The sequence below is a fragment of the Oncorhynchus mykiss genome, chromosome 4 (assembly GCF_057628025.1).
Source record: "Oncorhynchus mykiss isolate SJ-2025 chromosome 4, ASM5762802v1, whole genome shotgun sequence".
NCBI lineage: Eukaryota > Metazoa > Chordata > Actinopteri > Salmoniformes > Salmonidae > Oncorhynchus > Oncorhynchus mykiss.
In genome coordinates, this window is record NC_143025.1 from 92,669,973 (window position 1) to 92,742,061 (window position 72,089).

The 72,089-nt window shown below is 45.4% G+C and overlaps 1 long non-coding RNA gene across 1 annotated transcript; it reads right to left on the reverse strand.

The window, feature by feature from the left end:
• Window positions 1–23,263: 23,263 nt before the first annotated feature.
• On the reverse strand, window positions 23,264–24,305 carry LOC149984194 (uncharacterized). Its single transcript, XR_016495506.1, has 3 exons — window positions 24,237–24,305; window positions 23,992–24,068; window positions 23,264–23,623 (listed from the first exon to the last, which is right to left on the reverse strand). It is a non-coding gene; the product is annotated as an uncharacterized LOC149984194 (long non-coding RNA).
• Window positions 24,306–72,089: the final 47,784 nt, after the last annotated feature.

Here is a 72,089-nt window from a genome sequence, read left to right on the forward strand (position 1 = left end):
AGATTGACAATCAGTACTTAATGCTGACAGATTGACAATCAGTACATAATACTGACAGATTGACAATCAGTACATAATACTGACAGATTGATAAACAGTACAAAATACTGACAGATTGACAATCAGTACATAATACTTACGGATTGACAATCAGTACATAATACTGACAGATTGACAATCAGTACATAATACTGACAGATTGACAATCCGTACATAATACTGACAGATTGACAATCAGTACATAATACTGACAGATTGACAATCAGTACATAATACTGACAGATTGACAATCAGTACATAATACTGACGGATTGACAATCAGTACATAATACTGACAGATTGACAATCAGTACATAATACTGACGGATTGACAATCAGTACATAATACTGACAGATTGACAATCAGTACATAATACTGACAGATTGACAATCAGTACATAATACTGACGGATTGACAATGAGTACATAATACTGACAGATTGACAATCAGTACATAATACTGACGGATTGACAATCAGTACATAATACTGACAGATTGACAATCAGTACATAATACTGACAGATTGACAATCAGTACATAATACTGACAGATTGACAATCAGTACTTAATGCTGACAGATTGACAATCAGTACATAATACTGACGGATTGACAATCAGTACATAATACTGACAGATTGACAATCCGTACATAATACTGACAGATTGACAATCCGTACATAATACTGACAGATTGACAATCAGTACATAATACTGACAGATTGACAATCCGTACATAATACTGACAGATTGACAATCAGTACTTAATGCTGACAGATTGACAATCAGTACATAATACTGACGGATTGACAATCAGTACATAATACTGACAGATTGACAATCCGTACATAATACTGACAGATTGACAATCCGTACATAATACTGACAGATTGACAATCAGTACATAATACTGACAGATTGACAATCCGTACATAATACTGACAGATTGACAATCCGTACATAATACTGACAGATTGACAATCAGTACATAATTGTCATGTATTGTCATGTTGTGTCTTGTTTCTGTCCTTTCCCTTCACCCTGTCTCCCTCTGCTGGTCGTTATTAGGTTACCTTTTCTCCCCCTCTTTCCCCAGCTGTTCCTTGTCTCCTCCTAACTACCTCGTCACCCCTTTTCCCACCTGTTCCCTTTTTCCCCCTGATTAGTCCTCTATATCTCTCTCTGTTTTTGTTTCTGTCCTTGTCGGATTCTTGTTTGTGTTTTTCATGATGCTCTCTGCGCTTTTAACGGACCTCTGAGACTATCACAGTGCAGGTGCATTTATACGGAGACTTGATTACACACAGGTGGATTGTATTTATCATCATTAGTCATTTAGGTCAACATTGGATCATTCAGAGATCCTCACTGAACTTCTGGAGAGAGTTTGCTGCACTGAAAGTAAAGGGGCTGAATAATTTTGCACGCCCAATTTTTCAGTTTTTGATTTGTTAAAAAAGTTAATATCCAATAAATGTCGTTCCACTTCATGATTGTGTCCCACTTGTTGTTGATTCTTCACAAAAAAATACAGTTTTATATCTTTATGTTTGAAGCTTGAAATGTGGCAAAAGGTCGCAAAGTTCAAGGGGGCCGAATACTTTCGCAAGGCACTGTAGATGGATATATATACGGATATATAGAGATATAGACGGATATATAGATATATTGAGATATAGAGGGATATATAGAGATATAGACGGATACATAGATATATAGATATATAGACGGATATATAGAGATATAGACGGATATATGGATATATAGAGATATAGACGGATATATAGATGGATAGATAGATATTTAGACGGATATATAGACGGATACATAGACGGATATATAGAGATATAGACGGATATATGGATATATAGAGATATAGACGGATATATAGACGGATATATAGAGATATAGACAGATATATAGACTGATATATAGATGAATATATAGACGAAGATGGAAATATAGACGGATATACAGTGGGGAGAACAAGTATTTGATATACTGCCGATTTTCCTACTTAGCATGTCCTGAGGTCTGTAATTTTTTATCATAGGTACACTTCAACTGTGAGAGACGGAATCTAAAACAAAAATCCAGAAAATCACATTGTATGACTTTTAAGTAATTAATTTGCATTTTATTGCATGCAATAAGTATTTGATACATCAGAAAAGCAGAACTAAATATTTGGTACAGAAACCTTTGTTTGCAATTACAGAGATCATACGTTTCCTGTAGTTCTTGACCAGGTTTGCACACACTGCAGCAAGGATTTTGGCCCACTCCTCCATACAGACCTCCCCCAGATCCTTCAGGTTTCGGGGCTGTCCCTGGGCAATACCGACTTTCAGCTCCCTCCAAAGATTCTCTATTGGGTTCAGGTCTGGAGACTGGCTAGGCCTCTCCAGGACCTTGAGATGCTTCTTACGGAGCCACTCTTTAGTTGCCCTGGCTGTGTGTTTCGGGTCGTTGTCATGCTGGAAGACTCAGCCTCGACCCATCTTCAATGCTCTTACTGAGGGAAGGAGGTTGTTGGTCAAGATCTCGCGATACATGGCCCCATCCAGCCTCTCCTCAATACGGTGCAGTCGTCCTGTCCCCTTTGCAGAATAGCGTCCCCAAAGAATAATGTTTACACCTCCATGCTTCACGGTTGGGATGGTGTTCTTGGGGTTGTACTCATCCTTCTTCTTCCTCCAAACACGGCGAGTGGAGTTTAGGCCAAAAAGCTCTGTTTTTGTCTCATCAGACCACATGACCTTCTCCCATTCCTCCTCTGGATCATCCAGATGGTCATTGGCAAACTTCAGACGGGCCTGGACATGCGCTGGCTTGAGCAGGGGGACCTTGCGTGCGCTGCAGGATTTTAATCCATGACGACGTAGTGTGTTACTAATGGTTTTCTTTGAGACTGTGGTCCCAGCTCTCTTCGGGTCATTGACCAGGTCCTGCCGTGTAGTTCTGGGCTGATCCCTCACCTTCCCCTTGATCATTGATGCCCCACGAGGTGAGATCTTCCATGGAGCCCCAGACCGAGGGTGATTGACCGTCATCTTGAACTTCTTCCATTTTCTAACAATTGCGCCAACAGTTGTTGCCTTCTCACCAAGCTGCTTGCCTATTGTCCTGTAGCCCATCCCAGCCTTGTGCAGGTCTGTCATGTATTGTCATGTTGTGTCTCTGTCCTTTCCTTTCACCCTGTCTCCCTCTGCTGGTCGTTGTTAGGTTACCTTTTCTCCCCCGCTTTCCCCCAGCTGTTCCTTGTCTCCTCTAACTACCCATTCACCCCGTTTCCCACCTGTTCCCTTTTTCCCTCTGATTAGGTCCCTATATCTCTCTCTGTTTCTGTTCCTGTCCTTGTCGGATTCTTGTTTGTTGTGTTTCATGCCTGAGCCAGACTATCGTCATGTTTGCTGTAACCTTGTCCTGTCCTGTCGGAATCTGCCGGTCTATCTGAGCCTACCTATGTTTGGTTATTAAAGAAGCTCTGTTTAAGTTAGTTCGCTTTTGGGTCCTCATTCACTCACCATAACAGAAGAATCCGACCAAGAATGGACCCAGCGACTTCGGATCCTCTCCACTCAGCCGTCGGGATCCAGGGAGCGATGCTAGGCAGACACGAGCAGGAAGTGTCTGCTGCTCGACATGCCGTTGAGACCCTGGCCACCCAAGTCTCCAACCTCACAGAACAGGTTCACCATCTCCGCCTCGATCCACCGGCCACTTCCAGGGCTTTCGAATCTCCGGAGCCCAGAATCAATAACCCGCCGTGTTACTCTGGGGAGCCCACTGAATGCCGCTCGTTCCTCACCCAGTGTGATATTGTGTTTTCTCTCCAGCCCAACACTTACTCCAGGAGCACTGCTCGTGTCGCCTACGTCATATCTCTCCTTATTGGACGGGCTCGTGAGTGGGGCACGGCAATCTGGGAGGCAAGGGCTGAGTGTACTAACCAGTATCAAGACTTTAAGGAGGAGATGATACGGGTTTTTGATCGATCTGTTTTTGGGGAGGAGGCTTCCAGGGCCCTGTCTTCCCTATGTCAAGGCAATCGATCCATAACAGACTACTCTATTGAGTTTCGCACTCTTGCTGTCTCCAGTGGCTGGAACGAGCCGGCCTTGCTCGCTCGTCTTCTGGAGGGTTTCCGCGCAGAGGTAAAGGATGAGATTCTCTCCCGGGAGGTTCCTTCCAGCGTGGATTCCTTGATTGAACTCGCTATTCGCATTGAGCGACGGGTTGATCTTCGTCACCGAGCTCGTGGAAAGGAGCTCGCGCTCTCCGTCGCCTCCCTCTCCGCATCACTACCATCTTCCTCTGCCGGCTCGGGTGCTGAGCCCATGCAGCTGGGAGGTATCCGCATCTCGACTAAGGAGAGGGAACGGAGAATCACCAACCGCCTCTGTCTCTATTGCGGTTCCGCTGGTCATTTTGTCACTTCATGTCCAGTAAAAGGCCAGAGCTCGTCAGTAAGCGGAGGGCTACTGGTGAGCGCTACTACTCCTGTCTCTCCTTCAAGATCCTGCACTACCTTGTCGGTCCATCTACGCTGGACCGGTTCGTCAGCTTCCTGCAGTGCCTTAATAGACTCTGGGGCGGAGGGCTGTTTTATGGACGAGACCTGGGCTCGGGAACATGACATTCCTCTCAGACAGTTAAAGGAGCCCACGGCCTTGTTCGCCCTGGATGGTAGTCCTCTCCCCAGGATTCAGCGTGAGACGCTACCTTTAACCCTCACTGTTTCTGGTAATCATAGTGAAACCATTTCTTTTTTAATTTTTCGTTCACCTTTTACACCTGTTGTTTTGGGCCATCCCTGGCTAGTTTGTCATAATCCTTCCATTAATTGGTCTAGTAATTCTATCCTCTCCTGGAACGTCTCTTGTCATGTGAAATGTTTAATGTCTGCTATCCCTCCTGTTTCCTCTGTCTCTTCTTCACAGGAGGAGCCTGGTGATTTGACAGGGGTGCCGGAGGAATATCACGATCTGCGCACGGTGTTCAGTCGGTCCAGGGCCACCTCTCTTCCTCCACACCGGTCGTATGATTGTAGTATTGATCTCCTTCCGGGAACCACCCCCCCCCGGGGTAGACTATACTCTCTGTCGGCTCCCGAACGTAAGGCTCTCGAAGATTATTTGTCTGTAGCTCTTGACGCCGGTACCATAGTCCCCTCCTCCTCTCCCGCCGGAGCGGGGGTTTTTTTTGTCAAGAAGAAGGACGGGTCTCTGCGCCCCTGCATAGATTATCGAGGGCTGAATGACATAACAGTGAAGAATCGTTATCCGCTTCCTCTTATGTCTTCAGCCTTCGAGATCCTGCAGGGAGCCAGGTTTTTCACTAAGTTGGACCTTCGTAACGCTTACCATCTCGTGCGCATCAGGGAGGGGGACGAGTGGAAGACGGCGTTTAACACTCCGTTAGGGCACTTTGAATACCGGGTTCTTCCTTTCGGCCTCGCTAACGCTCCAGCTGTCTTTCAGGCATTAGTCAATGATGTCCTGAGAGACATGCTGAACATCTTTGTTTTCGTTTACCTTGACGATATCCTGATTTTTTCACCGTCACTCCAGATTCATGTTCAGCACGTTCGACGTGTCCTCCAGCGCCTTTTAGAGAATTGTCTTTTTGTGAAGGCTGAGAAGTGCACTTTTCATGCCTCCTCCGTCACATTTCTCGGTTCTGTTATTTCCGCTGAGGGCATTAAGATGGATCCCGCTAAGGTCCAGGCTGTCATTGATTGGCCCGTCCCTAAGTCACGCGTCGAGCTGCAGCGCTTTCTCGGCTTCGCAAACTTCTATCGTCGTTTCATCCGTAATTTCGGTCAGGTGGCAGCTCCTCTCACAGCCCTTACTTCTGTCAAGACGTGCTTTAAGTGGTCCGTTTCCGCCCAGGGAGCTTTTGATCTCCTCAAGAATCGTTTTACATCCGCTCCTATCCTTGTTACACCTGACGTCTCTAGACAGTTCGTGGTCGAGGTTGACGCGTCAGAGGTGGGCGTGGGAGCCATTCTTTCTCAACGCTCCCTCTCTGACGACAAGGTCCACCCTTGCGCGTATTTTTCTCATCGCCTGTCGCCGTCGGAACGTAACTATGATGTGGGAAACCGCGAACTGCTCGCCATCCGCTTAGCCCTAGGCGAATGGCGACAGTGGTTGGAGGGGGCGACCGTTCCTTTTGTCGTTTGGACTGACCATAGGAACCTTGAGTACATCCGTTCTGCCAAACGACTTAATGCGCGTCAGGCGCGCTGGGCGCTGTTTTTCGCTCGTTTCGAGTTCGTGATTTCTTATCGTCCGGGCTCTAAGAACACCAAGCCTGATGCTTTATCTCGTCTCTTCAGTTCTTCAGTAGCCTCCACTGACCCCGAGGGGATTCTCCCTGAGGGGCGTGTTGTCGGGTTGACTGTCTGGGGAATTGAGAGGCAGGTAAAGCAAGCACTCACTCAAACTCCGTCGCCGCGCGCTTGTCCCAGGAACCTTCTTTTCGTTCCCGTTCCTACTCGTCTGGCCGTTCTTCAGTGGGCTCACTCTGCCAAGTTAGCCGGCCACCCTGGCGTTCGGGGTACGCTTGCTTCCATTCGCCAGCGTTTTTGGTGGCCCACCCGGGAGCATGACACGCGTCGCTTCGTGGCTGCTTGTTCGGTCTGCGCGCAGACTAAGTCCGGTAACTCCCCTCCTGCCGGCCGTCTCAGGCCGCTTCCCATTCCCTCTCGACCGTGGTCTCACATCGCCTTAGATTTTGTCACCGGACTGCCTTCGTCAGCGGGGAAGACTGTTATTCTTACGGTTGTCGACAGGTTCTCTAAGGCGGCTCATTTTATTCCCCTTGCTAAGCTTCCTTCTGCTAAAGAGACGGCACAAATCATCATCGAGAATGTTTTCAGAATTCATGGCCTTCCGTCAGACGTCGTTTCGGACAGAGGTCCGCAATTCACGTCTCAATTTTGGAGGGAGTTTTGCCGTTTGATTGGGGCTTCCGTCAGTCTCTCTTCCGGCTTTCACCCCCAGTCTAACGGTCAAGCAGAACGGGCCAATCAGACTATTGGTCGCATCTTACGCAGTCTTTCTTTTCGCAACCCTGCGTCTTGGTCAGAACAGCTCCCCTGGGCAGAATACGCCCACAACTCGCTTCCTTCGTCTGCGACCGGGCTATCCCCTTTTCAGAGTAGCCTCGGGTACCAGCCTCCGCTGTTCTCATCTCAGTTCGCCGAGTCCAGCGTCCCCTCCGCTCAGGCTTTTGTCCAACGTTGCGAGCGCACCTGGAAGAGGGTCAGGTCTGCACTTTGCCGTTATAGGGCGCAGACTGTGAGGGCTGCTAATAAGCGTAGAACTAAGAGTCCTAGATATTGTCGCGGTCAGAGAGTTTGGCTCTCCACTCAGAACCTTCCCCTTAAGACCGCTTCTCGCAAGTTGACCCCGCGGTTCAATGGTCCGTTCCGTATTTCCCAGATCATTAACCCTGTCGCAGTTCGACTTCTTCTTCCGCGATATCTTCGTCGCGTCCACCCGGTCTTCCATGTCTCCTGTGTCAAGCCCGTTCTTCGCGCCCCCGCTCGTCTTCCCCCCCCCCCCCCCCATCCTTGTCGAGGGCGCACCCATCTACAGGGTCCGTAGGATTTTGGATATGCGTCCTCGGGGCCGTGGTCATCAGTACCTAGTAGATTGGGAGGGGTACGGTCCTGAGGAGAGGAGTTGGGTTCCCTCTCGGGACGTGCTGGACCGTGCGCTGATCGATGATTTCCTCCGTTGCCGCCAGGTTTCCTCCTCGAGTGCGCCAGGAGGCGCTCGGTGAGTGGGGGGGTACTGTCATGTATTGTCATGTTGTGTCTTGTTTCTGTCCTTTCCCTTCACCCTGTCTCCCTCTGCTGGTCGTTATTAGGTTACCTTTTCTCCCCCTCTTTCCCCAGCTGTTCCTTGTCTCCTCCTAACTACCTCGTCACCCCTTTTCCCACCTGTTCCCTTTTTCCCTCTGATTAGTCCTCTATATCTCTCTCTGTTTTTGTTTCTGTCCTTGTCGGATTCTTGTTTGTGTTGTTCATGCCTGAACCAGACTATCGTCATGTTTGCTGCAACCTTGTCCTGTCCTATCGGAATCTGCCGGTCCATCTGAGCCTACATTTGTTTTGTTATTAAAGAAGCTCTGTTTACGTTAATTCGCTTTTGGGTCCTCATTCACGCATCCTGACAATAATACTGACAGATTGACAATCCGTACATAATACTGACAGATTGACAATCAGTACTTAATGCTGACAGATTGACAATCAGTACATAATACTGACAGATTGACAATCAGTACATAATACTGACAGATTGACAATCCGTACATAATACTGACAGATTGACAATCAGTACTTAATGCTGACAGATTGACAATCAGTACATAATACTGACAGATTGACAATCAGTACATAATACTGACAGATTGATAAACAGTACAAAATACTGACAGATTGACAATCAGTACATAATACTGACGGATTGACAATCAGTACATAATACTGACAGATTGATAAACAGTACATAATACTGACAGATTGATAAACAGTACATAATACCGACAGATTGACAATCCGTACATAATACTGACAGATTGACAATCAGTACTTAATGCTGACAGATTGACAATCAGTACATAATACTGACGGATTGACAATCAGTACATAATACTGACAGATTGACAATCCGTACATAATACTGACAGATTGACAATCAGTACATAATACTGACAGATTGACAATCCGTACATAATACTGACAGATTGACAATCAGTACTTAATGCTGACAGATTGACAATCAGTACATAATACTGACAGATTGACAATCAGTACATAATACTGACAGATTGACAATCCGTACATAATACTGACAGATTGACAATCAGTACTTAATGCTGACAGATTGACAATCAGTACATAATACTGACAGATTGACAATCAGTACATAATACTGACAGATTGACAATCAGTACTTAATGCTGACAGATTGACAATCAGTACATAATACTGACAGATTGACAATCAGTACATAATACTGACAGATTGACAATCAGTACATAATACTGACAGATTGATAAACAGTACAAAATACTGACAGATTGACAATCAGTACATAATACTGACGGATTGACAATCAGTACATAATACTGACAGATTGATAAACAGTACATAATACTGACAGATTGATAAACAGTACATAATACTGACAGATTGATAAACAGTACATAATACTGACAGATTGATAAACAGTACATAATACTGACATATTGATAAACAGTACAAAATACTGACAGATTGACAATCAGTACATAATACTGACGGATTGACAATCAGTACATAATACTGACAGATTGATAAACAGTACATAATACTGACAGATTGATAAACAGTACATAATACTGACAGATTGATAAACAGTACATAATACTGACAGATTGATGAACAGTACATAATACTGACATATTGATAAACAGTACAAAATACTGACAGATTGATAAACAGTACATAATACTGACATATTGATAAACAGTACAAAATACTGACAGATTGATAAACAGTACATAATACTGACATATTGATAAACAGTACAAAATACTGACAGATTGACAATCAGTACTTAATGCTGACAGATTGACAATCAGTACATAATACTGACAGATTGACAATCAGTACATAATACTGACAGATTGATAAACAGTACAAAATACTGACAGATTGACAATCAGTACATAATACTGACGGATTGACAATCAGTACATAATACTGACAGATTGATAAACAGTACATAATACTGACAGATTGATAAACAGTACATAATACTGACAGATTGACAATCCGTACATAATACTGACAGATTGACAATCAGTACTTAATGCTGACAGATTGACAATCAGTACATAATACTGACGGATTGACAATCAGTACATAATACTGACAGATTGACAATCCGTACATAATACTGACAGATTGACAATCCGTACATAATACTGACAGATTGACAATCAGTACATAATACTGACAGATTGACAATCCGTACATAATACTGACAGATTGACAATCAGTACTTAATGCTGACAGATTGACAATCAGTACATAATACTGACAGATTGACAATCAGTACATAATACTGACAGATTGACAATCCGTACATAATACTGACAGATTGACAATCAGTACTTAATGCTGACAGATTGACAATCAGTACATAATACTGACAGATTGACAATCAGTACATAATACTGACAGATTGACAATCAGTACTTAATGCTGACAGATTGACAATCAGTACATAATACTGACAGATTGACAATCAGTACATAATACTGACAGATTGACAATCAGTACATAATACTGACAGATTGATAAACAGTACAAAATACTGACAGATTGACAATCAGTACATAATACTGACGGATTGACAATCAGTACATAATACTGACAGATTGATAAACAGTACATAATACTGACAGATTGATAAACAGTACATAATACTGACAGATTGATAAACAGTACATAATACTGACAGATTGATAAACAGTACATAATACTGACATATTGATAAACAGTACAAAATACTGACAGATTGACAATCAGTACATAATACTGACGGATTGACAATCAGTACATAATACTGACAGATTGATAAACAGTACATAATACTGACAGATTGATAAACAGTACATAATACTGACAGATTGATAAACAGTACATAATACTGACAGATTGATGAACAGTACATAATACTGACATATTGATAAACAGTACAAAATACTGACAGATTGATAAACAGTACATAATACTGACATATTGATAAACAGTACAAAATACTGACAGATTGGTAAACAGTACATAATACTGACAGATTGACAATCAGTACATAATACTGACAGATTGATAAACAGTACATAATACTGACATATTGATAAACAGTACAAAATACTGACAGATTGACAATCAGTACATAATACTGACGGATTGACAATCAGTACATAATACTGACAGATTGATAAACAGTACATAATACTGACAGATTGATAAACAGTACATAATACTGACAGATTGATAAACAGTACATAATACTGACAGATTGATAAACAGTACATAATACTGACATATTGATAAACAGTACAAAATACTGACAGATTGACAATCAGTACATAATACTGACGGATTGACAATCAGTACATAATACTGACAGATTGATAAACAGTACATAATACTGACAGATTGATAAACAGTACATAATACTGACAGATTGACAATCCGTACATAATACTGACAGATTGACAATCAGTACTTAATGCTGACAGATTGACAATCAGTACATAATACTGACGGATTGACAATCAGTACATAATACTGACAGATTGACAATCCGTACATAATACTGACAGATTGACAATCCGTACATAATACTGACAGATTGACAATCAGTACATAATACTGACAGATTGACAATCCGTACATAATACTGACAGATTGACAATCAGTACTTAATGCTGACAGATTGACAATCAGTACATAATACTGACAGATTGACAATCAGTACATAATACTGACAGATTGACAATCCGTACATAATACTGACAGATTGACAATCAGTACTTAATGCTGACAGATTGACAATCAGTACATAATACTGACAGATTGACAATCAGTACATAATACTGACAGATTGACAATCAGTACTTAATGCTGACAGATTGACAATCAGTACATAATACTGACAGATTGACAATCAGTACATAATACTGACAGATTGACAATCAGTACATAATACTGACAGATTGATAAACAGTACAAAATACTGACAGATTGACAATCAGTACATAATACTGACGGATTGACAATCAGTACATAATACTGACAGATTGATAAACAGTACATAATACTGACAGATTGATAAACAGTACATAATACTGACAGATTGATAAACAGTACATAATACTGACAGATTGATAAACAGTACATAATACTGACATATTGATAAACAGTACAAAATACTGACAGATTGACAATCAGTACATAATACTGACGGATTGACAATCAGTACATAATACTGACAGATTGATAAACAGTACATAATACTGACAGATTGATAAACAGTACATAATACTGACAGATTGATAAACAGTACATAATACTGACAGATTGATGAACAGTACATAATACTGACATATTGATAAACAGTACAAAATACTGACAGATTGATAAACAGTACATAATACTGACATATTGATAAACAGTACAAAATACTGACAGATTGGTAAACAGTACATAATACTGACAGATTGACAATCAGTACATAATACTGACAGATTGATAAACAGTACATAATACTGACATATTGATAAACAGTACAAAATACTGACAGATTGACAATCAGTACATAATACTGACGGATTGACAATCAGTACATAATACTGACAGATTGATAAACAGTACATAATACTGACAGATTGATAAACAGTACATAATACTGACAGATTGATAAACAGTACATAATACTGACAGATTGATAAACAGTACATAATACTGACATATTGATAAACAGTACAAAATACTGACAGATTGACAATCAGTACATAATACTGACGGATTGACAATCAGTACATAATACTGACAGATTGATAAACAGTACATAATACTGACAGATTGATAAACAGTACATAATACTGACAGATTGATAAACAGTACATAATACTGACAGATTGATAAACAGTACATAATACTGACATATTGATAAACAGTACAAAATACTGACAGATTGATAAACAGTACATAATACTGACATATTGATAAACAGTACAAAATACTGACAGATTGGTAAACAGTACATAATACTGACAGATTGACAATCAGTACATAATACTGACAGATTGATAAACAGTACATAATACTGACATATTGATAAACAGTACAAAATACTGACAGATTGACAATCAGTACATAATACTGACGGATTGACAATCAGTACATAATACTGACAGATTGATAAACAGTACATAATACTGACAGATTGATAAACAGTACATAATACTGACAGATTGATAAACAGTACATAATACTGACAGATTGATAAACAGTACATAATACTGACATATTGATAAACAGTACAAAATACTGACAGATTGACAATCAGTACATAATACTGACATATTGATAAACAGTACAAAATACTGACAGATTGACAATCAGTACATAATACTGACAGATTGACAATCAGTACATAATACTGACAGATTGACAATCAGTACATAATACCGACATATTGATAAACAGTACATAATACTGACAGATTGACAATCAGTATTAATAATGCTTGAACCTTCCAGAATGAAATTAAAGAGTAGCTTCTTCATCGATCCTAAAACACAAATTGCCTGTATTACAGTCTCATAACATTAATAATAATAATATATATATATACATATATAATAATATAATATAGTATATATAATTAATAATACATAATTTATATATATATATATATATGATTAATATATATGATATATAATATATATAGAAATATATATAATATAATATATAATTAATAATATATAATTAATATATATGATATATAATATATATAGAAATATATATAATATAATATATAATTAATAATATATAATTAATATATATGATATATAATATATATAGAAATATATATAATATAATATGTAATTAATAATATATAATTAATATATATGATATATAATATATATAGAAATATATATAATATAATATATATAATTAATAATATATAATTAATATATATGATATATAATATATATAGAAATATATATAATATAAATAATTAATAATATATAATTAATATATATAATATATATAGAAATATATATAATATAATATATATAATTAATAATATATAATTAATATATATAATATATATAGAAATATATATAATATAATATATATAATTAATAATATATAATTAATATATATAATATATATAGAAATATATATAATATAATATATATAATTAATAATATATAATTAATATATATGATATATATAGAAATATACATAATATATATAATATTTTAATTGAAAAGCAATCTCAAAGTGTTAAAGTTCACTGTCAAGAATAAGATAAGTTATTATATAATTGTGACAATATATTATTATATATATTTATATATTATTATATATTATAAGGTCAACACATTAGAGAAATAGAGTTGACTTATCTTACAGGCCTATAATGTAAAACAACTTTGATTATAAGAGGAAACTATAAATTCAAAACATTGTTTTATTAGACTATTAACTGTTAACTAATTAACTAATATACTGCCGATCTGTCTGACCATTCAAATAGTCCTGTTAGGTTATTTTAAGGCTTCTGTGAGAAAACACTGGTGTGTGCGGGTGGGAGAGAGGTAGAGAGACAAGAGAGCAGAACAGGGAGGTAGAGAGAGAGGTGGAGAGAGGTAGAGAGGTAGAGAGAGAGGTAGAGAGACTAGAGGTAGAGGGAGAGTAGAGAGGTAGAGAGAGAGGTAGAGGGAGAGTGAAAGAGAGGTAGAGAGAGAGGTAGAGGGAGAGTGAAAGAGCGGTAGAGAGAGGTAGATAGAGAGAGAGAATAAAGAGGTAGAGAGAGGTAGAGAGAGTATAGAGGTAGAGAGAGAGGTAGAGGGAGAGTGAAAGAGAGGTAGAGAGAGAGGTAGAGGGAGAGTGAAAGAGAGGTAGAGAGAGGTAGATAGAGAGAGAGAATAAAGAGGTAGAGAGAGGTAGAGAGAGTATAGAGGTAGAGAGAGAGGTAGAGAGACTAGAGGTAGAGGGAGAGTAGAGAGGTAGAGAGAGAGGGAGAGGGAGAGTGAAAGAGAGGTAGAGAGAGAGGTAGAGGGAGAGTGAAAGAGAGGTAGAGAGAGGTAGAGGTAGAGCGAGAGGTAGAGAGAGTAGAGGTGGAGGGAGAGTAGAGAGGTAGAGAGAGAGGTAGAGGGAGAGTGAAAGAGAGTTAGAGAGAGTATAGAGGTAGAGAGAGGTAGAGAGAGTATAGAGGTAGAGAGAGAGGTAGAGAGAGAGGTAGAGGGAGAGTGAAAGAGAGGTAGAGAGAGAGGTAGATAGAGAGAGAGAATAAAGAGGTAGAGAGAGAGGTAAAGAGAGTATAGAGGTAGAGAGAGAGGTGTAGAGAGAGTGTAGAACAACACCATCCTACCTGGAACCTGAAAACACCATCCTACCTGGGACCTGAAAACACCATCCTACCTGAACCCTGAAAACACCATCCTACCGGGAACCTGAAAACACCATCCTACATGGACCCTGAAAACACCATCCTACATGGAACTGAGTGAGTAATGATTAGTCTGAAGCTACTTCTGAAGCCAAGAAAAAATATATATTACAATGATATATATTACTTCATAAGGACTGAATGCTAACTTTACCATCCAAGATGGCGTAGCAGTAAGTCGTCCTGTCGCGTCGTGTCCCTTGTATATATCGTTTCTTTTTCGTTTTTTTTACATATTTTTCTAAGCATATCTCTTTAAAAACATTTTGCTAAACCTAAGCTTCCAATACTCTCCTGCAACCCGCCTCACCCAATGTAGCTATTTTTCCTAAAGTAGTTATATTTACTTCGGAACCGGAACCCCTCAACTGAAGCTAGCCAGCTAACCACCAGCTGTGCTAGCGGTCTTCAGCTAACCGGTGATCAGCTAACCTTTTAGCTCGGAAAGCTCTCGCCAGTTCGAACAAGCGACTCTAACCAGAGCATAACGGACCTATTTATTTTTCATCCCCGGATTCATCCCCGGATTCCCACCGCAAACGGAACATTTCTCAGCTGGATCTTCACAACTAGCTATCTAGCTAAACCGCAACCCCGGACGATTACTCCTGGCTAGCGTTTCCACCCACTTAGCTTGAAGCTAGCCCGGCCAGCGCACCTGTGCTACCACCGTAGCATACTCCTGGGCTACAATACCCGGGCCCACGACCGGTCTATCGATGTCACCGCATGAAGAGGAATAAACAGACTCACCCCATCGCGACGTAGCCCCAAAGGCTAACTCTCTAGCCCTCGCTATCTCCCTGCTTGCTAATTAGCCCTGCTAACTGCTAGCTTGTCCAGCTCCGGTCCGCTAACTGCTACCTTGTTTATCCCGGGCCTACAAACTGTTAGCTTGTTAGCACAGGCCTGCTAACCGTCTGAATCGCCGCGTCCCAAACACTCACTGGATCCATATTTACTTTCTATCTCTTTTTGATTTTTAACTTGTTTATACCTTCCGGAAACCTGCCTCACCCAATGTGATACGGAATCGCTATTATTTTAAATTTTTAGTACACACTCAAGAACCCCCAGAAGCTAACCAGCTAACTAGCTACAAGCTATTTAGTCGTTGTTAGTTTTTTTAACCTGGATAACACTCGCCAGTCCAGCTTCCCTGCCCCATCCACCGCTGCCCCCTGGACACTGATCTCTTGGCTACATAGCTGATGCACGCTGGACTGTCCATTAATCACGGTACTCCATTCTGCTTGTTTGTTTTGTCTGTTGGCCCCGTTGCCTAGTCAACGCCATTTTACCTGCTGTTGTTGTGCTAGCTGATTAGCTGTTGTCTCACCTACTGTTTTAGCTAGCTTTCCCAACTCAACACCTGTGATTACTGTATGCCTCGCTGTATGTCTCTCTCAAGTGTCAATATGCCTTGTATACTGTTGTTCAGGTTAGTTATCATTGTTTTAGTTCACAATGGAGCCCCTAGTTCCACTCTTCATACCCCTGATAACTCCTTTGTCCCACCTCCCACACATGCGGTGACCTCACCCATTACAACCAGCATGTCCAGAGATACAACCTCTCTCATCATCACCCAGTGCCTGGCTTACCTCCGCTGTACCCGCACCCCACCATACCCCTGTCTGCGCATTATGCCCTGAACATATTCTACCATGCCCAGAAACCTGCTCCTCTTATTCTCTGTCCCCAACGCTCTAGGCGACCAGTTTTGATAGCCTTTAGCCGCACTCTCATACTACTCCTTCTCTGTTCCGCGGGTGATGTGGAGGTAAACCCAGGCCCTGCATGTCCCCAGGCACCCTCATTTGTTGACTTCTGTGATCGAAAAAGCCTTGGTTTCATGCATGTCAACATCAGAAGCCTCCTCCCTAAGTTTGTTTTACTCACTGCTCTAGCACACTCTGCTAACCCCGATGTCCTTGCTGTGTCTGAATCCTGGCTCAGGAAGGCCACCAAAAATTCAGAGATTTCCATACCCAACTATAACATCTTCCGTCAAGATAGAACTGCCAAAGGGGGAGGAGTTGCAGTCTACTGCAGAGATAGCCTGCAAAGTAATGTCATACTTTCCAGGTCCATACCCAAACAGTTCGAACTACTAATTTTGAAAATTACTCTCTCCAGAAATAAGTCTCTCACTGTTGCCGCCTGCTACCGACCTCCCTCAGCTCCCAGCTGTGCCCTGGACACCATTTGTGAATTGATCGCCCCCCATCTAGCTTCAGAGTTTGTTCTGTTAGGTGACCTAAACTGGGATATGCTTAACACCCCGGCAGTCCTACAATCTAAGCTAGATGCCCTCAATCTCACACAAATCATCAAGGAACCCACCAGGTACAACCCTAACTCTGTAAACAAGGGCACCCTCATAGACGTCATCCTGACCAACTGGCCCTCCAAATACACCTCCGCTGTCTTCAACCAGGATCTCAGCGATCACTGCCTCATTGCCTGTATCCGCTACGGAGCCGCAGTCAAACGACCACCCCTCATCACTGTCAAACGCTCCCTAAAACACTTCTGTGAGCAGGCCTTTCTAATCGACCTGGCCCGGGTATCCTGGAAGGACATTGACCTCATCCCGTCAGTTGAGGATGCCTGGTCATTCTTTAACCTGTTAGATCTCTAGGGGCGCTATTTCATTTTTGGATAAAAAACGTTCCCGTTTTAAGCGCGATATTTTGTCACGAAAAGATGCTCGACTATGCATATTCTTGACAGTTTTGGAAAGAAAACACTCTGAAGTTTCAGAATCTGCAAAGATTTTGTCTGTAAGTGCCCCAGAACTCATTCTACAGGCGAAACCAAGATGATGCATCAACCAGGAATTAGCAGAATTTCTGAAGCTCTGTTTTCCATTGTCTCCTTATATGGCTGTGATTGCGCAAGGAATGAGCCTACACTTTCTGTCGTTCGCCCAAGGTCTTAGCAGCATTGTGACGTATTTGTAGGCATATCATTGGAAGATTGACCATAAGAGACTACATTTTCCAAGTGTCCGCCTGGTGTCCTGCGTGGAATTCGGTGCGCAATTGCCAGCTGCTCGTACTTTTCCATTTGATATAGGGGAGAAACCATGTGTCCAAGAACGATGTATCAATGAAGAGATATGTGAAAAACACCTTGATGATTGATTCTAAACAACGTTTGCCATGTTTTCAGTCGATATTATGGAGTTAATTTGGAAAAAAGTTCGCGTTTTGAGGACTGAATTTTCGGATTTTTTTTGGTAGCCAAATGTGATGTATAAAACGGAGCTATTTCTAATACACAAAGAATATTTTTGGAAACACTGAGCATCTGCTATCTAACTGAGAGTATCCTCATTGAAAACATCAGAAGTTCTTCAAAGGTAAATGATTTTATTTGAAGGCTTTTATGTTTTTGTTGAAATGTTGCGTGCTGGATGCTAACGCTAATGCTAACGCTAAATGCTAACGCTAAATGCTAACACTAGCTAGAAGCATATTTTGAAAATCTGAGATGACAGTGTTGTTTACAAAAGGCTAAGCTTGAGAGATGGCATATTTATTTAATTTCATTTGCGATTTTCATGAATAGTTAACGTTGTGTTATGCTAATGAGCTTGCTGATAGATTTACACAATCCTGGATACAGGGGTTTTTTCATAGCTAAACGTGACGCAGAAAACGGAGCGATTTGTCCTAAACAAATAATCTTTCAGGAAAAACTGAACATTTGCTATCTGAGAGTCTCCTCATTGAAAACATCTGAAGTTCTTCAAAGGTAAATGATTTTATTTGAATGCTTTTCTGTTTTTTTGTGTAAATGTTGCCAGCTGAATGCTAATGCTAAATGCTACGTTAGCCATCAATACTGTTACACAAATGCTTGTTTTGCAATGGTTGAGAAGCATATTTTGAAAATCTGAGATGACAGTGTTGTTAACAAAAGGCTAAGCTTGATAGCTAGCATATTTATTTCATTTCATTTGCGATTTTCATGAATAGTTAACGTTGCGTTATGGTAATGAGCTTGAGTCTGTATTCACGATCCCGGATCCGGGATGGGGAGATCAGAAAGGTTAAAAGTAACTTCCTCACCATTTTAGATAAGCATGCTCCGTTCAAAAAATGCAGAACTAAGAACAGATACAGCCCTTGGTTCACCCCAGACCTGACTGCCCTCGACCAGTACAAAAACATCCTGTGGCGGACTGCAATAGCATCGAATAGTCCCCGTGATATGCAACTGTTCAGGGAAGTCCGGAACCAATACACGCAGTTAGTCAGGAAAGCTAAGGCCAGCTTCTTCAGGCAGAAGTTTGCATCCTGTAGCTCCAACTCCAAAAAGTTCTGGGACACTGTGAAGTCAATGGAGAACAAGAGCACCTCCTCCCAGCTGCCCACTGCACTGAGGCTAGGTAACACGGTCACCACCGATAAATCCATGATTATCGAAAACTTCAATAAGCATTTCTCAACGGCTGGCCATGCCTTCCGCCTGGCTACTTCAACCTCGGCCAACAGCCCCGCCCCCCCCGCTGCTCCTCGCCCAAGCCTCTCCAGGTTCTCCTTTACCCAAATCCAGATAGCAGATGTTCTGAAAGAGCTGCAAAACCTGGACCCGTACAAATCAGCTGGGCTTGACAATCTGGACCCTCTATTTCTGAAACTATCCGCCACCATTGTCGCAACCCCTATTACCAGCCTGTTCAACCTCTCATATCGTCTGAGATCCCCAAGGATTGGAAAGCTGCCGCAGTCATCCCCCTCTTCAAAGGGGGAGACACCCTGGACCCAAACTGTTACAGACCTATATCCATCCTGCCCTGCCTATCTAAGGTCTTCGAAAGCCAAGTCAACAAACAGGTCACTGACCATCTCGAATCCCACTGTACCTTCACCGCTGTGCAATCTGGTTTCCGAGCCGGTCACGGGTGCACCTCAGCCACACTCAAGGTACTAAACGATATCATAACCGCCATCGATAAAAGACAGTACTGTGCAGCCGTCTTCATCGACCTTGCCAAGGCTTTCAACTCTGTCAATCACCATATTCTTATCGGCAGACTCAGTAGCCTCGGTTTTTCGGATGACTGCCTTGCCTGGTTCACCAATTACTTTGCAGACAGAGTTCAGTGTGTAAAATCGGAGGGCATGCTGTCCGGTCCTCTGGCAGTCTCTATGGGGGTGCCACAGGGTTCAATTCTCGGGCCGACTCTTTTCTCTGTATACATCAATGATGTTGCTCTTGCTGCGGGCGATTCCCTGATCCACCTCTACGCAGACGACACCATTCTATATACTTTCGGCCCGTCATTGGACACTGTGCTATCTAACCTCCAAACAAGCTTCAATGCCATACAACACTCCTTCCGTGGCCTCCGACTGCTCTTAAACGCTAGTAAAACCAAATGCATGCTTTTCAACCGATCGCTGCCTGCACCCGCATGCCCGCCCAGCATCACCACCCTGGATGGTTCCGACCTAGAATATGTGGACATCTATAAGTACCTAGGTGTCTGGCTAGACTGCAAACTCTCCTTCCAGACTCATATCAAACATCTCCAATCGAAAATCAAATCAAGAGTCGGCTTTCTATTCCGCAACAAAGCCTCCTTCACTCACGCCGCCAAGCTTACCCTAGTAAAACTGACTATCCTACCGATCCTCGACTTCGGCGATGTCATCTACAAAATGGCTTCCAACACTCTACTCAGCAAACTGGATGCAGTCTATCACAGTGCCATCCGTTTTGTCACTAAAGCACCTTATACCACCCACCACTGCGACTTGTATGCTCTAGTCGGCTGGCCCTCGCTACATATTCGTCGCCAGACCCACTGGCTCCAGGTCATCTACAAGTCCATGCTAGGTAAAGCTCCGCCTTATCTCAGCTCACTGGTCACGATGGCAACACCCATCCGTAGCACGCGCTCCAGCAGGTGTATCTCACTGATCATCCCTAAAGCCAACACCTCATTTGGCCGCCTTTCGTTCCAGTACTCTGCTGCCTGTGACTGGAACGAATTGCAAAAATCGCTGAAGTTGGAGACTTTTATCTCCCTCACCAACTTCAAACATCAGCTATCTGAGCAGCTAACCGATCGCTGCAGCTGTACATAGTCTATTGGTAAATAGCCCACCCATTTTCACCTACCTCATCCCCATACTGTTTTTATTTATTTATTTTTCTGCTATTTTGCACACCAATATCTCTACCTGTACATGACCATCTGATCATTTATCACTCCAGTGTTAATCTGCAAAATTGTAATTATTCGCCTACCTCATGCCTTTTGCACACATTGTATATAGACTCCCCCTTTGTTTTCTACTGTGTTATTGACTTGTTAATTGTTTACTCCATGTGTAACTCTGTGTTGTCTGCTCATACTGCCATGCTTTATCTTGGCCAGGTCGCAGTTGCAAATGAGAACTTGTTCTCAACTAGCCTACCTGGTTAAATAAAGGTGAAATAAATCAAATTTAAAATTTAAAAAAAAGTTAAGGCTACCAAGCTTGCAAGGGCAGAACAGACACAACTTCAATTAGCACTGAGGTGTGAAGTGAGAGGTGTCAAAGCCCTTGAGCCCAACAATGGCAGGAGAGTCTCAAAGTTGACCCAACCCAAAAGCAGAGGCCTTTCAATCCACCTCCTGCTGTTCAGAGGTAATTAATTGCGAAAACACTTGATGTAAAAAATGATAAGGCACGGAAAGAGTACAAAAAGAAGCTCTTCATGGAGAATCCAGAGACACTTTTTACTGACTATTATGAAAATGGGAACAAAATAAACCTAATCTTCCACACAGACATGGCACAGTGCTATATTAACTTATTTGGGATAGGGGGCAGCATTTTCACTTTTGGATGAATAGCGTGCCCAGAGTGAACTGTCTCCTACTCAGTCCCAGATGCAAATATATGCATATTATTATTAGTATTGGATAGAAAACACTCTGAAGTTTCTAAAACTGTTTGAAGGATGTCTGTGAGTATAACAGAACTCATATGGCAGGACAAAATCTGAGAAAAAATCCAAACAGGAAGTGGGAAATCTGAGGTTTGTAGTTTTTGAACTCAGCCCCTATCGAATACACAGTGGGATATAAGTTATGTTGCACTTCCTAAGGCTTCCACTAGTCAACCGTCTTTAGAACGTTGTTTCAGGCTTCTACTGTAAGGGGGGCCGAATGGGGGCTGTTTGACTAAGGGGTCTGCCTGCAGCCTCGTTCTCAGTCACGCAGTTTCACATGAGAGGTATCTCTCGTTCCATTGCTTTTCTACAGACAATGGAATTCTCAGGTTGGAACATTATTGAACATTTATGATAAAAACATCGTAAAGATTGATTCTATACTTACTTTGACAAGTTTCTTCGACCTGTAATATACATTTTTGAACTTTTCTTCCGACTGGACCAGAACACGCTTTTGTATTTGTTTACCAAACGCCCTAACAGAAGAAGCTGTTGGACATAAATGGACATAAATGATGGACATTATCGAACTAAACATACATTTATTGTGGAACTACGATTCCTGGGAGTGCATTCTGATGAAGATCATCAAAGGAAAGTGAATATTTATAATGCACTTTATGACTAATGTTGACTACCCAACATGGCGGATATTTCTCTGGCTGGTTTGGGCTCTGAGCTCTGTACTCAGATTATGCTTTTTCCGTAAAGTTTTTTTGAAATCTGTCACAGCGGTTGCATTAAGGAGAAGTGTATCTAAAGTTCCATGCATAACACTTGAATTTTCATCAACATTTATAATGAGTATTTCTGTGAATTGATGTGGCTCTCTGCAATATCACTGCATGTTTTGGAACTACTGAACGTAACGCACCAACGTAAAATACGATTTTTGGATATAAATATGAACTTTACCGAACAAAACATACATGTATTGTGTAACATAAAGTAATCTGCACCATTTTAAAGATACAATTCTCATTAATCCAGCCACAGTGTCTGATTTTTAACCTTTCTGATCTCCCCATCCCGGATCCGGGTTCGTGAATACAGACTCAAGCTCATTACCATAACGCAACGTTAACTATTCATGAAAATCGCAAATGAAATGAAATAAATATGCTAGCTCTCAAGCTTAGCCTTTTGTTAACAACACTGTCATCTCAGATTTTCAAAATATGCTTCTCAACCATTGCAAAACAAGCATTTGTGTAACAGTATTGATGGCTAACGTAGCATTTAGCATTAGCATTCAGCTGGCAACATTTACACAAAAAAACAGAAAAGCATTCAAAAAAATCATTTACCTTTGAAGAACTTCAGATGTTTTCAATGAGGAGACTCTCAGATAGCAAATGTTCAGTTTTTCCTGAAAGATTATTTGTTTAGGACAAATCGCTCCGTTTTCTGCGTCACGTTTAGCTATGAAAAAACCCCTGTATCCAGGATTGTGTAAATCTATCAGCAAGCTCATTAGCATAACACAACGTTAACTATTTATGAAAATCGCAAATGAAATGAAATAAATATGCCATCTCTCAAGCTTAGCCTTTTGTAAACAACACTGTCATCTCAGATTTTCAAAATATGCTTCTCAACCATAGGAAAACAATAATTTGTGTAAAAGTAGCTAGCTAGAGTTAGCATTTCGCGTTAGCATTTAGCGTTAGCATTAGCGTTAGCATCCAGCACGCAACATTAAAAAAAACATAAAAGCCTTCAAATAAAATCATTTACCTTTGAAGAACTTCTGATGTTTTCAATGAGGATACTCTCAGTTAGATAGCAGATGCTCAGTTTTTCCAAAAAGATTCCTTGTGTATTAGAAATAGCTCCGTTTTATACATCACATTTGGCTACCAAAAAAAATCCATAAATTCAGTCCTCAAAACGCAAACTTTTTTCCAAATTAACTCCATAATATCGACTGAAAACATGGCAAACGTTGTTTAGAATCAATCATCAAGGTGTTTTTCACATACCTCTTCATTGATACATCGTTCTTGGACACATGCTTTCTCCCCTGAATCAAATGGTAAAGTAGAAGCAGCTGGCAATTGCGCACCGAATTCGACGCAGGACACCAGGCGGACACTTGGAAAATGTAGTCTCTTATGGTCAATCTTCCAATGATATGCCTACAAATACGTCACAATGCTGCTAAGACCTTGGGCGAACGACAGAAAGTGTAGGCTCATTCGTTGCGCAATCACAGCCATATAAGGAGAGAATGGAAAACATAGCTTCAGAAATTCTGCTAGTTCCTGGGTGATGCATCATCTTGGTTTTGCCTGTAGAATGAGTTCTGGGGCACTTACAGACAAAATCTTTGCAGATTCTGAAACTTCAGAGTGTTTTCTTTCCAAAACTGTCAAGAATATGCATAGTCGAGCATCTTTTCGTGACAAAATATCGTGCTTAAAACGGGAACGTTTTTTATCCAAAAATGAAATAGCGCCCCTAGAGCTCTAACAGGTTAAAAGGCTTTCCAGCGAAAGCTCCACAAACGATTATGTTAGGTCACCACCAACTCACAGAAAAACACAGCCATTTTTCCAGCCCAAGTGTGGAGTCACAAAAAGCAGAAATATAGATCAAATTAATCAAAAACCTTTGATGATCTTCATCAGATGGCACTCATAGGACTTCATGTTACACAATACATGTATGTTTTGTTCGATAAAGTTCATATTTATATCCAAAAATCTAATTTTACATTGGCGTGTTATGTTCAGTAGTTCCAAAACATGCTGTGATTTTGCAGAGAGCCACATCAATTCACAGAAATACTCATAATAAACATTGCTAAAAGATACAGCTCTTATACATGGAACTTTAGATAAACTTCCTTAATGCAACTGCTGTACGGCACTCAGACACAAAACAGCCGAAGAGATATCCGCCATGTTGTGGAGTCAACATTAGTCAGAAATATCATTATATATATTCACTTACCTTTGATGATCTTCATCAGAATGCACTCCCAGGAATCCCAGTTCCACGCAAGATAACTCTCACTTGAACGCGCGTCACGAGCCCAAGGCACTCTGCCAGACACCTGGCTCAATTCCCTCTCATTCCCCCCTCCTTCACAGTAGAAGTCTCAAACAAGGTTCTAAAGACTGTTGGCATCTAGTGGAAGCCTTAGGAAGTGCAAAATGACCCTACAGACACTGTATATTGGATAGACAAAGAGTTGAAAAACTACAAACCTCAGATTTCCCACTTCCTGGTTGGATTGTCCTCAGGTTTTCGCCTGCCATATGAGTTATGTTGTACACACAGATATCATTCAAACAGTTTTGGAGACTTCAGAGTGTTTTCTATCTGATACTACTAATAATATGCATATATTAGCATCTGGGACTGAGTAGCAGGCAGTTTACTCTGAGCACGCTTTTCATCCAAAAGTGAAAATGCTGCCCACCAGCCCAAACAGGATAAACAAGGGGTACCCGGTAATAACTAGGCTTTATACAAGGGCTACCAGTACTGAATGAATGTGCAGGGGTACAAGGTAGTTGAGGTTGATATGTACATATAACTAGGAATAAAATGACACATAATAAACAGTAGCAGCAGCGTATGTGATGAGCCATAAAGGCTAGTTCAAAAGGGTCAATGCAGATAGTCTGGGTCGTTCAAAAGGGTCAATGCAGATAGTCTGGGTCGTTCAAAAGGGTCAATGCAGATAGTCTGGGTCGTTCAAAAGGGCCAATGCAGATAGTCTGGATAGTTCAATAGGGCCAATGCAGATAGTCTGGGTAGTTCAATAGGGCCAATGCAGATAGTCTGGGTAGTTCAATAGGGCCAATGCAGATAGTCTGGGTAGTTCAAAAGGGCCAATGCAGATAGTCTGGGTTGTTCAAAAGGGCCAATGCAGGTGGTCTGGGTCGTTCAAAAGGGTCACTGCAGATAGTCTGGGTAGTTCAAAAGGGCCAGTGCAGATAGTCTGGGCAGTTCAAAAGGGCCAATGTAGATAGCCCGTCCGTCATAGACAGATCTGGCAACCCATAGAGGACATGCTTACTCTTCCCTCAGAGACAGGTCCAGAAAGAGCTGCATTTCCTCCTACAGAACATTAACATTACTACCTGTAGAAAAAACAATCAGAACATTAACATTACTACCTGTAGAACAACCAATCAGAACATTAACATTACTACCTGTAGAACAACCAATCAGAACATTAACATTACTACCTGTAGAACAACCAATCAGAACATTACTACCTGTAGAACAACCAATCAGAACATTAACATTACTACTAGCGAATGTCCAAATGTCCAAATTGGGATCGCCGTTCCGGACCCGTCGTCTGGTCGTCCAGACTGGAAGATCTGGGCAGTAACTTAGGCAGATGTTAACAACGCACGCACACACACTCATGAAATATATCATTACATTTCCTCCCAAATGAGCTGCGTTGTGGCACTAACTGATGGTTGTATGGGGAAGTTGTTTATGGCTCTATCACTTTCTACTTGCCAAGAAAATGAAACAAAATGAATGAAAACATAAACAGCTGTCATAAACGTAGACTGTCATAAACCTACCCCAACGTCACGACACTGGAGAAAAACCGATCTGAACATTAACATTACTACCTGTAGAACAACCAATCAGAAGATTAACATTACTACCTGTAGAACAACCAATCAGATCATTAACATTACTGCCTGTAGAACAACCAATCAGAACATTAACATTACTACCTGTAGAACAACCAATCAGAACATTAACATTACTACCTGTAGAACAACCAATCAGAACATTAACATTACTACCTGTAGAACAACCAATCAGAACATTAACATTACTACCTGTAGAACAACCAATCAGATCATTAACATTACTACCTGTAGAACAACCAATCAGAACACTAACATTACTACCTCTAGAACAACCAATCAGAACATTACTACCTGTAGAACAACCAATCAGAACATTAACATTACTACCTGTAGAACAACCAATCAGAACATTAACATTACTACCTGTAGAACAACCAATCAGAACATTAACATTACTACCTGTAGAACAATCAATCAGAACATTAACATTACTACCTGTAGAACAACCAATCAGAACATTACTACATGTAGAACAACCAACCAACATTAATCAATTAATGAATAATTAAACAGAATTATTATTGTAAATTATTACTAATAATTATTACTAATTGTTAATTGTTACTATTTGTTAATTGTTACAAATGGTTAATTATTACTGTTAATCGTTACTAATTGTTAATTATTACTGTTAATTGTTACTAACTGTTAATTATTAATAATTGTTCATTGTTTCTAATTGTTCATTGTTACTAATTGTTAATTATTACTGTTAATGTTTTCTAATTGTTACTAATTGCCAATTGTTACTAATTGTTAATTGTTACTAATTGTTAATTGTACTACTCATTGACTAATATTTTTTGTCCCATTATTATAATTATTATCTGAGTCATCATTAATTTGATATGTGTCTATACGCCAAGAAAGGCTCTTGAAAGAGTGAGAAAGAGTGAGAGAGAGAGAGCGAGAGAGAGAGAAAGAGAGAGAGAGAGAGAGAGAGACAGAGAGACAGAGAGAGAGAGAGAGAGACAGAGACAGAGAGACAGAGGGAGACAGAGAGAGAGAGAGAGAGAGAGAGAGAGAGAGACAGAGAGAAAGAGAGACAGAGAGAGAGTGAGAGAGAGGAGAGAGAGAGAGTGGAGCAGAGCAGAGGTCAGGATCAGATGAGCTCCTGCATTTTTCAGCATTTTCTTTAAAAAAGATAGATTAGAAGTTAGATAAACTTGGATTTTTTGTCAGGAACACATACATACATCTACCCTCTACAACATAACCCCTACTTCAAATCAAAACTTAAAACCTACAACTTGATTTTGGACGGAATTACGGAATCACCTGGAAGGTTCAGAACTACCAAGGATTTATTACCCTATACAGCAAATTCTCTGGAAAACAACAGAAACCTGAAAACACCATCCAACCTGGAACTGACTTGATACAGCTTCAACTAGCACTGACGTGTCAAGTGAGAGGTGTCAAAGCCCATTAGCCCAACAATGGCAGGAGAGTCACACAGTCTACCCCAACCAAATGGAGAGGCCTTAGAAGCTCCCTCCCGCTGTTCAGAGGTAATTAAAATACAGTACCCTGTGCATGTATAGAATGATAAGGCAAGAAAAGATTACAAAATGAAGCTCCTTATGGAAAATCAAGAGACACTTTTTGCTGACTATTACAAAAATGGGAACATCAGCAACCTTATCTTCCACACAAACCATCCCCTGGCATGGCACAGTGCTATATTAGCACACTACCCCTTTGTTAAGAGAGGGGGGATTAACGAGGGGTGGAAACTCAGAATACTTGATAACGAGGACTCTGAGTCAGGTAATATAAATACCTATAAGTCCGGAACAGTAATGGTACAGGGTAACCACAAACAGTTTCAGCTGGACTTTCACCTATTCAAAGAATTAGCCCAGCAGGAGAAGCTCTCGCTTGATAAAGATACCCCCACACCAAGCGGGTCAGACCAGACCTCTTCATTATGTAACCCCACAGACGAGCAACCCCCAGCGGAGAGTCAACCTCCCAGCACAGATTACCACTCCCTCATTGAAATGAAGGACAAATTCACCCAGCTGGAGGTAAGACAGGTGGAGCTGGAAGAGCAGGTGATTACACTTCAGTCAGCACAGACCCAGACAACAGTCCAGCACAACAACACCCCCTTAACCAGACCCGGAGAGCTGGAGGTGGACAGAGACATATCTGCACTCTGGACTGTGGTGAGACAACTTCAACAGGAGAAAGAGCAGAATCAGGAGAAGAACAGAGCATTAGAGGAGAGGATCAGACTGCTGGTGGAGGAGAGGTTGAGGGGGATGGAGGAGAGGGTGAGGGGGACGGAGGAGAGGTTGAGGGGGACGGCGTGTGACAGAGAACAACCCACTAGAGAGGTGGCCACCCCCACAGAGAAGCCAGCAGAACAGCCCACCTCAGCACCTGACAAAAGTCTCGACACCACAGCAGAACAGTCCACACCAGACCCTGACCATAGAGTAGACATCACAGCAGAACAGACAAATGAAGAACCACAAGCCCAGCGGCTCTCACCCCCTCTGAGCACCCCCCCTGTCAGCCACCCTGATAGCCCTTCTGACAACCCCTCCACACCCACTAAGGACAAACACAATACACAGATTGTACTACTTATGGACTCAAATGGGAAATATATAGAAGAACAAAAAACTTTTTCCCAAACACAGTGTGTCTAAACTCTGGTGTCCAAACACCCAGCGCGCCCTCAACCTTCTGTCTGAGGACCAACTAGGTTCACCCAGCCACATAATAATACACACAGGCACAAACGACCTGAGAGCACAGCAGGAAAGGGTGGCCACAGCACTGAAGGGAGTGATTGAAAAGGCTTCTTCTACTTTCCCCAACGAACAAGTGGTTATCTCCACCCTGCTACCACGAAAAGACTTCCACCCTGCCACAATACAGCGGGTAAACGCAAGTATTTCCCATGACTGTGCCTCAAAACCAAATGTTTTCCTGGCCCACCACTCCACCCTGGACTTGAACAGCCTCTATGACCAGGTCCACCTCTACAAGGCAGCAGTGCCCACCTTTGCCCGGACTGTAAAGGACAACGCTCTTAGACGTATCCCCAACACTTCACACAGGAGCAACAGATCAATAGACACCCCACCCAGGCCAGCGAGACGCCCTCCCAGACCTGCAGGACCCCCCCCCCCTGGACCTACACATAGAGGACCCATGCCAAGAGGAATTACATCCAGACCACAGTACACCCAGACACATCCACACCCCCACCCCAACCAATCAACACCCCCCCACGTCAACCATGCCCACACCCCATTTAGGCCCCCTCAGATCAGACCTATGTCACTCCTGCCCACCCCATGCACCCCACCCCCGCAAAGAGGGCCTCAACATGGAAGCCACACATACGCCCAGGTAGTGAGCGGGCAAACAGTCCCAACCCCCACTCTCACACTCGCCCAAGCCAATGGCATGTACCAGATGCTCAGCAGGCTCTGCTCACACTTACTGGCCTGAGGCCAAACCACGACCAACAACATTGGACACTCTATGGAACAAAAAGCCTTCACTATATCATCCTGGAATATCCAAGGCCTGAGGTCATCTGCCTTTGGCCTAAAGAGCAGAAACCCGGACTTCACCAAAGAAATCGGTAATACAGACATTGTCATCCTGCAAGAAACCTGGTATAGAGGAGACTGGTTGCCCTCTAGGTTACAGAGAGCTGGTAGTCCCATCCACCAAACTACCAGGTGTGAAACAGGGAAGGGACTCAGGGGGTATGCTAATTTGGTATAGAGCAGACCTAACTCACTCCGTTAAATTAATCAAAACAGGAACATTCTACATTTGGCTAGAAATTCAAAAGGAAATTATCCTAACAGAGAAAAAATTCCTCCTGTGTGCTACCTATATCCCCCCACTAGAATCCCCATATTTTAATGAAGACAGCTTCTCCATCCTGGAGGTGGAAATCAATCATTTCCAAGCCCAGGGACATGTCCTAGTCTGTGGCGAACTAAATGCCAGAACCGGACAAGAACCTGACACCCTGAGCACACAGGGGGACAAACACCTGCCTGGAGGTGACAGCATTCCCTCCCACATATGCCCCCCTAGGCACAACTATGACAACATAACCAACAAAAACGGGTCACAACTCCTGCAGGTCTGTGGCACGCTGGGTATGTACATAGTCAACGGTAGGCTTCGAGGGGACTCCTATGGTAGGTACACCTATAGCTCATCTCTTGGCAGTAGTACTGTAGACTACTTTATCACTGACCTCAACCCAGAGTCTTTCAGAGCGTTCACAGTCAGCCCACTGACACCCCTATCAGACCACAGCAAAATCACAGTCTACTTAAACAGAGCAATACTCAACCATGAGGCATCAAAGCCAAAGGAACTGAGTAACATTAATTAAGAAATGCAATAGATGGAAGGAATGCAGTTTGGAAACCTACCAAAAAACAACAACAAATTCAATCCCTTTTAGACAATTTTCTGGGTAAAACGTTCCACTGTAATAGTGAAGGTGTAAACTTGGCAGTAGAAAATCTTAACAGTATATTTGACCTCTCAGCTTCCCTATCAAATCTAAAAATCTCAAATAGAAAACCGAAGAAAATTAACAATAATGACAAATGGTTTGATGAAGAATGAAAAAATCTAAGAAAAATTGAGAAACCTGTCCAACCAAAAACATAGAGACCCAGAAAACCTGAGTCTATTCCTTCACTATGGTGAATCACTAAAACAATACAGAAATACACTACGGAAAAAGAAGGAACAGCATGTCAGAAATCAGCTCAATGCAATTGAAGAATCCATAGACTCTAACCACTTCTGGCAAAATTGGAAAACACTAAACAAACAACAACACGAAGAATTATCTATCCAAAATGGAGATGCATGAGTAAACCACTTCTCCAATCTTTTTGGCTCTATATCAAAGAATAAAGAGCGAAAACATATACATGATCAAATACAGATCTTAGAATCAACTATTAAAGACTACCAGAACCCACTGGATTCTCCAATTACATTGAATGAGTTACAGGACAAAATAAAAACCCTCCAACCCAAAAAGGCCTGTGGTGTTGATGGTATCCTCAATGAAATGATCAAATATACAGACAACAAATTCCAATTGGCTATACTAAAACTCGTTAACATCATACTTAGCTCTGGCATCTTCCCCAATATTTGGAACCAAGGACTGATCACCCCAATCCACAAAAGTGGAGACAAATTTGACCCCCATAACTACCGTGGAATATGTGTCAACAGTAACCTTGGGAAAATCCTCTGCATTATCATTAACAACAGACTCGTACATTTCCTCAATGAAAACAATGTACTGTGCAAATGTCAAATTGGCTTTTTTACCTAATTACCGTACAACAGACCATTTATTCAACCTGCACACCCTCATTGACAACCAAACAAACCAAGACAAAGGCAAAGTCTTCTCATGCTTTGTTGATTTCAAAAAAGCCTTCGACTCAATTTGGCATGAGGGTCTGCTATACAAACTGATGGAAAGTGGTGTTGGGGGTAAAACATACAACATTATAAAATCCATGTACACAAACAACAAGTGTGCGGTTAAAATTGGCAAAAAACACTCACATTCTTCACACAGGGTCGTGGGGTTAGACAGGGATGCAGCTTAAGCCCCACCCTCTTCAACATATATATCAACGAATTGGCGCGAGCACTAGAAAAGTCTGCAGCACCCGGCCTCCCCCTGCTAGAATCCGAAGTCAAATGTCTGCCGTTTGCTGATGATCTGGTGCTTCTGTCACCAACCAAGGAGGGCCTACAGCAGCACCTAGATCTTATGCACAGATTCTGTCAGACCTGGGCCCTGACAGTAAATCACAGTAAGACCAAAATAATGGTGTTCCAAAAAAGGTCCAGTCACCAGGACCACAAATACAAATTCCATCTAGACACTGTTGCCCTAGAGCACACAAAAAACTATACATACCTCGGCCTAAACATCAGCGCCACAGGTAACTTCCACAAAGCTGTGAACGATCTGAGAGACAAGGCAAGAAGGGCATTCTATGCCATCAAAAGGAACATAAATTTCAACATACCAATTAGGATTTGGCTAAAAATACTTGAATCAGTCATAGAGCCCATTGCCCTTTATGGTTGTGAGGTCTGGGGTCCGCTCACCAACCAAGACTTCACAAAATGGGACAAGCACCAAATTGAGACTCTGCACGCAGAATTCTGCAAAAATATCCTCCGTGTACAACGTAGAACACCAAATAATGCATGCAGAGCAGAATTAGGCCGATACCCACTAATTATCAAAATCCAGAAAAGAGCCGTTAAATTCTATAACCACCTAAAAGGAAGCAATTCCCAAACCTTCCATAACAAAGCCATCACCTACAGAGAGATGAACCTGGAGAAGAGTCCCCTAAGCAAGCTGGTCCTGGGGCTCTGTTCACAAACACACCCTACAGAGCCCCAGGACAACAGCACAATTAGACCCAACCAAATCATGAGAAAACAAAAAGAAAATTACTTGACACATTGGAAAGAATTAACAAAAAAACAGAGCAAACTAGAATGCTATTTGGCCCTACACAGAGAGTACACAGCGGCGGAATACCTGACCACTGTGACTGACGCAAAATTAAGGAAAGCTTTGACTATGTACAGACTCAGTGAGCATAGCCTTGCTATTGAGAAAGGCCGCCGTAGGCAGACATGGCTCTCAAGAGAAGACAGGCTATGTGCCCACTGCACACAAAATGAGGTGGAAACTGAGCTGCACTTCCTAACCTCCTGCCCAATGTATGACCATATTAGAGAGACATATTTCCCTCAGATTACACAGATCCACAAAGAATTTGAAAACAAATCCAATTTTGAAAAACTCCTGGGTCTACTGGGTGAAATTCCACAGTGTGCCATCACAGCAGCAAGATTTGTGACCTGTTGCCACGAGAAAAGGGCAACCAGTGAAGAACAAACACCATTGTAAATACAACCCATATTTATGCTTATTTATTTTATCTTGTGTCCTTTAACCATTTGTACATTGTTAAAACACTGTGTACGTATATATAATATGACATTTGTAATGTCTTTATTGTTTTGAAACTTCTGTATTTATAATGTTTACTGTTAATTTGTATTGTTTTTCACTTTATATATTCACTTTATATATTATCTAGCTCACTTGCTTTGGCAGTGTCAACACATGTTTCCCATGCCAATAAAGCCCTTGAATTGAATTGAATTGAATTGAAATTGAGAGAAAGAGACAGAGAGACAGAGAGAGAGAGAGACAGAGAGAGATAGAGAGAGAGGGAGAGACAGAGAGAGAGAGAGAGAGAGAGAGAGAGAGACAGACAGACAGACAGACAGACAGACAGACAGAGAGAGAGAGACAGAGAGAGAGAGAGACAGAGAGAGGAGAGAGAGAGAGAGAGACAGAGAGACAGACAGACAGAGAGACAGAGCGAGAGAGAGACAGAGAGAGACAGAGAAAGAGAGAGAGACAGGGAGTCTGGACTGGGATGTGTATGACTTTACCAGACATGGAGAGAGAGAAGTGCTGCAGGGTCACAAAGAATGATTTCCCAACCTTTTGTCCTTTAAGTAGAATGATGGAGCATATGCCTCACTTGGTGAGATGGCCATTGGTGTGTGTGCATGTGTCAGAGAGAGAGAGAGAGAGAGAAAGAAAGAGATTGTGTATATGTGTGTGTGTGTGTGTGTGGGTGGACGGAGGTGGCTTTCTAGAGAGCCGGCCAACAAAATTTCTTTCTCTTGTCTCGCCTCTCACCTCCCTCTCTCTCCCCTCTCTCTCTCCCCCCCCTCTCTCTCTCTCTCTCTCTGGCTCTATTTCTTCCCCTCTCCCTTCTCTTTCTCTCTCTCTCTCTCCCTCTCTCTCTCTCTCTCTGGCTCTATTTCTTCCCCTCTCTCTCTCTCTCTCTGGCTCTATTTCTTCCCCTCTCTCTCCTCTCTCTCTTTCTCTCTCTCTCTGACTCTATTTCTTCCCCTCTCCCCCCCCCTCTCTCTCTCTCTCTCTCTGGCTCTATTTCTTCCCCTCTCTCCTCTCTCTCTCTTTCTCTCTCTCTCTGGCTCTATTTCTTCCCCTCTCCCCTCTCTTTCTCCCTCTCTCTCCCCCTCTCCCCTCTCAGTCTCCTTATTCTCCGCTTTCTCTCCTCACTCGCCCCTCTCTCCACATCTCTCCTCTCTCTCTCTCTGGCTCTATTTCTTCCCCTCTCCAAACTAATAGGATCTCAGGGCAGTTTTAAAGCGTGTCTCCAGAGAGACTACTGTAGCCAGATCCAAGTGTCTGGCCTTATGTAGATTGAATGTTTTATGGTTATGGACATACTAGTTTTAGTACTGGATCGGTCTCGGGAGGATCCCTCTGTCCGCCCCCGCGCCTGAATCACAGATTTAATTCTTTAAACAGATCTGAGAAGGTAAATAAAGACGGACAATATACCCAACCGTTCACATAATATATTTAATATACTGGGTTTATATTATATTCCCCTATTCTATGTGGGTTCAACAGGTGGGGAAATAAGGCAAGGTTTGAGGCTGATTCCAAATCCATCTCCAGGCGCCACTCCTATAGGCAGTGCACTTCAATCTGTAAAGCTTCTGAACTGGGCCATTGTTTAAGACTACCTTCTGAACTGGGCCAGTGTTTAAGACTACCTTCTGAACTGGGCCAGTGTTTAAGACTTCCTTCTGAATTGGGCCAGTGTTTAAGACTTCCTTCTGAACTGGGCCAGTGTTTAAGACTACCTTCAGAATTGGGCCAGTGTTTAAGACTACCTTCTGAATTGGGCCAGTGTTTAAGATTACCTTCTGAATTGGGCCAGTGTTTAAGATTACCTTCTGAATTGGGCCAGTGTTTAAGACTACCTTCTGAATTGGGCCAGTGTTTAAGACTACCTTCTGAATTGGGCCAGTGTTTAAGACTACCTTCTGAATTGGGCCAGTGTTTAAGACTACCTTCTGAACTGGGCCAGTATTTAAGACTACCTTTAGAATTGGGCCCAAACAACACGAAACAACCCCAAACTACCCACATCACTATCCCAAACTACCCGAAACAACCACAAACTACCCCAAACTACACAAAACTATCCCAAACTACCCCAAACTCCCCAAATCACTATCCCAAACTACCCGAAACAACCACAAACTATCCCAAACTACCCCAAACGACACAAAACTACCCCAAACTAACCGAAACTACCCAAATACTACCCCAAACTACACAAAACTACCCCAAACTAACCGAAACTAACCAAATACTACCCCAAACTACACAAAACTACCCGAAACTACACAAAACTACCCCAAACTACACAAAACTACCCCAAACTACACAAAACTACCCCAAACTAATCCAAACTACCCCAAACTAATCCAAACTACCCCAAACTAATCCAAACTACCCAAATCACTTCCCCAAACAACCCAACCCCCCCCCCCAAAAAAAACTATACCAAACTACCCAACGTGCTACCCCAAACTACGCCAAACAACCCCAAACCACCCCAAACATCCCCACACTACCCCAAACTACCCGAAACAACCATAAACTATCCCAAACTACCACAAACTACCCCAAACATCCCAAAACTACCCCAAACTACCCAAACTACCCCAAACTACCCAAATCACTACACCAAACTACCCCAAACTACCCAAATCGCTACCACAAAATATCCAAAACAACCTCAAACTGCTACCCAAAACAATCCCAAACTAGCCCAAACTATCCCAAATAACCGCAAACTACCAAAAACTGCTAACACGAAAACCCCTAAACTACCCAAGACAATGCCAAACTACCAAAACCCAAAACTCCCAACATTACAGTCAGAGGTGGTATCAGGTCTATCTGTTCCCCTGTTACAGACAGAGATGGTATCAGGTCTATCTGTTCCCCTGTTACAGACAGAGATGGTATCAGGTCTATCTGTTCCCCTGTTACAGACAGAGATGGTATCAGGTCTATCTGTTCCCCTGTTACAGACAGAGATGGTATCAGGTCTATCTGTTCCCCTGTTACAGACAGAGATGGTATCAGGTCTATCTGTTCCCCTGTTACAGACAGAGATGGTATCAGGTCTATCTGTTCCCCTGTTACAGACAGAGATGGTATCAGGTCTATCTGTTCCCCTGTTACAGACAGAGATGGTATCAGGTCTATCTGTTCCCCTGTTACAGACAGAGATGGTATCAGGTCTATCTGTTCCCCTGTTACAGACAGAGATGGTATCAGGTCTATCTGTTCCCCTGTTACAGACAGAGATGGTATCAGGTCTATCTGTTCCCCTGTTACAGACAGAGATGGTATCAGGTCTATCTGTTCCCCTGTTACAGACAGAGATGGTATCAGGTCTATCTGTTCCCCTGTTACAGACAGAGATGGTATCAGGTCTATCTGTTCCCCTGTTACAGACAGAGATGGTATCAGGTCTATCTGTTCCCCTGTTACAGACAGAGATGGTATCATCTCTAAGTGTGCTTTTACACTGTTATGAAGGCAAGTTCTTTGTTATGAAATATTGGAAAGACTCTCAGTGAAAGTAGTAAAGTTGTTAAAAGAGCTTTTTGTCAAGTGTTGCAGTAATGTCAGTCTCTGTAGTAGATGACGTGTAAAGTGTTAAGTCATCCGCATACATAGACACACTGGCTTCATGTCTTTAGTAAAGATTGAAGAAAGTAAGGGGCCTAAACAGCTGCCCTGGGGAATCTCTGATTCTACCAGGATTATGTTGGAGAGGCTTCCATTAAATAACACCCTCTGTGTTCTGTTAGACAGGTAACTCTTTATCCACAATGTAGCAGGTATTGTAAATCCATGACACATACGTTTTTCCAGCAACAGACTATGCTCGATAATGTCAAAAGTCGCACTGAAGTCCAACAAAACAGCCCCCATAAACTTTTTTTTTTACCAATTTCTCTCAGCCAATAAAACGCCATTTGAGTGCTCTGCTTGTTGAATGTCCTTTGTGCTGAAAGTCTGTTGTCAATTTGTCTACTGTAAAATAGCATTGTATCTGGTCAAACACAATTTTTTCCAAAAGTTTACTAAGGGTTGGTAACCAGGCTGATTGGTCGGCTATTTGAGCCAGTAAAGGGGGCTTTAATATTAAATTGAAGATATGGCAAATAGGAATGGCAATATCATCCACTATTGTCTTCAGTAATTTTTCAGACCCTGGTGGCTTGTTATTGTTGACAGACAACAATCATTTTTTCACCTCTTCCACATTCACTTTACGGTATTCAAAATTACAATGCTTGTCTTTAATAATTTGGTCAGATATACTTGGATGTGTAGTGTCAGAGCTTGTTGCTGGCATGTTATGCCTAAATTTGCTAATCTTGCCAATGAAAAAAATAATTAAAGTAGTTATCAAATCAAATCAAATCAAATGTACTTATATAGCCCTTCGTACATCAGCTGATATCTCAAAGTGCTGTACAGAAACCCAGCCTAAAACCCCAAACAGCAAGCAATGCAGGTGTAGAAGCACGGTGGCTAGGAAAAACTCCCTAGAAAGGCCAAAACTTAGGAAGAAACCTAGAGAAGAACCAGGCTATGTGGGGTGGCCAGTCCTCTTCTGGCTGTGCCGGGTGGAGATTATAACAGAACATGGCCAAGATGTTAAAATGTTCATAAATGACCAGCATGGTCCAATAATAATAAGGCAGAACAGTTGAAACTGGAGCAGCAGCATGGCCAGGTGGACTGGGGACAGCAAGGAGTCATCATGTCAGGTAGTCCTGAGGCATGGTCCCTGGGCTCAGGTCCTCCGAGAGAGAGAAAGAAAGAGAGAAAGAGAGAATTAGAGAGAGCACACTTAAATTCACACAGGACACCGAATAGGACAGGAGAAGTACTCCAGATATAACAAACTGACCCTAGCCCCCTGACACATAAACTACTGCAGCATAAATACTGGAGGCTGAGACAGGAGGGGTCAGGAGACACTGTGGCCCTGTCCAATGATACCCCCAGGCAGGGCCAAACAGGAAGGATATAACCACACCCACTTTGCCAAAGCACAGCCCCCACACCACTAGAGGGATGTCTTCAACCACCAACTTACCATCCTGAGACAAGGCCGAGTATAGCCCACAAAGATCTCCGCCACGGCACAACCCAAGGGGGGGGGGGGGGGGGGTGCCAACCCGGACAGGAAGGTCACATCAGTGACTCAACCCACTCAGGTGACGCACCCCTCCCAGGGACGGTATGAAAGAGTCAACCAACTCAGGTTATCAGTGGGTTTTGTGATGAATAAGACATCTGAGCTGAGTTCGCCTTTTTGCCCAAAATGTAATTTAAGGTGCTCCAAAGCTTTTTACTATCATTCCTTATGACATTTATTGTTGTTTCATCTTTGTTTCATGGAGTAGTTTCATCTTCTTTTTATTCAGTTCAACAAAGTAATGGAGTCCAGGTGAGTCCAATATTGCGCAGCTGTGCTTAATGATGGCGACAGGTGCGCATAATGATTGGCAGCGGAAGCAGGTGTGACACATGTACTTAGTTTTACCTGCATTCAATACTAATTTCAGGTCAGTAAAGTTTTTCTTTAATACAATGAAGGCAGACTGTTGTTCAGATAGAGCCTGGTCAACCGTGGGGGCAATAGTATCATCGGCATGCAAGTTTGAGTTTGAGTTTGAGTTTATTTTTACAGGGACAGTGCACATTAATCAACGTTTCAGTAAAAGTGCCGGTTTTAGCCAGCCGGCTAATTTTCAACCGCAGTCCCTGGGCAGGTTATTAAAAACAATTACAATATAGACAATAGCAGCATAGAACAAGCAAGACATAGCAACATAGGACAAGCAAGACATAGCATACAGACAGAGCAACATAGGACAAGCAAGACATAACATACAGACAGAGCAACATAGGACAAGCAAGACGTAGCATACAGACAGAGCAACATAGGACAAGCAAGACATAGCATACAGACAGAGCAACATAGGACAAGCAAGACGTAGCATACAGACAGAGCAACATAAAACAAAAAGCAGCAAGACAAAATTCATAAAAGCAACAAAGTGTTTCCACACCTCACAAGCTACAGACAACAGACAACATGGAAAGTGGCAACACACAGCTAGGGACCATGTTCACAAATCTGATTGACCTTTAGCCATGTCTTCATGCATTTTGTGAAAGTGTGATATGTGGTGCAGTTATGTGTGTCTGATGGCAGTGTATTCCAGACATGGGAAGCTCTCACAGAGAATGCAGATTTACTAAAGGTGCTTTTCCTTAGGGGAACTATACAGTCACCTCTCATGGCAGACCTTGTGGATCTGCTGCCATATGTCTGGGTTTTCTGTTTAACAAAAATATTGAGTGAAGGGGGAGCCAGGCCATTAAGGATCTTGAATACAAGACATGCGTCGGTGTATTGCACAAGATTTTCCCAACTCAAGAGCTCATGCTTTCTAAGGATGTGACAATGATGATGGCTATTGGGCTTCCTATCAAGCACTTTGAGAGCCTGTTTGTAGACAGACTGAATAGGTTTTAATGTTGTACAGCAAGCTTGGGCCCAACTAGTCAAGCAGTATGTCAAGTGCAGGTTACAATTTTCAATATTGTTAATGTAAACAGTAAAAAGTGCAGGACCCAGAATCGACCCTTGCGGGACACCTTTCTTGATATCCAGGAAACCTGATTTAAGACCATCAGTAGATTGAGCACATTGAGTTCTATCTGTCAAGTCATTTTGAAACCAGTTACATACAGCCTGATTTAGACCAATCGAGGAAAGCCTCTGAATTAGCCCTATTGAAAGCCTTTGACAGGTCAATGAAGAGGGCGGCACAATGTTGCCTTCAATCCATCCAGTTAACCACATCATTTATAACAAGGGATGCAGCAGAGATTAGTGCCCTGGTTTAAAACCTAACTGACATTTAGAATACATTTCAAAGATAAGAAATATCTTAGCTGAGAATAAATAAAGGATACTAATATGTTAGCTAGGCAAGAAAGTTTAGAAATTTGCTGATAGTTATTTACACTACCAGTCAAACGTTTTAGAACACCTACTCATTCAAATCAAATCAAATCAAAAAGGTTTTTTCTTTATTTTTACTATTTTGTACACTGTAGAATAATAGTGAAGACATTAAAACTATACAAAACTATACTTTTATTTATTATTTATTTATTTGTTATACTTTTTTATATTTCACCTGTTGTGTGCTTAGGGTTGTTGTCCTGTTGGAAGGTGAACCTTGGGCCCAGTCTGAGGTCCTGAGCGCTCTGGAGCAGATCAAGGATCTCTCTGTACTTTGCTGGAAACCCGTATTTCAATGTCAGTCAACTTATAGATGCTGTATTGTTACACCAGATAGGGGAAATGTGTTGTTTTACAGGGTCAGCAATAGCAGAAATTGGTAAAAAGTACCAAAAAGTAGACTTTCCTCCCAAAAAAAGAATATAGAACTGGCATATCTGACACCAAACGCCTTGTTGGGATACAACGTTATTCTTGTAAAAAAAAAGTATAATGTCTGCTAGCAATTAATATAAACGACACAATTTACATCCGCTAACATAGTGAATAGTGAGCAGAGTGCTAATAAAATGGCTTAAATCACGACAAACAAAACTCACCAAGTAAATTGTTCCCAACTGCACTGAACCAGTCCTGGTCAACATTAGTGCACTATACAGGACCCTGGTCAACAGCAGTGCACTGAACCAGTTCTGGTCAACAGTAGTGGACTATACAGGCCCCTGGACAACAGTAGTGGACTATACAGGCAACTGGTCAACAGTAATGCACTATACAGGCCCCTGGACAACAGTAGTGCACTATACAGGCCCCTGGACAACAGTAGTGGACTATACAGGCCCCTGGTCAACAGTAGTGGACTATACAGGCCCCTGGTCAACAGTAGTGGACTATACAGGCCCCTGGTCAACAGCAGTGCACTGAACCAGTTCTGGTCAACAGTAGTGGACTATACAGGACCCTGGTCAACAGTAGTGCACTATACAGGCCCCTGGACAACAGTAGTGGACTATACAGGGGATAGGCTGCCATTTGGGATGCAGTGACAGAAATAAAACAGTCAATGCTGATGCAACATCCTGACTGGCAGCCAATGAAATGCCACTATCAAATCATTAGCCAATCACCATCTCCCGCTGTTTTGTCTCTGTGTGATGCAGGTGAAGAGGAATGTTCAGCATCCCCACAGCGCTCCGGCGTAACCATCAAACAGTCTACCGGAGCCAACATTGTGGTTATGAGGCAATGCTCCTAGTATTGTGGCTAGTGACCTGGCAACTCTCTCTCTCTCTCTCTCTCTCTCTCTCTCTCTCTCTCTCTCTCTCTCTCTCTCTCTCTCTCTCTCTCTCTCTCTCTCTCTCTCTCTCTCTCTCTCTCTCCCTCTCTCTCTCTCTCTCTCTCTCTCTCTCTCTCTCTCCTCTCTCTCTCTCTCTCTCTGTATCTCTCTCTCTCTCTCTCTCTCTCTCTCTCTCTTTCACACACACAAACACACACACACACACTCCCGATTTAGTATCCCCACATTGACACTGGAGCGGCAGGAATTAGAACTGGAATGTCTGCTATGTTTTCACTACTAATGAAGGAAAAATAATAAACAGCAGGCCAAAATTAAAGTACAGAACAGAGAGAGAGAGAGAGAGAGAGAGAGAGGGAGATAGAGAGAGAGAGAGAGAGAGAGAGGGAGAGAGAGAGATACAGAGAGAGAGAGAGAGAGAGGGAGAGAGAGAGAGAGAGGGAGAGAGACAGAGAGACAGAGAGAGAGAGAGAGAGATACAGAGAGACAGAGAGAGAGAGAGAGACAGAGAGAGAGAGAGAGAGAGGGAGAGAGAGAGAGAGAGAGAGAGAGAGAGAGAGAGAGAGAGAGAGAGAGAGAGAGAGAGAGAGAGAGAGAGAGAGAGAGAGAGAGAGAGAGAGAGAGAGGCGGTGTCAGAGGAAGGCCTTAAAAACGGTCAAAGACCCCAGCCACCCAAGTCATAGACTGTTCTCTCTGCTACCACACAGCAAGAGGTACCAACCGAGTCTGGAACCAACAGGACCCTGAACATCTTCTACCACCAAGCCAATAGACTGATAAGTAGTTAGTCCGTGTAACTATCGGTTAACTATTTAACTATCTGACCCTTTATGCACTAATTCTGTTGACTCATCACATACAGTATCCTGTTGTCTAGTTACTTTATCCCTACCTATATGTATAGTGGTGTTACTGTCTATTATCAAAAAAATAAAAAATAAATTTGATTTGATTTGATTATTATGTATCCTGTTGTCTAGTTACTTTATCCCTACCTATATGTATAGTGCTGATACTGTCTATTATGTATCCTGTTGTCTAGTTACTTTATCTCTACCTATATGTATGGTGCTGATACTGTCTATTATCTATCCTGTTGTCTAGTTACTTTATCTCTACCTATATGTATAGTGCTGGTAGTCCCATCCACCACACTACCAGGTGGGTGGTATAAAGGAGACAGATCCACTGGTTGCCCTCTAGGTTACAGAGAGCTGGTAGTCCCATCCACCACACTACCAGGTGGGTGGTATAGAGGAGACGGACCCCCTGGTTACCCTCTAGGTTACAGAGAGCTGGTAGTCCCATCCACCACACTACCAGGTGAGTGGTATAGAGGAGATGGACCCACTGGTTGTCCTCTAGGTTACAGAGAGCTGGTAGTCCCATCCACCACACTACCAGGTGGGTGGTATAGAGGAGACAGACCCACTGGTTGACCTCTAGGTTAGTTTGGTAGTTTGGTGGATGGGACTACCAGCTCTCTGTAACCTAGAGGGCAACCAGAGGGTCCATCTCCTCTATACCACCCACCTGGTAGTGTGGTGGATGGGACTACCAGCTCTCTGTAACCTAGAGGACAACCAGTGGGTCCATCTCCTCTATACCACCCACCTGGTAGTGTGGTGGATGGTACTACCAGCTCTCTGTAACCTAGAGGACAACCAGTGGATCCATCTCCTCTATACCATGTTTCACACCTGGTAGTGTGGTGGATGGGACTACCAGCTCTCTGTAACCTAGAGGGCAACCAGTGGGTCCGTCTCCTCTATACCACCCACCTGGTAGTGTGGTGGATGTGACTACCAGCTCTCTGTAACCTAGAGGACAACCAGTGGGTCCATCTCCTCTATACCACACACCTGGTAGTTTGGTGGATGGGACTACCATCTCTCTGTAACCTAGAGGACAACCAGTGGGTCCATCTCCTCTATACCACCCACCTGGTAGTGTGGTGGATGGGACTACCAGCTCTCTGTAACCTAGAGGGCAACCAGTGGTTCCATCTCCTCTATACCACCCACCTGGTAGTGTGGTGGATGGGACTACCAGCTCTCTGTAACCTAGAGGACAACCAGTGGGTCCATCTCCTCTATACCACCCACCTGGTAGTGTGGTGGATGGGACTACCAGCTATCTGTAACCTAGAGGACAACCAGACTGAGTTGGACTATATAATGTGTGGTTAGGGTTTGTTTGGGGGGGATATTAGCTGGTTGGGGTGTGGCTGTGAAGCTGTGGTCTGGGTGTAGGTCCTCTTGGCGTGGGTTCTCTCGGTCCATCCCTCAGGAGGAGATGGTCTCTTTCCCCCTCACCCACCCTCTCCCTCCCTCCATCTGTCCCCACCATCTCTTTTTCCCACCCTCCATTTAACTCTCACTCCCTCTCTCTCCCTCTCTCTCCCATCCTCTCCATCTCTCTCCCATCCTCTCCCTCTCTCTCTCTCTCTCCCTCTCTCTCACCCTCTCCCTCTCTCTCCCATCCTCTCCCTTTCTCTCTCTCCCTCTCTCCCATCCTCTCCCTCTCTCCCATCCTCTCCCTCCCTCCCTCCCTCCATCTCTCTCTCTGGTTGTGTGTCTTGGCGGAATATAATCTCAGTTGTTTCCTATAATTTAGGATTCGGGGCTGAACATGTACCTAACAATCAGTACCCCAGAGCCCCATTACACACACACACACACACACACACACACACACACACACACACACACACACACACACACACACACACACACACACACACACACACACACACACACACACACACGCACACACGCACACACGCACGCACGCACTGAGTAGGGACTCAAATACTCTGATTGCTCAGTCTGGAGTGTGTAAAGACCTGAGAGGGGATTGAGTCTGTCAGGCAGACCTCACAGGAGGGGAGAGGAGAAAGAGAGGAAGGGGATGGTGGAAAGAGAGGAGGGTAGAAAGAGAGGAAGGAGATGGTGGAAAGAGAGGAGGATGGAAGGAGATGGTGGAAGAGAGGAGGGTAGAAAGAGAGGAAGGAGATGTTGGAAAGAGAGGAGGATAGAAAGAGAGGAGGATAGAAAGAGAGGAGGATGGAAGGAGATGGTGAAAGAGAGGAGGGTAGAAAGAGAGGAAGGAGATGGTGGAAAGAGAGGAGGCTAGAAAGAGAGGAGGATAGAAAGAGAGGAGTGTAGAAAGAGAGGAGGGTAGAAAGAGAGGAAGGAGATGGTGGAAAGAGAGGAGGATAGAAAGAGAGGAAGGGGATGGTGGAAAGAGAGGAGGATAGAAAGAGAAGAAGGAGATGGTGGAAAGAGAGGAGGATAGAAAGAGAGGAAGGAGATGGTGGAAAGAGAGGATAGAAAGAGAGGAGGATAGAAAGAGAGGAAGGAGATGGTGGAAAGAGAAGGAAGGAGATGGTGGAAAGAGAGGAGGATAGAAAGAGAGGAAGGAGATGGTGGAAAGAGAGGAGGGTAGAAAGAGAGGAAGGAGATGGTGGAAAGAGAGGAGGGTAGAAAGAGAGGAGGATAGAAAGAGAGGAAGGAGATGATGGAAAGAGAGGAGGGTAGAAAGAGAGGAGGGTAGTAGGGGGGTAGGTTGGGGGTGAGTAGGGGGTAGGTTGGGGGTGAGTAGGGGGGTAGGTTGGGGGTGAGTAGGGGGTAGGTTGGGGGTGAGTAGGGGGGTAGGTTGGGGGTGAGTAGGGGGGTAGGTTGGGGGTGAGTAGGGGGGTAGGTTGGGGTAGGTTTGGGTGAGTAGGGGGGTAGGTTGGGGAGTGAGTAGGGGGTAGGTTGGGGGTGATTAGGGGGGTAGGTTGGGATAGGTTTGGGTGAGTAGGGGGGTAGGTTGGGGAGTGAGTAGGGGGTAGGTTGGGGGTGATTAGGGGGGTAGGTTGGGATAGGTTTGGGTGAGTAGGGGGGTAGGTTGGGGAGTGAGTAGGGGGTAGATTGGGGGTGATTAGGGGGGTAGGTTGGGATAGGTTTGGGTGAGTAGGGGGTTAGGTTGGGGATTGAGTAGCGGGGTAGGTTCGGGGTAGGTTGGGGGTGGGTTGGGGTAGGTTTGGGTGAGTAGGGGGGTAGGTTGGAGGTAGGTTGAGTCGGAGGGGCAAACATACACACAGAACTCATATTCAAATACAATAAAAATGTTTTGGTCACATGCTCTGAATTCAACATGTGTAGACTACAGTGAAATACTTACTTTACAAGCCTGTTCCCAACAATGCAGAGTTACAAGGTAAGACAAATATTTTCTTAATTAAAAAGTAGAATCAAATCAAATCAATAACACGGTTATATACCAGGAGTACCAGTACCGAGTCAACAGAGTGCAGGCTACGTACCAGGAGTACCAGTACCGAGTCAACAGAGTGCAGGCTACGTACCAGGAGTACCAGTACCGAGTCAACAGAGTGCAGGCTACGTACCAGGAGTACCAGTACCGAGTCAACAGAGTGCAGGCTACGTACCAGGAGTACCAGTACCGAGTCAACAGAGTGCAGGCTACGTACCAGGAGTACCAGTACCGAGTCAACAGAGTGCAGGCTACGTACCAGGAGTACCAGTACCGAGTCAACAGAGTGCAGGCTACGTACCAGGAGTACCAGTACCGAGTCAACATAGTGCAGGCTACGTACCAGGAGTACCAGTACCGAGTCAACAGAGTGCAGGCTACGTACCAGGAGTACCAGTACCGAGTCAACAGAGTGCAGGCTACGTACCAGGAGTACCAGTACCGAGTCAACAGAGTGCAGGCTACGTACCAGGAGTACCAGTACCGAGTCAACAGAGTGCAGGCTACGTACCAGGAGTACCAGTACCGAGTCAACAGAGTGCAGGCTACGTACCAGGAGTACCAGTACCGAGTCAACAGAGTTCATGCTACGTACCAGGAGTACCAGTACCGAGTCAACAGAGTGCAGGCTACATACCAGGAGTACCAGTACCGAGTTAACAGAGTGCAGGCTACGTACCAGGAGTACCAGTACCGAGTCAACAGAGTGCAGGCTACGTACCAGGAGTACCAGTACCGAGTCAACAGAGTGCAGGCTACGTACCAGGAGTACCAGTACCGAGTCAACAGAGTGCAGGCTACGTACCAGGAGTACCAGTACCGAGTCAACAGAGTGCAGGCTACGTACCAGGAGTACCAGTACCGAGTCAACAGAGTGCAGGCTACGTACCAGGAGTACCAGTACCGAGTCAACAGAGTGCAGGCTACGTACCAGGAGTACCAGTACCGAGTCAACAGAGTGCAGGCTACGTACCAGGAGTACCAGTACCGAGTCAACAGAGTGCAGGCTACGTACCAGGAGTACCAGTACCGAGTCAACAGAGTGCAGGCTACGTACCAGGAGTACCAGTACCGAGTCAACAGAGTTCATGCTACATACCAGGAGTACCAGTACCGAGTCAACAGAGTGCAGGCTACGTACCAGGAGTACCAGTACCGAGTCAACAGAGTGCAGGCTACGTACCAGGAGTACCAGTACCGAGTCAACAGAGTTCATGCTACATACCAGGAGTACCAGTACCGAGTCAACAGAGTTCATGCTACATACCAGGAGTACCAGTACCGAGTCAACAGAGTTCATGCTACATACCAGGAGTACCAGTACCGAGTCAACAGAGTGCAGGCTACGTACCAGGAGTACCAGTACCGAGTCAACAGAGTTCATGCTACATACCAGGAGTACCAGTACCGAGTCAACAGAGTGCAGGCTACGTACCAGGAGTACCAGTACCGAGTCAACAGAGTTCATGCTACATACCAGGAGTACCAGTACCGAGTCAACAGAGTTCATGCTACATACCAGGAGTACCAGTACCGAGTCAACAGAGTGCAGGCTACGTACCAGGAGTACCAGTACCGAGTCAACAGAGTGCAGGCTACGTACCAGGAGTACCAGTACCGAGTCAACAGAGTTCATGCTACATACCAGGAGTACCCGTACCGAGTCAACTAAGAACAAATTCTTATTCACAATGACGGCCTACACCTGCTAAACCCGGACAACACTGGTTAAGATGAGGTCCTCCAGCAAATCAAAATCAAATCAAATTTATTTGTCACATACACATGGTTAGCAGATGTTAATGTGAGTGTAGCGAAATGCTTGTGCTTCTAGTTCCGACAATGCAGTAATAACAAGTAATCTAACTAACAATTCCAAAACTACTGTCTTATACACAGTGTAAGGGGATAAAGAATATGTACATAAGGATATATGAATGAGTGATGGTACAGAGCGGCATAGGCAAGATGCAGTAGATGGTATCGAGTGCAGTATATACATATGAGATGAGTATGTAAACAAAGTGGCATAGTTAAAGTGGCTAGTGATACATGTATTACATAAAGATGCAGTCGATGATATAGAGTACAGTATATACATATACATATGAGATGAATAATGTAGGGTATGTAAACATTATATTAAGTAGCATTGTTTAAAGTGGCTAGTGATATATTTTACATCAATTCCCATCAATTCCCATTATTAAAGTGGCTGGAGTTGAGTCAGTGTGTTGGCAGCAGCCACTCAATGTTAGTGGTGGCTGTTTAACAGTCTGATGGCCTTGAGATAGAAGCAGTTTTTCAGTCTCTCGGTCCCAGCTTTGATGCACCTGTACTGACCTCGCCTTCTGGATGATAGCGGGGTGAACAGGCAGTGGCTCGGGTGGTTGTTGTCCTTGATGATCTTTATGGCCTTCCTGAGACATCGGGTAGTGTAGGTGTCCTGGAGGGCAGGTAGTTTGCCCCCGGTGATGCGTTGTGCAGACCTCACGACCCTCTGCAGAGCCTTACGGTTGTGGGCGGAGCAGTTGCCGTACCAGGCGGTGATACAGCCCGACAGGATGCTCTCGATTGTGCATCTGTAGAAGTTATTTTGGTGACAAACCAAATTTCTTCAGCCTCCTGAGGTTGAAGAGGCGCTGCTGTGCCTTCTTCACGATGCTGTCTGTGTGGGTGGACCAATTCAGTTTGTCTGTGATGTGTACGCCGAGGAACTTAAAACTTACTACCCTCTCCACTACTGTCCCATCGATGTGGATAGGGGGGTGTTCCCTCTGCTGTTTCCTGAAGTCCAAAATCATCTCCTTAGTTTTGTTGACGTTGAGTGTGAGGTTATTTTCCTGACACCACACTCCAAGGGCCCTCACCTCCTCCCTGTAGGCCATCTCGTCGTTGTTGGTAATCAAGCCTACCACTGTTGTGTCGTCCGCAAACTTGATGATTAAGTTGGAGGCGTGCGTGGCCACGCAGTCGTGGGTGAACAGGGAGTACAGGAGAGGGCTCAGAACGCACCCTTGTGGGGCCCCAGTTTTGAGGATCAGCATGGTGGAGATGTTGTTACCTACCCTCACCACCTGGGGGCGGCCCGTCAGGATGTCCAGTACCCAGTTGCACAGGGCGGGGTCGAGACCCAGGGTCTCGATCTTGATGACTAGTTTGGAGGGTACTATGGTGTTAAATGCTGAGCCGTAGTCGATGAACAGCATTAGGTTGAGGTAGTGTTCGAGACCACCTAAAGCAAGACTCATTCAAGACCAAGACGAGAGCAAATGGAATCCGAGTCGAGACTAAGACCAGAGGGGAAGCGAGTCCAGAGGTGGAAAAAATACCCAATTGTCTTGAGTAAAAGTAATAATAGGAAATGACTCAAGTGAAAGTGAAAGTCACCCAGTAAAATACTACTTGAGTAAAAGTCGAAAAGTATTTGGTTTTAAATATATTTAACGATCAAAAGTAAAATTATAAATAATTTCAAATTCCTTACATTATGCACACCAGATGGAGCCATTTTCTTGCTTTTTGAATTTATGGACGACAGACATCATTTACAAACAAAGCATCACTGTTTAGGGAGTCCTCCAGATCAGAGGCAGTAGGGATGACCAGGGATGTTCTCTGTTTAGGGAGTCCTCCAGATCAGAGGCAGTAGGGATGACCAGGGATGTTCTCTGTTTAGTGAGTCCACCAGATCAGAGGCAGTAGGGATGACCAGGGATGTTCTCTGTTTAGTGAGTCCACCAGATCAGAGGCAGTAGGGAGGACCAGGGATTTCCTCTGTTTAGTGAGTCCTCCAGATCAGAGGCAGTAGGGATGACCAGGGATGTTCCCTGTTTAGTGAGTACTCCAGATCAGAGGCAGTAGGGAGGACCAGGGATGTCCTCTGTTTAGTGAGTCCACCAGATCAGAGGCAGTAGGGATGACCAGGGATGTTCTTTGTTTAGTGAGTCCTCCAGATCAGAGGCAGTAGGGATGACCAGGGATGTTCTCTGTTTAGTGAGTCCTCCAGATCAGAGGCAGTAGGGATGACCAGGGATGTTCTTTGTTTAGTGAGTCCTCCAGATCAGAGGCAGTAGGGATGACCAGGGATGTTCTCTGTTTAGTGAGTCCTCCAGATCAGAGGCAGTAGGGATGACCAGGGATGTTCCCTGTTTAGTGAGTCCTCCAGATCAGAGGCAGTAGGGAGGACCAGGGATGTCCTCTGTTTAGTGAGTCCACCAGATCAGAGGCAGTAGGGATGACCAGGGATGTTCTTTGTTTAGTGAGTCCTCCAGATCAGAGGCAGTAGGGATGACCAGGGATGTTCTCTGTTTAGTGAGTCCTCCAGATCAGAGGCAGTAGGGATGACCAGGGATGTTCTCTGTTTAGTGAGTCCTCCAGATCAGAGGCAGTAGGGATGTTCCCTGTTTAGTGAGTCCTCCAGATCAGAGGCAGTAGGGATGACCAGGGATGTTCTCTGTTTAGTGAGTCCACCAGATCAGAGGCAGTAGGGATGACCAGGGATGTTCTCTGTTTAGTGAGTCCACCAGATACGAGGCAGTAGGGATGACCAGGGATGTTCTCTGTTTAGTGAGTCCACCAGATCAGAGGCAGTAGGGATGACCAGGGATGTTCTCTGTTTAGTGAGTCCTCCAGATCAGAGACAGTAGGGAGGACCAGGGATGTTCTCTGTTTAGTGGGTCCACCAGATCAGAGGCAGTAGGGATGACCAGGGATGTCCTCTGTTTAGTGAGTCCTCCAGATCAGAGGCAGTAGGGATGACCAGGGATGTTCTCTGTTTAGTGAGTCCACCAGATCAGAGGCAGTAGGGATGACCAGGGATGTCCTCTGTTTAGTGAGTCCTCCAGATCAGAGGCAGTAGGGATGACCAGGGATGTTCCCTGTTTAGTGAGTCCTCCATATCAGAGGCAGTAGGGAGGACCAGGGATGTCCTCTGTTTAGTGAGTCCACCAGATCAGAGGCAGTAGGGATGACCAGGGATGTTCTTTGTTTAGTGAGTCCTCCAGATCAGAGGCAGTAGGGATGACCAGGGATGTTCTCTGTTTAGTGAGTCCTCCAGATCAGAGGCAGTAGGGATGACCAGGGATGTTCTCTGTTTAGTGAGTCCTCCAGATCAGAGGCAGTAGGGATGTTCCCTGTTTAGTGAGTCCTCCAGATCAGAGGCAGTAGGGATGACCAGGGATGTTCTCTGTTTAGTGAGTCCACCAGATCAGAGGCAGTAGGGATGACCAGGGATGTTTTCTGTTTAGTGAGTCCACCAGATCAGAGGCAGTAGGGATGACCAGGGATGTTCTCTGTTTAGTGAGTCCTCCAGATCAGAGGCAGTAGGGATGACCAGGGATGTTCTCTGTTTAGTGAGTCCACCAGATCAGAGGCAGTAGGGATGACCAGGGATGTTCTCTGTTTAGTGAGTCCACCAGATCAGAGGCAGTAGGGATGACCAGGGATGTTCTCTGTTTAGTGAGTCCACCAGATCAGAGGCAGTAGGGATGACCAGGGATGTTCTCTGTTTAGTGAGTCCTCCAGATCAGAGACAGTAGGGAGGACCAGGGATGTTCTCTGTTTAGTGGGTCCACCAGATCAGAGGCAGTAGGGATGACCAGGGATGTTCTTTGTTTAGTGAGTCCTCCAGATCAGAAGCAGTAGGGATGACCAGGGATGGTCTCTGTTTAGTGAGTCCTCCAGATCAGAGGCAGTAGGGATGACCAGGGATGTTCTCTGTTTAGTGAGTCCACCAGATCAGAGGCAGTAGGGATGACCAGGGATGTCCTCTGTTTAGTGAGTCCTCCAGATCAGAGGCAGTAGGGATGACCAGGGATGTTCTCTGTTTAGTGAGTCCACCAGATCAGAGGCAGTAGGGATGACCAGGGATGTTCTCTGTTTAGTGAGTCCACCAGATCAGAGGCAGTAGGGATGACCAGGGATGTCCTCTGTTTAGTGAGTCCTCCAGATCAGAGGCAGTAGGGATGACCAGGGATGTTCCCTGTTTAGTGAGTCCTCCAGATCAGAGGCAGTAGGGAGGACCAGGGATGTCCTCTGTTTAGTGAGTCCACCAGATCAGAGGCAGTAGGGATGACCAGGGATGTTCTTTGTTTAGTGAGTCCTCCAGATCAGAGGCAGTAGGGATGACCAGGGATGTTCTCTGTTTAGTGAGTCCTCCAGATCAGAGGCAGTAGGGATGACCAGGGATGTTCTCTGTTTAGTGAGTCCTCCAGATCAGAGGCAGTAGGGATGTTCCCTGTTTAGTGAGTCCTCCAGATCAGAGGCAGTAGGGATGACCAGGGATGTTCTCTGTTTAGTGAGTCCACCAGATCAGAGGCAGTAGGGATGACCAGGGATGTTCTCTGTTTAGTGAGTCCACCACATAAGAGGCAGTAGGGATGACCAGGGATGTTCTCTGTTTAGTGAGTCCACCAGATCAGAGGCAGTAGGGATGACCAGGGATGTTCTCTGTTTAGTGAGTCCTCCAGATCAGAGACAGTAGGGAGGACCAGGGATGTTCTCTGTTTAGTGGGTCCACCAGATCAGAGGCAGTAGGGATGACCAGGGATGTTCTTTGTTTAGTGAGTCCACCAGATCAGAGGCAGTAGGGATGACCAGGGATGTTCTCTGTTTAGTGAGTCCTCCAGATCAGAGGCAGTAGGGATGACCAGGGATGTTCTCTGTTTAGTGAGTCCTCCAGATCAGAGGCAGTAGGGATGACCAGGGATGTTCTTTGTTTAGTGAGTCCTCCAGATCAGAGGCAGTAGGGATGACCAGGGATGTTCTCTGTTTAGTGAGTCCTCCAGATCAGAGGCAGTAGGGATGACCAGGGATGTTCTTTGTTTAGTGAGTCCTCCAGATCAGAGGCAGTAGGGATGACCAGGGATGTTCTCTGTTTAGTGAGTCCTCCAGATCAGAGGCAGTAGGGATGACCAGGGATGTTCTCTGTTTAGTGAGTCCTCCAGATCAGAGGCAGTAGGGATGACCAGGGATGTTCTCTGTTTAGTGAGTCCTCCTGATCAGAGGCAGTAGGGATGACCAGGGATGTCCTCTGTTTAGTGAGTCCTCCAGATCAGAGGCAGTAGGGATGACCAGGGATGTTCTCTGTTTAGTGAGTCCTCCAGATCAGAGGCAGTAGGGATGACCAGGGATGTTCTCTGTTTAGTGAGTCCTCCAGATCAGAGGCAGTAGGGATGACCAGGGATGTTCTCTGTTTAGTGAGTCCTCCAGATCAGAGGCAGTAGGGATGACCAGGGATGTTCTCTGTTTAGTGAGTCCTCCAGATCAGAGGCAGTAGGGATGACCAGGGATGTTCTCTGTTTAGTGAGTCCTCCAGATCAGAGGCAGTAGGGATGACCAGGGATGTTCTCTGTTTAGTGAGTCCTCCAGATCAGAGGCAGTAGGGATGACCAGGGATGTTCTCTGTTTAGTGAGTCCTCCAGATCAGAGGCAGTAGGGATGACCAGGGATGTTCTCTGTTTAGTGAGTCCTCCAGATCAGAGGCAGTAGGGATGACCAGGGATGTTCTCTGTTTAGTGAGTCCTCCAGATCAGAGGCAGTAGGGATGACCAGGGATGTTCTCTGTTTAGTGAGTCCTCCAGATCAGAGGCAGTAGGGATGACCAGGGATGTTCTCTGTTTAGTGAGTCCTCCAGATCAGAGGCAGTAGGGATGACCAGGGATGTTCTCTGTTTAGTGAGTCCTCCAGATCAGAGGCAGTAGGGATGACCAGGGATGTTCTCTGTTTAGTGAGTCCTCCAGATCAGAGGCAGTAGGGATGACCAGGGATGTTCTCTGTTTAGTGAGTCCTCCAGATCAGAGGCAGTAGGGAGGACCAGTGATGTTCTCTGTTTAGTGAGTCCACCAGATCAGAGGCAGTAGGGATGACCAGGGATGTTCTCTGTTTAGTGAGTCCTCCAGATCAGAGGCAGTAGGGATGACCAGGGATGTTCTCTGTTTAGTGAGTCCTCCAGATCAGAGGCAGTAGGGATGACCAGGGATGTTCTCTGTCTAGTGAGTCCACCAGATCAGAGACAGTAGGGATGACCAGGGATGTTCTCTGTTTAGTGAGTCCTCCAGATCAGAGGCAGTAGGGATGACCAGGGATGTTCTCTGTTTAGTGAGTCCTCCAGATCAGAGGCAGTAGGGATGACCAGGGATGTTCTCTGTTTAGTGAGTCCTCCAGATCAGAGGCAGTAGGGATGACCAGGGAGGTTCTCTGTTTAGTGAGTCCTCCAGATCAGAGGCAGTAGGGATGACCAGGGATGTTCTCTCTTTAGTGAGTCCTCCAGATCAGAGGCAGTAGGGATGACCAGGGATGTTCTCTGTTTAGTGAGTCCTCCAGATCAGAGGCAGTAGGGATGACCAGGGATGTTCTCTGTTTAGTGAGTCCTCCAGATCAGAGGCAGTAGGGATGACCAGGGATGTTCTCTGTTTAGTGAGTCCTCCAGATCAGAGGCAGTAGGGATGACCAGGGATGTCCTCTGTTTAGTGAGTCCTCCAGATCAGAGGCAGTAGGGATGACCAGGGATGTTCTCTGTTTAGTGAGTCCTCCAGATCAGAGGCAGTAGGGATGACCAGGGATGTTCTCTGTTTAGTGAGTCCTCCAGATCAGAGGCAGTAGGGATGACCAGGGATGTTCTCTGTTTAGTGAGTCCTCCAGATCAGAGGCAGTAGGGATGACCAGGGATGTTCTCTGTTTAGTGAGTCCTCCAGATCAGAGGCAGTAGGGATGACCAGGGATGTTCTCTGTTTAGTGAGTCCTCCAGATCAGAGGCAGTAGGGATGACTAGGGATGTTCTCTTTAGTGAGTTCTCCAGATCAGAGGCAGTAGGGACGACCAGGGATGTTCTCTGTTTAGTGAGTTCTCCAGATCAGAGGCAGTAGGGATGACCAGGGATGTTCTCTGTTTAGTGAGTCCTCCAGATCAGAGGCAGTAGGGATGACCAGGGATGTTCTCTGTTTAGTGAGTACTCCAGATCAGAGGCAGTAGGGATGACCAGGGATGTCCTCTGTTTAGTGAGTCCTCCAGATCAGAGGCAGTAGGGATGACCAGGGATGTTCTCTGTTTAGTGAGTCCTCCAGATCAGAGGCATTAGGGACGACCAGGGATGTTCTCTTTAGTGAGTCCTCCAGATCAGAGGCAGTAGGGATGACCAGGGATGTTCTCTGTTTAGTGAGTCCTCCAGATCAGAGGCAGTAGAGATGACCAGGGATGTTCTCTGTTTAGTGAGTCCTCCAGATCAGAGGCAGTAGGGATGACCAGGGATGTTCTCTGTTTAGTGAGTCCTCCAGATCAGAGGCAGTAGGGATGACCAGGGATGTTCTCTTTAGTGAGTCCTCCAGATCAGAGGCAGTAGGGATGACCAGGGATGTTCTCTGTTTAGTGAGTTCACCAGATCAGAGGCAGTAGGGATGACCAGGGATGTTCTCTGTTTAGTGAGTCCTCCAGATCAGAGGCAGTAGGGATGACCAGGGATGTTCTCTGTTTAGTGAGTCCTCCAGATCAGAGGCAGTAGGGATGACCAGGGATGTTCTCTGTTTAGTGAGTCCTCCAGATCAGAGGCAGTAGGGATGACCAGGGATGTTCTCTGTTTAGTGAGTCCTCCAGATCAGAGGCAGGGGATGACCAGGGATGTCCTCTGTTTAGTGAGTCCTCCAGATCAGAGACAGTAGGGATGACCAGGGATGTTCTCTGTTTAGTGAGTTCTCCAGATCAGAGGCAGTACGGATGACCAGGGATGTTCTCTGTTTAGTGAGTTCTCCAGATCAGAGGCAGTAGGGATGACCAGGGATGTTCTCTGTTTAGTGAGTTCTCCAGATCAGAAGCAGTAGGGACGACCAGGGATGTTCTCTGTTTAGTGAGTCCACCAGATCAGAGGCAGTAGGGATGACCAGGGATGTTCTCTGTTTAGTGAGTCCTCCAGATCAGAGGCAGTAGGGATGACCAGGGATGTTCTCTGTTTAGTGAGTCCTCCAGATCAGAGGCAGTAGGGATCACCAGGGATGTTCTCTGTTTAGTGAGTCCTCCAGATCAGAGGCAGTAGGGATGACCAGGGATGTTCTCTGTTTAGTGAGTTCACCAGATCAGAGGCAGTAGGAATGACCAGGGATGTTTTCTGTTTAGTGAGTCCTCCAGATCAGAGGCAGTAGGGATGACCAGGGATGTTCTCTGTTTAGTGAGTTCTCCAGATCAGAGGCAGTAGGGATGACCAGGGATGTTCTCTGTTTAGTGAGTTCTCCAGATCAGAGGCAGTAGGGATGACCAGGGATGTTCTCTGTTTAGTGAGTTCTCCAGATCAGAAGCAGTAGGGACGACCAGGGATGTTCTCTGTTTAGTGAGTCCACCAGATCAGAGGCAGTAGGGATGACCAGGCATGTTCTCTGTTTAGTGAGTCCTCCAGATCAGAGGCAGTAGGGATGACCAGGGATGTTCTCTGTTTAGTGAGTCCTCCAGATCAGAGGCAGAGGCAGTAGGGATGACCAGGGATGTTCTCTGTTTAGTGAGTCCTCCAGATCAGAGGCAGTAGGGATGACCAGAGATGTTCTCTGTTTAGTGAGTTCTCCAGATCAGAGGCAGTAGGGATGACCAGGGATGTTCTCTGTTTAGTGAGTTCTCCAGATCAGAGGCAGTAGGGATGACCAGGGATGTTCTCTGTTTAGTGAGTTCTCCAGATCAGAAGCAGTAGGGACGACCAGGGATGTTCTCTGTTTAGTGAGTCCACCAGATCAGAGGCAGTAGGGATGACCAGGGATGTTCTCTGTTTAGTGAGTCCTCCAGATCAGAGGCAGTAGGGATGACCAGGGATGTTCTCTGTTTAGTGAGTCCTCCAGATCAGAGGCAGATGCAGTAGGGATGACCAGGGATGTTCTCTGTTTAGTGAGTCCTCCAGATCAGAGGTAGTAGGGATGACCAGGGATGTTCTCTGTTTAGTGAGTTCACCAGATCAGAGGCAGTAGGGATGACCAGGGATGTTCTCTGTTTAGTGAGTCCTCCAGATCAGAGGCAGTAGGGATGACCAGGGATGTTCTCTGTTTAGTGAGTCCTCCAGATCAGAGGCAGTAGGGATGACCAGGGATGTTCTCTGTTTAGTGAGTTCACCAGATCAGAGGCAGTAGGGATGACCAGGGATGTTCTCTGTTTAGTGAGTCCTCCAGATCAGAGGCAGTAGGGATGACCAGGGATGTCCTCTGTTTAGTGAGTCCTCCAGATCAGAGGCAGTAGGGATGACCAGGGATGTTCTCTGTTTAGTGAGTCCTCCAGATCAGAGACTGTAGGGATGACCAGGGATGTTCTCTGTTTAGTGAGTCCACCAGATAAGAGGCAGTAGGGATGACCAGGGATGTTCTCTGTTTAGTGAGTCCTCCAGATCAGCGGCAGTAGGGATGACCAGGGATGTCCTCTGTTTAGTGAGTCCTCCAGATCAGAGGCAGTAGGGATGACCAGGGATGTTCTCTGTTTAGTGAGTTCACCAGATCAGAGGCAGTAGGGATGACCAGGGATGTTCTCTGTTTAGTGAGTCCTCCAGATCAGAGGCAGTAGGGATGACCAGGGATGTCCTCTGTTTAGTGAGTCCTCCAGATCAGAGGCAGTAGGGATGACCAGGGATGTTCTCTGTTTAGTGAGTCCTCCAGATCAGAGGCAGTAGGGATGACCAGGGATGTTCTCTGTTTAGTGAGTCCTCCAGATCAGAGGCAGTAGGGATGACCAGGGATGTTCTCTGTTTAGTGAGTCCTCCAGATCAGAGGCAGGGGATGACCAGGGATGTTCTCTGTTTAGTGAGTCCTCCAGATCAGAGACAGTAGGGATGACCAGGGATGTTCTCTGTTTAGTGAGTTCTCCAGATCAGAGGCAGTACGGATGACCAGGGATGTTCTCTGTTTAGTGAGTTCTCCAGATCAGAGGCAGTAGGGATGACCAGGGATGTTCTCTGTTTAGTGAGTTCTCCAGATCAGAAGCAGTAGGGACGACCAGGGATGTTCTCTGTTTAGTGAGTCCACCAGATCAGAGGCAGTAGGGATGACCAGGGATGTTCTCTGTTTAGTGAGTCCTCCAGATCAGAGGCAGTAGGGATGACCAGGGATGTTCTCTGTTTAGTGAGTCCTCCAGATCAGAGGCAGTAGGGATCACCAGGGATGTTCTCTGTTTAGTGAGTCCTCCAGATCAGAGGCAGTAGGGATGACCAGGGATGTTCTCTGTTTAGTGAGTTCACCATATCAGAGGCAGTAGGAATGACCAGGGATGTTCTCTGTTTAGTGAGTCCTCCAGATCAGAGGCAGTAGGGATGACCAGGGATGTTCTCTGTTTAGTGAGTTCTCCAGATCAGAGGCAGTAGGGATGACCAGGGATGTTCTCTGTTTAGTGAGTTCTCCAGATCAGAGGCAGTAGGGATGACCAGGGATGTTCTCTGTTTAGTGAGTTCTCCAGATCAGAAGCAGTAGGGACGACCAGGGATGTTCTCTGTTTAGTGAGTCCACCAGATCAGAGGCAGTAGGGATGACCAGGCATGTTCTCTGTTTAGTGAGTCCTCCAGATCAGAGGCAGTAGGGATGACCAGGGATGTTCTCTGTTTAGTGAGTCCTCCAGATCAGAGGCAGAGGCAGTAGGGATGACCAGGGATGTTCTCTGTTTAGTGAGTCCTCCAGATCAGAGGCAGTAGGGATGACCAGGGATGTTCTCTGTTTAGTGAGTTCTCCAGATCAGAGGCAGTAGGGATGACCAGGGATGTTCTCTGTTTAGTGAGTTCTCCAGATCAGAGGCAGTAGGGATGACCAGGGATGTTCTCTGTTTAGTGAGTTCTCCAGATCAGAAGCAGTAGGGACGACCAGGGATGTTCTCTGTTTAGTGAGTCCACCAGATCAGAGGCAGTAGGGATGACCAGGGATGTTCTCTGTTTAGTGAGTCCTCCAGATCAGAGGCAGTAGGGATGACCAGGGATGTTCTCTGTTTAGTGAGTCCTCCAGATCAGAGGCAGATGCAGTAGGGATGACCAGGGATGTTCTCTGTTTAGTGAGTCCTCCAGATCAGAGGCAGTAGGGATGACCAGGGATGTTCTCTGTTTAGTGAGTCCTCCAGATCAGAGGCAGTAGGGATGACCAGGGATGTTCTCTGTTTAGTGAGTTCACCAGATCAGAGGCAGTAGGGATGACCAGGGATGTTCTCTGTTTAGTGAGTCCTCCAGATCAGAGGCAGTAGGGATGACCAGGGATGTCCTCTGTTTAGTGAGTCCTCCAGATCAGAGGCAGTAGGGATGACCAGGGATGTTCTCTGTTTAGTGAGTCCTCCAGATCAGAGACTGTAGGGATGACCAGGGATGTTCTCTGTTTAGTGAGTCCACCAGATCAGAGGCAGTAGGGATGACCAGGGATGTTCTCTGTTTAGTGAGTCCTCCAGATCAGAGGCAGTAGGGATGACCAGGGATGTCCTCTGTTTAGTGAGTCCTCCAGATCAGAGGCAGTAGGGATGACCAGGGATGTTCTCTGTTTAGTGAGTCCTCCAGATCAGAGGCAGTAGGGATGACCAGGGATGTTCTCTGTTTAGTGAGTCCTCCAGATCAGAGGCAGTAGGGATGACCAGGGATGTTCTCTGTTTAGTGAGTCCTCCAGATCAGAGGCAGTAGGGATGACCAGGGATGTTCTCTGTTTAGTGAGTCCTCCAGATCAGAGGCAGTAGGGATGACCAGGGATGTTCTCTGTTTAGTGAGTCCTCCAGATCAGAGGCAGTAGGGATGACCAGGGATGTTCTCTGTTTAGTGAGTCCTCCAGATCAGAGGCAGTAGGGAGGACCAGTGATGTTCTCTGTTTAGTGAGTCCACCAGATCAGAGGCAGTAGGGATGACCAGGGATGTTCTCTGTTTAGTGAGTCCTCCAGATCAGAGGCAGTAGGGATGACCAGGGATGTTCTCTGTTTAGTGAGTCCTCCAGATCAGAGGCAGTAGGGATGACCAGGGATGTTCTCTGTTTAGTGAGTCCTCCAGATCAGAGGCAGTAGGGATGACCAGGGATGTTCTCTGTTTAGTGAGTCCTCCAGATCAGAGGCAGTAGGGATGACCAGGGATGTTCTCTGTTTAGTGAGTCCTCCAGATCAGAGGCAGTAGGGATGACCAGGGATGTTCTCTGTTTAGTGAGTCCTCCAGATCAGAGGCAGTAGGGATGACCAGGGATGTTCTCTGTTTAGTGAGTCCTCCAGATCAGAGGCAGTAGGGACGACCAGGGATGTTCTCTGTTTAGTGAGTCCTCCAGATCAGAGGCAGTAGGGATGACCAGGGATGTTCTCTGTTTAGTGAGTCCTCCAGATCAGAGGCAGTAGGGATGACCAGGGATGTTCTCTGTTTAGTGAGTCCTCCAGATCAGAGGCAGTAGGGACGACCAGGGATGTTCTCTGTTTAGTGAGTCCTCCAGATCAGAGGCAGTAGGGATGACCAGGGATGTTCTCTGTTTAGTGAGTCCACCAGATCAGAGGCAGTAGTGATGACCAGGGATGTTCTTTGTTTAGTGAGACCACCAAATCAGAGGCAGTAGGGATGACCAGGGATGTTATCTGTTTAGTGAGTCCTCCAGATCAGAGGCAGTAGGGATGACCAGGGATGTTCTCTGTTTAGTGAGTCCTCCAGATCAGAGGCAGTAGGGATGACCAGGGATGTTCTCTGTTTAGTGAGTCCTCCAGATCAGAGGCAGTAGGGATGACCAGGGATGTTCTCTGTTTAGTGAGTCCTCCAGATCAGAGGCAGTAGGGATGACCAGGGATGTTCTCTGTTTAGTGAGTCCTCCAGATCAGAGGCAGTAGGGATGACCAGGGATGTTCTCTGTTTAGTGAGTCCTCCAGATCAGAGGCAGTAGGGATGACCAGGGATGTTCTCTGTTTAGTGAGTCCTCCAGATCAGAGGCAGTAGGGATGACCAGGGATGTTCTCTGTTTAGTGAGTCCTCCAGATCAGAGGCAGTAGGGATGACCAGGGATGTTCTCTGTTTAGTGAGTCCTCCAGATCAGAGGCAGTAGGGATGACCAGGGATGTTCTCTGTTTAGTGAGTCCTCCAGATCAGAGGCAGTAGGGAGGACCAGTGATGTTCTCTGTTTAGTGAGTCCACCAGATCAGAGGCAGTAGGGATGACCAGGGATGTTCTCTGTTTAGTGAGTCCTCCAGATCACAGACAGTAGGGATGACCAGGGATGTTCTCTGTTTAGTGAGTCCTCCAGATCAGAGGCAGTAGGGATGACCAGGGATGTTCTCTGTTTAGTGAGTCCTCCAGATCAGAGGCAGTAGGGATGACCAGGGGTGTTCTCTGTTTAGTGAGTCCTCCAGATCAGAGGCAGTAGGGATGACCAGGGATGTTCTCTGTTTAGTGAGTCCTCCAGATCAGAGGCAGTAGGGATGACCAGGGATGTTCTCTTTAGTGAGTCCTCCAGATCAGAGGCAGTAGGGATGACCAGGGATGTTCTCTGTTTAGTGAGTCCTCCAGATCAGAGGCAGTAGGGACGACCAGGGATGTTCTCTGTTTAGTGAGTCCTCAAGATCAGAGGCAGTAGGGATGACCAGGGATGTTCTCTGTTTAGTGAGTCCTCCAGATCAGAGGCAGTAGGGATGACCAGGGATGTTCTCTGTTTAGTGAGTCCTCCAGATCAGAGGCAGTAGGGACGACCAGGGATGTTCTCTGTTTAGTGAGTCCTCCAGATCAGAGGCAGTAGGGATGACCAGGGATGTTCTCTGTTTAGTGAGTCCACCAGATCAGAGGCAGTAGTGATGACCAGGGATGTTCTTTGTTTAGTGAGACCACCAAATCAGAGGCAGTAGGGATGACCAGGGATGTTATCTGTTTAGTGAGTCCTCCAGATCAGAGGCAGTAGGGATGACCAGGGATGTACTCTGTTTAGTGAGTCCTCCAGATCAGAGGCAGTAGGGATGACCAGGGATGTTCTCTGTTTAGTGAGTCCTCCAGATCAGAGGCAGTAGGGATGACCAGGGGTGTTCTCTGTTTAGTGAGTCCTCCAGATCAGAGGCAGTAGGGATGACCAGGGATGTTCTCTGTTTAGTGAGTCCTCCAGATCAGAGGCAGTATGACCAGGGATGTTCTCTGTTTAGTGAGTCCTCCAGATCAGAGGCAGTAGGGATGACCAGGGATGTTCTCTGTTTAGTGAGTCCTCCAGATCAGAGGCAGTAGGGACGACCAGGGATGTTCTCTGTTTAGTGAGTCCTCCAGATCAGAGGCAGTAGGGATGACCAGGGATGTTCTCTGTTTAGTGAGTCCTCCAGATCAGAGGCAGTAGGGATGACCAGGGATGTTCTCTTTAGTGAGTCCTCCAGATCAGAGGCAGTAGGGATGACCAGGGATGTTCTCTGTTTAGTGAGTCCTCCAGATCAGAGGCAGTAGGGACGACCAGGGATGTTCTCTGTTTAGTGAGTCCTCCAGATCAGAGGCAGTAGGGATGACCAGGGATGTTCTCTGTTTAGTGAGTCCACCAGATCAGAGGCAGTAGTGATGACCAGGGATGTTCTTTGTTTAGTGAGACCACCAAATCAGAGGCAGTAGGGATGACCAGGGATGTTATCTGTTTAGTGAGTCCTCCAGATCAGAGGCAGTAGGGATGACCAGGGATGTTCTCTGTTTAGTGAGTCCTCCAGATCAGAGGCAGTAGGGATGACCAGGGATGTTCTCTGTTTAGTGAGTCCTCCAGATCAGAGGCAGTAGGGATGACCAGGGATGTTCTCTGTTTAGTGAGTCCTCCAGATCAGAGGCAGTAGGGATGACCAGGGATGTTCTCTGTTTAGTGAGTCCTCCAGATCAGAGGCAGTAGGGATGACCAGGGATGTTCTTTGTTTAGTGAGTCCACCAAATCAGAGGCAGTAGGGATGACCAGGGATGTTCTCTGTTTAGTGAGTCCTCCAGATCAGAGGCAGTAGGGATGACCAGGGATGTTCTCTGTTTAGTGAGTCCTCCAGATCAGAGGCAGTAGGGATGACCAGGGATGTTCTCTGTTTAGTGAGTCCTCCAGATCAGAGGCAGTAGGGACGACCAGGGATGTTCTCTGTTTAGTGAGTCCTCCAGATCAGAGGCAGTAGGGATGACCAGGGATGTTCTCTGTTTAGTGAGTCCTCCAGATCAGAGGCAGTAGGGATGACCAGGGATGTTCTCTGTTTAGTGAGTCCTCCAGATCAGAGGCAGTAGGGATGACCAGGGATGTTCTCTGTTTAGTGAGTCCTCCAGATCAGAGGCAGTAGGGATGACCAGGGATGTTCTCTGTTTAGTGAGTCCTCCAGATCAGAGGCAGTAGGGATGACCAGGGATGTTCTCTTTAGTGAGTTCTCCAGATCAGAGGCAGTAGGGACGAACAGGGATGTTCTCTGTTTAGTGAGTCCTCCAGATCAGAGGCAGTAGGGATGACCAGGGATGTTCTCTGTTTAGTGAGTCCTCCAGATCAGAGGCAGTAGGGATGACCAGCGATGTTCTCTGTTTAGTGAGTCCTCCAGATCAGAGGCAGTAGGGATGACCAGGGATGTCCTCTGTTTAGTGAGTCCTCCAGATCAGAGGCAGTAGGGATGACCAGGGATGTTCTCTGTTTAGTGAGTCCTCCAGATCAGAGGCATTAGGGACGACCAGGGATGTTCTCTTTAGTGAGTCCTCCAGATCAGAGGCAGTAGGGATGACCAGGGATGTTCTCTGTTTAGTGAGTCCTCCAGATCAGAGGCAGTAGAGATGACCAGGGATGTTCTCTGTTTAGTGAGTCCTCCAGATCAGAGGCAGTAGGGATGACCAGGGATGTTCTCTGTTTAGTGAGTTCACCAGATCAGAGGCAGTAGGGATGATCAGGGATGTTCTCTGTTTAGTGAGTCCTCCAGATCAGAGGCAGTAGGGATGACCAGGGATGTCCTCTGTTTAGTGAGTCCTCCAGATCAGAGGCAGTAGGGATGACCAGGGATGTTCTCTGTTTAGTGAGTCCTCCAGATCAGAGACTGTAGGGATGACCAGGGATGTTCTCTGTTTAGTGAGTCCACCAGATCAGAGGCAGTAGGGATGACCAGGGATGTTCTCTGTTTAGTGAGTCCTCCAGATCAGAGGCAGTAGGGATGACCAGGGATGTCCTCTGTTTAGTGAGTCCTCCAGATCAGAGGCAGTAGGGATGACCAGGGATGTTCTCTGTTTAGTGAGTCCTCCAGATCAGAGGCAGTAGGGATGACCAGGGATGTTCTCTGTTTAGTGAGTCCTCCAGATCAGAGGCAGTAGGGATGACCAGGGATGTTCTCTGTTTAGTGAGTCCTCCAGATCAGAGGCAGTAGGGATGACCAGGGATGTTCTCTGTTTAGTGAGTCCTCCAGATCAGAGGCAGTAGGGATGACCAGGGATGTTCTCTGTTTAGTGAGTCCTCCAGATCAGAGGCAGTAGGGATGACCAGGGATGTTCTCTGTTTAGTGAGTCCTCCAGATCAGAGGCAGTAGGGATGACCAGGGATGTTCTCTGTTTAGTGAGTCCTCCAGATCAGAGACAGTAGGGATGACCAGGGATGTTCTCTGTTTAGTGAGTCCTCCATATCAGAGGCAGTAGGGATGACTAGGAATGTCCTCTGTTTAGTGAGTCCTCCAGATCAGAGGCAGTAGGGATGACCAGGGATGTTCTCTGTTTAGTGAGTCCTCCAGATCAGAGGCATTAGGGACGACCAGGGATGTTCTCTTTAGTGAGTCCTCCAGATCAGAGGCAGTAGGGATGACCAGGGATGTTCTCTGTTTAGTGAGTCCTCCAGATCAGAGGCAGTAGAGATGACCAGGGATGTTCTCTGTTTAGTGAGTCCTCCAGATCAGAGGCAGTAGGGATGACCAGGGATGTTCTCTGTTTAGTGAGTTCACCAGATCGGAGGCAGTAGGGATGACCAGGGATGTTCTCTGTTTAGTGAGTCCTCCAGATCAGAGGCAGTAGGGATGACCAGGGATGTCCTCTGTTTAGTGAGTCGTCCAGATCAGAGGCAGTAGGGATGACCAGGGATGTTCTCTGTTTAGTGAGTCCTCCAGATCAGAGACTGTAGGGATGACCAGGGATGTTCTCTGTTTAGTGAGTCCACCAGATCAGAGGCAGTAGGGATGACCAGGGATGTTCTCTGTTTAGTGAGTCCTCCAGATCAGAGGCAGTAGGGATGACCAGGGATGTCCTCTGTTTAGTGAGTCCTCCAGATCAGAGGCAGTAGGGATGACCAGGGATGTTCTCTGTTTAGTGAGTCCTCCAGATCAGAGGCAGTAGGGATGACCAGGGATGTTCTCTGTTTAGTGAGTCCTCCAGATCAGAGGCAGTAGGGATGACCAGGGATGTTCTCTGTTTAGTGAGTCCTCCAGATCAGAGGCAGTAGGGATGACCAGGGATGTTCTCTGTTTAGTGAGTCCTCCAGATCAGAGGCAGTAGGGATGACCAGGGATGTTCTCTGTTTAGTGAGTCCTCCAGATCAGAGGCAGTAGGGAGGACCAGTGATGTTCTCTGTTTAGTGAGTCCACCAGATCAGAGGCAGTAGGGATGGCCAGGGATGTTCTATGTTTAGTGAGTCCTCCAGATCAGAGGCAGTAGGGATGACCAGGGATGTTCTCTGTTTAGTGAGTCCTCCAGATCAGAGGCAGTAGGAATGACCAGGGATGTTCTCTGTTTAGTGAATCCACCAGATCAGAGACAGTAGGGATGACCAGGGATGTTCTCTGTTTAGTGAGTCCTCCAGATCAGAGGCAGTAGGGATGACCAGGGATGTTCTCTGTTTAGTGAGTCCTCCAGATCAGAGGCAGTAGGGATGACCAGGGATGTTCTCTGTTTAGTGAGTCCTCCAGATCAGATGCAGTAGGGATGACCAGGGATGTTCTCTGTTTAGTGAGTCCTCCAGATCAGAGGCAGTAGGGATGACCAGGGATGTTCTCTTTAGTGAGTTATCCAGATCAGAGGCAGTAGGGACGAACAGGGATGTTCTCTGTTTAGTGAGTCCTCCAGATCAGAGGCAGTAGGGATGACCAGGGATGTTCTCTGTTTAGTGAGTCCTCCAGATCAGAGGCAGTAGGGATGACCAGCGATGTTCTCTGTTTAGTGAGTCCTCCAGATCAGAGGCAGTAGGGATGACCAGGGATGTCCTCTGTTTAGTGAGTCCTCCAGATCAGAGGCGGTAGGGATGACCAGGGATGTTCTCTGTTTAGTGAGTCCTCCAGATCAGAGGCATTAGGGACGACCAGGGATGTTCTCTTTAGTGAGTCCTCCAGATCAGAGGCAGTAGGGATGACCAGGGATGTTCTCTGTTTAGTGAGTCCTCCAGATCAGAGGCAGTAGAGATGAACAGGGATGTTCTCTGTTTAGTGAGTCCTCCAGATCAGAGGCAGTAGGGATGACCAGGGATGTTCTCTGTTTAGTGAGTCCTCCAGATCAGAGGCGGTAGGGATGACCAGGGATGTTCTCTGTTTAGTGAGTCCTCCAGATCAGAGGCAGTAGGGATGACCAGGGATGTTCTCTGTTTAGTGAGTCCTCCAGATCAGAGGCAGTAGGGATGACCAGGGATGTTCTCTGTTTAGTGAGTCCTCCAGATCAGAGGCAGTAGGGAGGACCAGTGATGTTCTCTGTTTAGTGAGTCCACCAGATCAGAGGCAGTAGGGACGACCAGGGATGTTCTCTGTTTAGTGAGTCCTCCAGATCAGAGGCAGTAGGGATGACCAGGGATGTTCTCTGTTTAGTGAGTCCTCCAGATCAGAGGCAGTAGGGATGACCAGGGATGTTCTCTGTTTAGTGAGTCCTCCAGATCAGAGGCAGTAGGGATGACCAGGGATGTTCTCTGTTTAGTGAGTCCTCCAGATCAGAGGCAGTAGGGATGACCAGGGATGTTCTCTGTTTAGTGAGTCCTCCAGATCAGAGGCAGTAGGGATGACCAGGGATGTTCTCTGTTTAGTGAGTCCTCCAGATCAGAGGCAGTAGGGATGACCAGGGATGTTCTCTGTTTAATGAGTCCTCCAGATCAGAGGCAGTAGGGATGACCAGGGATGTTCTCTGTTTAGTGAGTCCTCCAGATCAGAGGCAGTAGGGATGACCAGGGATGTTCTCTTTAGTGAGTCCTCCAGATCAGAGGCAGTAGGGATGACCAGGGATGTTCTCTGTTTAGTGAGTCCTCCAGATCAGAGGCAGTAGGGACGACCAGGGATGTTCTCTGTTTAGTGAGTCCTCCAGATCAGAGGCAGTAGGGATGACCAGGGATGTTCTCTGTTTAGTCAGTCCTCCAGATCAGAGGCAGTAGGGATGACCAGGGATGTTCTCTGTTTAGTGAGTCCTCCAGATCAGAGGCAGTAGGGACGACCAGGGATGTTCTCTGTTTAGTGAGTCCTCCAGATCAGAGGCAGTAGGGATGACCAGGGATGTTCTCTGTTTAGTGAGTCCACCAGATCAGAGGCAGTAGTGATGACCAGGGATGTTCTTTGTTTAGTGAGACCACCAAATCAGAGGCAGTAGGGATGACCAGGGATGTTATCTGTTTAGTGAGTCCTCCAGATCAGAGGCAGTAGGGATGACCAGGGATGTTCTCTGTTTAGTGAGTCCTCCAGATCAGAGGCAGTAGGGATGACCAGGGATGTTCTCTGTTTAGTGAGTCCTCCAGATCAGAGGCAGTAGGGATGACCAAGGATGTTCTCTGTTTAGTGAGTCCTCCAGATCAGAGGCAGTAGGGATGACCAGGGATGTTCTCTGTTTAGTGAGTCCTCCAGATCAGAGGCAGTAGGGATGACCAGGGATGTTCTCTGTTTAGTGAGTACTCCAGATCAGAGGCAGTAGGGATGACCAGGGATGTTCTCTGTTTAGTGAGTCCTCCAGATCAGAGGCAGTAGGGATGACCAGGGATGTTCTCTGTTTAGTGAGTCCTCCAGATCAGAGGCAGTAGGGATGACCAGAGATGTTCTCTTTAGTGAGTTCTCCAGATCAGAGGCAGTAGGGACGAACAGGGATGTTCTCTGTTTAGTGAGTCCTCCAGATCAGAGGCAGTAGGGATGACCAGGGATGTTCTCTGTTTAGTGAGTCCTCCAGATCAGAGGCAGTAGGGATGACCAGCGATGTTCTCTGTTTAGTGAGTCCTCCAGATCAGAGGCAGTAGGGATGACCAGGGATGTCCTCTGTTTAGTGAGTCCTCCAGATCAGAGGCAGTAGGGATGACCAGGGATGTTCTCTGTTTAGTGAGTCCTCCAGATCAGAGGCATTAGGGACGACCAGGGATGTTCTCTTTAGTGAGTCCTCCAGATCAGAGGCAGTAGGGATGACCAGGGATGTTCTCTGTTTAGTGAGTCCTCCAGATCAGAGGCAGTAGAGATGACCAGGGATGTTCTCTGTTTAGTGAGTCCTCCAGATCAGAGGCAGTAGGGATGACCAGGGATGTTCTCTGTTTAGTGAGTCCTCCAGATCAGAGGCAGTAGGGATGACCAGGGATGTTCTCTTTAGTGAGTCCTCCAGATCAGAGGCAGTAGGGATGACCAGGGATGTTCTCTGTTTAGTGAGTCCTCCAGATCAGAGGCAGTAGGGATGACCAGGGATGTTCTCTGTTTAGTGAGTCCTCCAGATCAGAGGCAGTAGGGATGACCAGGGATGTTCTCTGTTTAGTGAGTCCTCCAGATCAGAGGCAGGGGATGACCAGGGATGTCCTCTGTTTAGTGAGTCCTCCAGATCAGAGGCAGTAGGGATGACCAGGGATGTTCTCTGTTTAGTGAGTTCTCCAGATCAGAGGCAGTAGGGATGACCAGGGATGTTCTCTGTTTAGTGAGTCCTCCAGATCAGAGGCAGTAGGGATGGCCAGGGATGTTCTCTGTTTAGTGAGTCCTCCAGATCAGAGGCAGTAGGGATGACCAGGGATGTTCTCTGTTTAGTGAGTTCACCAGATCAGAGGCAGTAGGGATGACCAGGGATGTTCTCTGTTTAGTGAGTCCTCCAGATCAGAGGCAGTAGGGATGACCAGGGATGTCCTCTGTTTAGTGAGTCCTCCAGATCAGAGGCAGTAGGGATGACCAGGGATGTTCTCTGTTTAGTGAGTCCTCCAGATCAGAGACAGTAGGGATGACCAGGGATGTTCTCTGTTTAGTGAGTCCACCAGATCAGAGGCAGTAGGGATGACCAGGGATGTTCTCTGTTTAGTGAGTCCTCCAGATCAGAGGCAGTAGGGATGACCAGGGATGTTCTCTGTTTAGTGAGTCCTCCAGATCAGAGGCAGTAGGGATGACCAGGGATGTTCTCTGTTTAGTGAGTCCTCCAGATCAGAGGCAGTAGGGATGACCAGGGATGTTCTCTGTTTAGTGAGTCCTCCAGATCAGAGGCAGTAGGGATGACCAGGGATGTTCTCTGTTTAGTGAGTCCTCCAGATCAGAGGCAGTAGGGATGACCAGGGATGTTCTCTGTTTAGTGAGTCCTCCAGATCAGAGGCAGTAGGGATGACCAGGGTTGTTCTCTGTTTAGTGAGTCCTCCAGATCAGAGGCAGTAGAGATGACCAGGGATGTTCTCTGTTTAGTGAGTCCTCCAGATCAGAGGCAGTAGGGATGACCAGGGATGTTCTCTGTTTAGTGAGTCCTCCAGATCAGAGGCAGTAGGGATGACCAGGGATGTTCTCTTTAGTGAGTCCTCCAGATCAGAGGCAGTAGGGATGACCAGGGATGTTCTCTGTTTAGTGAGTCCTCCAGATCAGAGGCAGTAGGGATGACCAGGGATGTTCTCTGTTTAGTGAGTCCTCCAGATCAGAGGCAGTAGGGATGACCAGGGATGTTCTCTGTTTAGTGAGTCCTCCAGATCAGAGGCAGGGGATGACCAGGGATGTCCTCTGTTTAGTGAGTCCTCCAGATCAGAGGCAGTAGGGATGACCAGGGATGTTCTCTGTTTAGTGAGTTCTCCAGATCAGAGGCAGTAGGGATGACCAGGGATGTTCTCTGTTTAGTGAGTTCTCCAGATCAGAGGCAGTAGGGACGACCAGGGATGTTCTCTGTTTAGTGAGTCCAACAGATCAGAGGCAGTAGTGACGACCAGGGATGTTCTCTGTTTAGTGAGACCACCAAATCAGAGGCAGTAGGGATGACCAGGGATGTTCTCTGTTTAGTGAGTCCTCCAGATCAGAGGCAGTAGGGATGACCAGGGATGTTCTCTGTTTAGTGAGTCCTCCAGATCAGAGGCAGTAGGGATGGCCAGGGATGTTCTCTGTTTAGTGAGTCCTCCAGATCAGAGGCAGTAGGGATGACCAGGGATGTTCTCTGTTTAGTGAGTTCACCAGATCAGAGGCAGTAGGGATGACCAGGGATGTTCTCTGTTTAGTGAGTCCTCCAGATCAGAGGCAGTAGGGATGACCAGGGATGTCCTCTGTTTAGTGAGTCCTCCAGATCAGAGGCAGTAGGGATGACCAGGGATGTTCTCTGTTTAGTGAGTCCTCCAGATCAGAGACAGTAGGGATGACCAGGGATGTTCTCTGTTTAGTGAGTCCACCAGATCAGAGGCAGTAGGGATGACCAGGGATGTTCTCTGTTTAGTGAGTCCTCCAGATCAGAGGCAGTAGGGATGACCAGGGATGTCCTCTGTTTAGTGAGTCCTCCAGATCAGAGGCAGTAGGGATGACCAGGGATGTTCTCTGTTTAGTGAGTCCTCCAGATCAGAGGCAGTAGGGATGACCAGGGATGTTCTCTGTTTAGTGAGTCCTCCAGATCAGAGGCAGTAGGGATGACCAGGGATGTTCTCTGTTTAGTGAGTCCTCCAGATCAGAGGCAGTAGGGATGACCAGGGATGTTCTCTGTTTAGTGAGTCCTCCAGATCAGAGGCAGTAGGGATGACCAGGGATGTTCTCTGTTTAGTGAGTCCTCCAGATCAGAGGCAGTAGGGATGACCAGGGATGTTCTCTGTTTAATGAGTCCTCCAGATCAGAGGCAGTAGGGATGACCAGGGATGTTCTCTGTTTAGTGAGTCCTCCAGATCAGAGGCAGTAGGGATGACCAGGGATGTTCTCTGTTTAGTGAGTCCACCAGATCAGAGGCAGTAGGGATGACCAGGGATGTTCTCTGTTTAGTGAGTCCTCCAGATCAGAGGCAGTAGGGATGGCCAGGGATGTTCTCTGTTTAGTGAGTCCTCCAGATCAGAGGCAGTAGGGATGACCAGGGATGTTCTCTGTTTAGTGAGTTCTCCAGATCAGAGGCAGTAGGGATGACCAGGGATGTTCTCTGTTTAGTGAGTTCTCCAGATCAGAGGCAGTAGGGATGACCAGGGATGTTCTCTGTTTAGTGAGTCCTCCAGATCAGAGGCAGTAGGGATGACCAGGGATGTTCTCTGTTTAGTGAGTCCTCCAGATCAGAGGCAGTAGGGATGACCAGGGATGTTCTCTGTTTAGTGAGTCCTCCAGATCAGAGGCAGTAGGGATGACCAGGGATGTTCTCTGTTTAGTGAGTCCTCCAGATCAGAGGCAGTAGGGATGACCAGGGATGTTCTCTGTTTAGTGAGTCCTCCAGATCAGAGGCAGTAGAGATGACCAGGGATGTTCTCTGTTTAGTGAGTCCTCCAGATCAGAGGCAGTAGGGATGACCAGGGATGTTCTCTGTTTAGTGAGTCCTCCAGATCAGAGGCAGTAGGGATGACCAGGGATGTTCTCTTTAGTGAGTCCTCCAGATCAGAGGCAGTAGGGATGACCAGGGATGTTCTC